General features: G+C 39.7%; 2 non-coding genes across 2 annotated transcripts; one reads left to right on the top strand and one right to left on the bottom strand.

Moving 5' to 3' along the window:
• Positions 1-2,298: 2,298 nt before the first annotated feature.
• LOC130984378 (small nucleolar RNA R71) lies at positions 2,299-2,406 on the bottom strand. Its single transcript, XR_009088317.1, has one exon. It is a non-coding gene; the product is annotated as a small nucleolar RNA R71 (small nucleolar RNA).
• Positions 2,407-38,092: 35,686 nt separating this feature from the next.
• On the top strand, positions 38,093-38,200 carry LOC130983977 (small nucleolar RNA R71). The gene has a single exon (XR_009087941.1). It is a non-coding gene; the product is annotated as a small nucleolar RNA R71 (small nucleolar RNA).
• Positions 38,201-72,089: the final 33,889 nt, after the last annotated feature.

The following is a 72,089-nucleotide window of genomic DNA, read 5'->3' as shown; positions in this document are numbered from 1 at the left end:
AATACCACAGACAAGGTTTAGACCTTCCGGATTCTCTTGAATGCTGCCATCAGGTCCTGCCTATACCACGAAGATTCCGATTAAAGAACCCAAGAGATAACCACTCAATCTAAGATAGAACAGAGGTGGTTGTCAGGCACATGTTCATAGTTGAGAATGATGATGATTGTCACGGATCATCACATTCATCCGGATTAAGAGCAAGTGTTATCTTAGAATCGAAGCAAGCATGATTGAATAGGAAACAGTAGTAATTGCATTAATCCATCAAGACACAGCAGAGCTCCTCACCCCCAACCATGGGGTTTAGAGGCTCATACTGTGGAAAGAAACGTATACAAAATGTTATGAGGTCATAAGGTACGAGTACAATGTCAAAAGATCCTATATGTAGTAAACTAGTGTCCTAAGGTTTACAGAAATGAGTAAATGACAGAAAAATCCACTTCCGGGCCCACTTGGTGTGTGCTTGGGCTGAGCAATGAAGGAATTTCGTGTAGAGACCTTTTCTGGAGTTAAACGCCAGCTTTCATGCCAGTTTGGGCGTTTAACTCCAAATTTTATGCCAGTTCCGGCGTTTAACGCTGGAATTTCTGTAGGTGACTTTGAGCGCCGGTTTGGGCCATCAAATCTTGGGCAAAGTATGGACTATTATATATTGCTGGAAAGCTCAGGATGTCTACTTTCCAATGCCGTTGAGAGCGCGGCAATTGGGCTTCTGTAGCTCCAGAAAATCCACTTTGAGTGCAGGGAGGTCAGAATCCAACAGCATCTGCAGTCCTTTTTAGTCTCTGGATCAGATTTTTGCTCAGGACCCTCAATTTCAGTCAGAAAATACCTGAAATCACAGAAAAACACACAAACTCATAGTAAAGTCCAGAAAAGTGAATTTTAATTAAAAACTAATAAAAATATACTAAAAACTAACTAAAAGATACTAAAAACATACTAAAAACAATGCCAAAAAGCATACAAATTATCCGCTCATCAACTGGCGTTTAAACGCCAGCCAGGATGCCTGGTTGGGCGTTTAACGCCCAAAAAGGTAGTGCATTGGGCGTTAAACGCCAGAATGTGCACCATTCTGGGCGTTTAACGCCAGGATGGCACAAGGGGGAGGATTTTGTTTTCAAATCAATTTTTTTCAAGTTTTCAAAGTTTTTCAAAATCAAATCTTTTTCAAATCATATCTTTTCAATCAAATGTTTTCAAAATCAATTTCTTTCTTTTTTCAAAGATACTTGCTAACAATTAATGATTTGATTGAACATTTCAAGTATGTTGCCTTTTCTGTTGAGAAAGGTTTAATGTTTAAATCATATCTTTTCTTGATAGCCAAGTTATTAATTTTTAAAATCAAATCTTTTTAAAATTGTTTTCAAATCATATCTTCTCTATCATATCTTTTTAATCACATCTTTTTCAAAACAGTTTTCAATCATATCTTTTTGATTTCTAATTTCAAAGTCTTTTTCAAAAATTACTTGATTTCTTTCCCACTCTTGATTTTCGAAAATCAATTAAAGTTTTTCAAATTTTTTTTTTAAAAAATCTTTTTAATTTAATTTTCGAAAAAGCTCTTCCCCTCTTCTCACATCCTTCTATTCATGGAGCACTACTCCTCCTCAATGCACAATTCGAACTCTATCTGACTAAGTTCGAATTCTTCTCCTTCTTCCTTCTATTTTTCTTCTTCTCTGACACCTCAAGGAATCTCTATACTGTGACATAGAGGATTCCACATTTTCTTGTTCTCTTCTCTTTCATATGAGCAGGAACAAAGACAAAAGCATTCTTGTTGAAGCCGACCCTGAACCTGAAAGGACCTTGAAGCGAAAGCTAAGAGAAGCTAAGGCACAACTTTCTGTAGAGGACCTAACAGAAATCTTCAAAGAAGAAGACATGGCAGCCGAAAACAACAACAATGCAAGGAAGGTGCTGGGTGACTTTACTGCACCTACTCCCGACTTCTATGGGAGAAGTATCTCTATCCCTGCCATTGGAGCAAACAACTTTGAGCTTAAGCCTCAATTAGTTTCTCTAATGCAACAGAATTGCAAGTTTCATGGACTTCCATTGGAAGATCCTCATCAGTTCTTAGCTGAATTCTTGCAAATCTGTGACACTGTCAAGACTAATGGGGTTAACCCTGAGGTCTACAGACTTATGCTATTCCCTTTTGCTGTAAGAGACAGAGCTAGGACATGGTTGGACTCACAACCTAAAGAAAGCCTGGACTCATGGGAAAAGCTAGTCAATGCCTTCTTGGCAAAGTTCTTTCCACCTCAAAAATTGAGTAAGCTTAGAGTGGAAGTCCAAACCTTCAGACAGAAGGATGGAGAATCCCTCTATGAAGCTTGGGAAAGATACAAATAATTGATCAAAAAATGTCCTTCTGACATGCTTTCTGAATGGAGCATCATAGGTATTTTCTATGATGGTCTCTCTGAACTATCCAAGATGTCTTTGGATAGCTCTGCTGGAGGATCTCTTCATCTGAAGAAGACGCCTACAGAAGCTCAAGAACTAATTGAAATGGTTGCAAATAACCAATTCATGTACACTTCTGAAAGGAATCCTGTGAACAATGGGACTAATCAGAAGAAAGGAGTTCTTGAGATTGATACTCTGAATGCCATTCTGGCTCAGAACAAGATATTGACTCAACAAGTCAATTTGATTTCTCAAAGTCTGTCTGGAATGCAAAATGCACCAAGCAGTACTAAGGATGCTTCATCTGAAGAAGAAGCTTATGATCCTGAGAACCCTTCAATGGAAGAGGTGAATTACATGGGAGAACCCTATGGAAACACCTATAATTCTTCATGGAGAAATCACCCAAATCTCTCATGGAAAGATCAACAGAGACCTCAACAAGGTTTCAACAACAATAATGGTGGAAGAAACAGGTTTAGCAATGGCAAGCCTTTTCCATCATCTTCTCAGCAACAGACAGAGAATTCTAAGTAGAACCACTCTGACTTAGCAACCATGGTCTCTGATCTAATCAAAACCACTCAAAGTTTCATGACTGAAACAAGGTCCTCCATTAGGAATTTGGAGGCACAAGTGGGACAGCTGAGCAAGAAAATTACTGAACTCCCTCCTAGTACTCTTCCAAGCAATACAGAAGAAAATCCAAAAGGAGAGTGCAAGGCCATCAAAATGGCCGAATTTGGAGAGGAAGGAGAGCAAGTGAACGCCACTGAGGAAGACCTCAATGGGCGTGCACTAGCCTCCAATGAGTTCCCTAATGAGGAACCATGGGAATCTGAGGCTCAAAATGAGACCATAGAGATTCCATTGGACTTACTTCTGCCTTTCATGAGCTCTGATGAGTATTCCTCCTCTAAAGAGGATGAGTATGTCACTGAAGAGCAAGTTGCTAAATACCTTGGAGCAATCATGAAGCTAAATGACAAGTTATTTGGAAATGAGACTTGGGAGAACGAACCTCCTTTGCTCACCAAAGAATTGGATGACTTGTCTAGGCAGAAATTACCTCAAAAGAGGCAGGACCCTGGGAAGTTCTCCATACCTTGTACCATAGGCACATTGACCTTCAAGAAGGCTCTGTGTGACTTAGGGTCAAGTGTAAACCTCATACCTCTCTCTGTAATGGAGAAGCTAGGGATCTTTGAGGTACAAGCTACAAGAATCTCACTAGAGATGGTAGACAATTCAAGAAAACAAGCTTATGGACTTATAGAGGATGTTCTGGTGAAAATTGAAGACCATTACATCCCTGCTGATTTCATAGTCCTAGAGACTGGGAAGTGCATGGATGAATCTATCATCCTTGGCAGACCCTTCCTAGCCACAGCAAAGGCTATGATTGATGTTGATGGAGGTGAACTGATCATTCAAGTGAATGAAGAATCTTTTGTGTTTAAGGCTCAAGGATATCCCTCTGTCACCATGGAGAGGAAGCATGAAGAGCTTCTCTCAAATCAGAGTCAAACAGAGCCCCCACAGTCAAACTCTAAGTTTGGTGTTGGGAGGCCACAACCAAACTCTAAGTTTGGTGTTGAACCCCCACATTCAAACTCTAAGTTTGGTGTTGGGAGGTTCCAACATTGCTCTGAGCATCTGTGAGGCTCCATGAGAGCCCTCTGTCAAGCTACTGACATTAAAGAAGCGCTTGTTGGGAGGCAACCCAATGTTATATTTTATATATTTTCCTTTGTTATTTTATTTTATTTTGTAGGTTGATGATCATGAGAAGTCACAAAATCAATTGAAAAAGCAAAAACAGAATGAAAAACAGGAAGAAAAACAGCACACCCTGGAGGAAGAACCTACTGGCGTTTAAACGCCAGTAAGGCTAGCAGATGGGCGTTTAACGCCCAGTCTGGCACCATTCTGGGCGTTTAACGCCAGAAAGGGGCACCAGACTGGCGTTAAACGCCAGGAAAGGGCAAGAACCTAGCGTTAAACGCCAGAAATGGGCACCAGCCCGGCGTTTAACGCCAGAATTGGCTCAAAACGCATTTTTGCATGCCATTTGATGCAGGGATGACTTTTCCTTGACACCTTAGGATCTGTGGACCCCACAGGATCCCCACCTACCCCACCACTCTCTCTCTTCTTCACCAATCACCTCAACACCTCTTCCCCAAAGACCCTTCCCCTCACACCTATATAAACCCATCTTCACTCCTTCATTTTCACACACCCTAAACACCACTTCTCCCCCTCTTTGGCCGAACACAAAGCCATTCCCTTCTTCCTCATTTCTTCTTCTTCTACTCTCTTCTTTCTTCTTTTGCTCGAGGACGAGCAAACCTTTTAAGTTTGGTGTGGTAAAAGCATTGCTTTTTATTTTTCCATAACCATTTATGGCATCCAAGGCCGGAGAAACCTCTAGAAAGAGGAAAGGGAAGGCAAAAGCTTCTACCTTCGAGTCATGGGAGATGGAGAGATTCATCTCAAGGGTGCATCAAGACCACTTCTATGAAGTTGTGGCCTTGAAGAAGGTGATCCCCGAGGTCCCTTTTTCACTCAAAAAGAGTGAATATCCGGAGATCCGACATGAGATCCGAAGAAGAGGTTGGGAAGTTCTTACCAACCCCATTCAACAAGCCGGAATCTTAATGGTTCAAGAGTTCTATGCCAATGCATGGATCACCAAGAACCATGATCAAAGTGTGAACCCGGATCCAAAGAATTGGCTTACTATGGTTCGGGGAAAATACTTGGATTTTAGTCCGGAAAATGTAAGGTTGGCATTCAACTTGCCTATGATGCAAGGAGATGAACATCCTTACACTAGAAGGGTCAACTTTGATCAAAGGTTGGACCAAGTCCTCACTGACATTTGTGAAGAGGGCGCCCAATGGAAGAGAGATTCAAGAAGGAAGCCGGTTCAACTAAGAAGGCATGACCTCAAGCCCGTGGCTAGAGGATGGTTGGAGTTTATCCAACGCTCAATCATTCCCACTAGCAACCGGTCCGAAGTTACTCTAGACCGGGCCATCATGATTCATAGCATCATGATTGGAGAAGAAGTGGAAGTTCATGAGATTATAGCCCATCACTAAGAAAAGTATGGAGCAAACAAGAGACCCCTCTCATCATGAGATCCCTGAGATGCCTCAAGGGATGCACTTTCCTCCACAAGACTATTGGGAGCAACTGAACACCTCCCTAGGAGAATTGAGTTCCAACATGGGACAACCAAGGGTGGAGCACCAAGAACATTCCATCCTCCTCCATGAAATTAGAGAAGATCAAAGAATCATGAGAGAGGAGCAACAAAGACAAGGAAGAGATATTGAGGAGCTCAAGCACTCCATAAGATCTTCAAGAGGAAGAACAAGCCGCCATCACTAAGGTGGACCCGTTCTTTAATCTCCTTGTTCTTTGTTTTCTTGTTTTTCGAATTTTCATGCTTATGTTTATCCATGTTTGTGTCTTATGATCATTAGTGTCTTAAGTGTCTATGCCTTAAAGTTATGAATGTCCTATGAATCCATCACCTTTCTTGAATAAAAAATGTTCTTAATTGAAAAAGAAAAAGAATTGCATGAATTTTGAATTTTATAACAGTTTAATTATTTTGATGTGGTGGTAACACTTTTGTTTTCTGAATGCATGCTTAAACAGTGCATATGTCTTTTGAATTTGTGATTCATGAATGTTGGCTCTTGAAAGAATGATGAAAAAGGAGACATGTTACTGAGGATCTGAAAAATCATAAAAATGATTCTTGAAGCAAGAAAAAGCAATGAATATAAAAAAAAGAGAAAGAGAAAGACAAAAAAAAGAGAAAGAAAAAGAAAAGAAAAAGAAAGAAATAAAGTTGTGATCCAAGGCAAAAAGAGTGTGCTTAAGAACCCTGGACACCTCTAATTGGGGACTTTAGCAAAGCTGAGTCACAATCTGAAAACGTTCACCCAATTATGTGTCTGTGGCATGTATGTATCCGGTGGTAATACTGGAAGACAGAGTGCTTTGGGCCACAGCCAAGACTCAATAAGTAGCTGTGTTCAAGAATCATTATACTTAACTAGGAGAATCAATAACACTATCTGGATTCTGAGTTCCTAAAGAAGCCAATCATTCTGAGTTTCAAAGGATAGAGTGAGATGCCAAAACTGTTCAGAGGCAAAAAGCTAAAAGCCCCGCTCATCTAATTAATACTGATCTTCATAGATGTTTTTGGAATTCATTGCATATTCTCTTCTTTTTATCTTATTTGATTTTCAGTTGCTTGAGGACAAGCAACAATTTAAGTTTGGTGTTGTGATGAGCGGATAATTTGTACGCTTTTTGGCATTGTTTTTAGTATGTTTCTAGTATATTTGGTTTAGTTTTTAGTATATTTTTATTAGTTTTTAGTTAAAATTCACTTTTCTGGACTTTACTATGAGTTTGTGTGTTTTTCTGTGATTTCAGGTATTTTCTGGCTGAAATTGAGGGACCTGAGCAAAAATCTGATTCAGAGACTGAAAAGGACTGCAGATGCTGTTGGATTCTGACCTCCCTGCACTCGAAGTGGATTTTCTGGAGCTACAGAAGCCCAATTGGCGCGCTCTCAACGGCGTTGGAAAGTAGACATCCGGGGCTTTCCAGAAATATATGATAGTCCATACTTTGCCAAAGATTTGATGGCCGAAACCGGCGTTCAAAGTCACCTTCAGAATTTCCAGCGTTAAACACCGGAACTGGCACCAAAATGGGAGTTAAACGCCCAAACTGGCACAAAAGCTGGCGTTTAACTCCAAGAAGAGTCTCTACACGAAAATGCTTCATTGCTCAGCCCAAGCACACACCAAATGGGCCCGGAAGTGGATTTTTATGTCATTTACTCATCTCTGTAAACCTTAGGCTACTAGTTCTCTATAAGTAGGACCTTTTACTATTGTATTTAGATATCTTGGTAGCTATCTTTGTTCTTATGCTATCTTAGATCATTGAGAGGCTGGCCATTCGGCCATGCCTAGACCTTGTTCTTATGTATTTTCAACGGTGGAGTTTCTACACACCATAAATTAAGGTGTGGAGCTCTGCTGTACCTCGAGTATTAATGCAATTACTATTGTTCTTCTATTCAATTCCGCTTGTTCTTGTTCTAAGATATCACTTGTTCTTCAACTTGATGAATGTGATGATCCGTGACACTCATCATCATTCTCACCTATGAACGTGTGCCTGACAACCACCTCCGTTCTACCTTAGATTGGGTGAATATCTCTTGGATTCCTGATACACGATGCATGGTTGATCGCCTGACAACCGAGCGCTCGCCTGACAACCGAGCCAGCCATTCCGTGAGATCAGAGTCTTCGTGGTATAGGCTAGAACTGATGGCGGCATTCAAGAGAATCCGGAAGGTCTAACCTTGTCTGTGGTATTCTGAGTAGGATTCAATGATTGAATGACTGTGACGTGCTTCAAACTCCTGAGGGCGGGACGTTAGTGACAGACGCAAAAGAATCACTGGATTCTATTTCGGCCTGATCGAGAACCGACAGATGGATAGCCGTGCCGTGACAGGGTGCGTTGAACATTTCCACTGAGAGGATGGGAGGTAGCCACTGACAACGGTGAAACCCTTGCATAAGCTTGCCATGGAAAGGAGTAAGAAGGATTGGATGAAGACAGTAGGAAAGCAGAGAGACGGAAGGGACACAGCATCTTCATGCGCTTATCTGAAATTCCCACCAATGAATTACATAAGTATCTCTATCTTTATCTTTATGTTTTATTCGTATATCACCATATCCATTTGAGTTTGCCTGACTAAGATTTACAAGATGACCATAGCTTGCTTCATACCAACAATCTCCGTGGGATCGACCCTTACTCGCGTAAGGTTTATTACTTGGATGACCCAGTGCACTTGCTGGTTAGTTGTACGAAGTTGTGTTTATGCCATGGTATTGAACACCAAGTTTTTGGGGTTCATTACCGGGGATTAAGAGAGTTGTGAAAAGTATTGTTCACAATTTCGCGCACCAAATGCCCTTTGGTTTATGCAATGCACCAGCTACTTTCCAAAGGTGCATGATGAGTCTTTTCTTTGACCTTATTGAGACTTGTATGGAAGTTTTTATGGATGACTTTAGCGTATATGGTGATTCATTTAGCCTTTGCTTGTATAGTTTATCTAGAGTATTGGACAGGTGTGTTAGTTCAAACCTTGTTTTAAATTTTGAAAAGTGTCATTTTATGGTGAAACAAGGAATTGTTCTAGGACATGTTGTTTCTGATATTGGTATCTCTGTAGACCCAGCAAAGGTGGATGTTATTTCTAGTTTACCTTACCCCTCCTCCATGAGGGAAGTCCGTTCGTTCCTTGGCCATACAGGTTTTTACAGGAGATTTATTAAGGACTTCAGTAAGGTAGCGTTACCTTTATCCAGATTGCTGGAGAAAGATATCGAGTTCGATTTCAGTGAAGATTGTGAGCAAGCTTTTGATAAGCTGAAGACCGCCCTGACTCAAGCTCCAATTGTGAGAGGACCAGACTGGAGCCAGCCATTTGAAATCATGTGTGATGCTTCCAATCATGTAGTAGGAGCAGTGCTGGCTCAGCGCAAAGGTAAGGACCTTTTCGTCATTGCTTATGCATCTAAAACTTTAGACGGTGCTCAGTCTAATTATACTACTACTGAAAAAGAGCTCTTAGCTATTGTGTTTGCTCTGGATAAATTTCGAGCCTATTTACTTGGTACTAAAGTAGTAGTGTACTCAGACCACGCAGCTCTAAAGTATTTATTAGCTAAAAAGGAGTCCAAACCAAGGCTCATACGTTGGATACTGCTACTACAAGAATTTGATTTAGAAATTAAGGATATGAGTGGTAACCAGAATCTAGTGGCAGACCACTTGAGTCACCTTGAGCACATTAAGGATGCCTCCACTTCTATAAACGATAATTTCCCATTTGACAACTTATAAGCAGTATCTGAAGTAGTCCCTTGGTATGCGCCTGTAGCTAATTATCTAGTATGCCACACTTTTCCTCCAAACTTTACTAAGCATGAAAGAGATAAGCTGAAAAGCGAGTCCAAATATTATATATGGGATGATCCATATTTATGGAGGTGTGGTGCTGACCAGGTAATTAGACGATATGTGCCTCAATCAAAATTCCAGTCCATTTTAGAGGCCTACCACTCATCTGAAAGTGAAGGACATTTCAGCCCTCAAAGAACAGCTAGAAGAATTTTAGACTGTGGATTCTGGTGGCCTACTCTTTTTAAAGACGCTGCTGAATTTTGTAAATCTTGTTCTCCATGCCAAAGGTTTGGTAATATATCCAAGAATGATGAGATGCCTCAACAGATTATGCTTTTCTGTGAAATTTTTTATGTTTGGGTCATTGACTTCATGGGTCCATTTCCAAATTCTAATGGTTACTTTTATATATTGTTAGTTGTGGATTACGTTTCTAAATGGGTGGAAGCAATTCCTACCCGCACTGATGATGCTAACACTGTTGTTTTCTTTGTTAAAAATCATATCATCTGTCGCTTTGGATCACCACGAGCAATCGTGAGCGATCAAGGCACCCATTTTTGTAACAGGAGACTAACAAGATTACTGAAGAAGCATGGGATAATTCATAAAGTGGCAACAGCCTACCATCCCCAGATTAATGGGCAAGCCGAGGTGTCTAACAGAGAGATAAAGCGTATATTGTAGAAAATAGTCAAACCTCATAAAAGAGACTGGAGCACCAGACTACAAGATGCACGCTGGGCATACAGAACAGCATAGAAGACACCCATTGGGATGAGTCCCTTCCGCTTAGTTTATGAAAAGGCATGTCACCTCCCAGTTAAGGTAGAGCACAAAGCCTTTTGGGCAGTGAAGGAGTGAAACATGGGATTTGAGAAGGCCGAAGCTGAAAGGAAGTTGCAACTACAGGAATTAGAAAGCCTTCACCTAGAAGCTTATGAGAACTCCAGGCTTTACAAGGAAAAAATGAAGGCTGTGCATGATAAGCACATCAAGAGGAGAGAGTTCCAACCTGGGGACTTAGTCCTCTTTTACAACTCCAGATTGAGTCTCATGCCAGGCAAGTTGAGATCAAGATGGAACGGCCCTTATAGAGTAGAGAAGGCTAAGCCATACGGAGTTTCCACCTGAGTCATCCTTCAAGCTCTGAATTCATCAAAGTCAATGGGCATCGCTTAAAGCTATATCATGGTGAAAAAATGAAGAAAAAGAAGGAGCTAGAGATCTTCCTCTTTGAAGATCCACCCACAGCAGAAGACTGAGCTAGTGGAGCGTCCAACTTAAGGACGTTAAAGCAAAGTGCTGGGTGGGAGACAACCCATCATGGTATGATCATTCCTTTCTCTCTTCTTAGTTTTCTTTTTTTTTTCAATAACTCTTCTCCGTATTAGTGCACATAGTTTTCATTTGCATATTGCATATAAAAAAAGAAGGAGGAAAGAGGCATGCAACGCGACAGCGTCGCCGATGCGTCCACGTTGTATGGGCCCTAGGAAGAAAAGAAAATGTTACAGAGAGTCACGCGAAAGCGCGGCTGGAGGCGTGCCTTCGGCACAACTTGATCCACGCGACCGCGTCATGTGGGAAAAATGTCCCCACGCATCCATATCAACCACGCAAACACGTGCCCTGAAAATCGACGTAAGAAAGGGTGTATGGCAGAATGTTAGGCTGGAACGGGGCTAGAATAGTGCTAGACGCATAAGCCCTACCACGCGAACGCGTGCCCCACACGTCCGCGTCGTTTTTTGAAGTATGGCCATTCACGCGGTCGCGTCAACCACGCGACCACGTCCCCCTAAAATTTGGCAAAATGAGTTTTCACACAGAGAGTTGTGCGCATGCGAGGCTGCCCTCGCGCCACTAGCACAAATCATGTCATGCGTTCGCGTGACCGACGCGTCTGCGTCAATTTATCTAAGCACTATTCGCGCGAACGCGTGACCTACGCGTCCATGTCACTTGCTCCGCACAACTTATCCAAAGCTGCCAAAATATCTTATCTTTTTCTTCCCCAAATCATACTCTTTCTTTTCCCTTCTTATTTCTTTCTTCCCCCTCCTTCTTCCTTCTTTCTCACTTTCTACTTCCTCTATCTTACCACCATTATCAAGGTTTTTCTTTTCTTCTTCCCTCCTTACTTTTATATTCTTATTCTTATTTTTAGGTTTTCTTCTTCTTTTTTTTCTTTTTCCTTTCATTATCTATGTTTTCCTTTTTCTTCTTTTCTTTCTAAAACTTTTTTATTGGTGTTGGAAATTTATTTGGGTCATTATTTTCTATATTTTTCTTGTGGACTATTAAGGAATTATTTGACAATTATATATTACTTTTTATAGGATTGCTTGCATGTTCAATTTAATACTTTCTATACCTTATTTACCATGCATGCTACGTGTTTGTGGAAAGGCCCGTATGGCATTGTGCACTATTTTCATATTTCTTTTATTCTACTACTCTAAATGCTTGCTTTTCACAATACCCTTCTTATATTTTATTAAGTAAATATAATTGTTATTACAAACATATTGTTAGTTTGAAAGACTTGGTAATCTAACTTAGACATTGAATGCTTGATTTATGCTACTCATGCCTTTGCTAGCATGCCAATAAATACCTTGCATTTAACTGTCATCATATGCACTTGCTATATTTCCATTGATGACTTTTCACATGTAGTCATGACCATGTGTTACCGTCATTCTTCTTTACTGTGCACTAATTACCAGCTTTCCCGTTCTCTTCCTTGCTATAACCCTTGAGGTTTTAACGCCCTTACTCTTTCCCTTTCAGGATGGCCACCAAGAAAGGAAAGGAGAAAGCTGCTCCCAAACCACCAGCGAGGAGAGGAACAAAAAGAGCATTAGTGGCAGAGCCATCTTTAACTACAGTTAAGCCCTCAACAAAAAGAATTAAGAGGATTATAAGGGTCGATGAAAAAGAGAAAGCCTTCCCAGCAAAGGACACTGCGTGATTTCCCAACCGCTACTGTAAGCAGATGTTCTCCATCCTGGCAGAAAGGAATTACAACAACGAATACCTTCTTATCCTCCCGACCCGTATTGCTAAATTTTTTGAGCCACGAATTGAGCGACGACAATGGGGATTCCTACAAAGACAGCCACGTCAGTTTAATCTTTCATGGGTAGTCGAGTTCTACTCTAATTTCCACTTGCCAACCCTGCAGTCTGTCTATGTCCGTCAGAAGGAAGTCACCATTACAGAAGAGGCCATTCAATGAGCTCTAGATCTTTCCCCCGCTCCAGAAGGATTGGACGCATTCCAAGAAGCCGCATTTAAGCGCCAGACATACCAATTTGATTGGGACGTTGTTCTCAGAGTTATTGCACAACCTGGCAGCAGATGGATTTATGGATACCATCATTCCCGACCTAAGGGAATATTGGCTTCCACACTTACCTTGGAGGCTCACGTATGGGCACAGATTATGTCCCATTACGTCTTTTCGAGCACTCATGAGTCCTCCTTCACTGCAGACATGGCCGTTCTACTATGGTGCATCCTTACAGACCAGCCTCTAAACCTACCAAGACACATCCGGAATTTCATGGGACACGTACAAATTGCGGGCAACCTACCTTTTCCCGCCTTGGTCTCAGATCTTATCTCAACAGCTGGAGTCTCATACAGAGCTGGGTACACCAAAGTCATGCTTCCACGGGATGATCAGTACATTCCTAACGGGAAATATCTCAGGCCACCAACAGTCACTACCAGCCAGTCCACAGAACAAGCTGCAGACATTCCTCCTTCAACACCACAAGCACCTTCAACAAGTAAACTGCTCCATCAAATACTGGAGAGGTTGGACCGGCAAGAACAGAAAGTGAAGCTACGAGAGTGCCGTAACCAGCGCCGATTCAAATACCTCAAGGAGCTACTCACAGGCAACCACAGACCTGACAAAGACCCAGACACTCCGGAGTCCACTTCCTTTACCAGCACAGGGAGCCATGACGGTCCCGACTGTGGAGATACTGCTACCAGCCCACCTTTGTTCTTGACAGATGGCACCGAGGACGTTGCAAAGCCTTAAGTGTGGGGAGGTGGGTCAGTACCTGACTTCCGGAGGTAATTTCTCTTCCCTTACATCAATAAAGTAGGATATTTAGTTAGTTTTTTTTTAGAATAGGATAGATTGCATAGTAATAGGTTAATTGCATGCATGTTCTACTTGATTGAAAAGATCATAAGTTTCCTTTAAGACCCAAATTTTTTGTTTTTTTCTCACTAATTTAAATCAAAACCTTTATGCTAAATTTGTTTGAAGTTGTAATTGGAACATGGTTTTCAAGCTAAAGAACACACATCCTGTGAGACTTTGAGCCTAAATACATGGTTACATTATTTAACCATAACTATTTTATTCTTGTGTGTTTACTTCTCTATGATTGTAATTTGAATTTTGTTTTATCCTATATGTCCAATGTTAATGTGTTATATGCGTGCATATGATTGAGGCCATTATTTGTTCAGCTTACTTATCCCAAATAAGCCTACCCTTTAAATTACCTTTGTTAGCCACTTTGAGCCGTTTTAATCCCATTTGTTCTACATTTTACCACATTACTAGTCTTAAGCAGAAAAACAATTAAATATCCCAATTGAATCTTTTGTTAGCTTAAGATAGAAATTATGTGTTAATTGAGTATGGGAAGATTGTGGGAACAAGGGTTAATAAAGGAATGTGTCATGATAAAATAATGGGAATTTGGGTACCTACTCATATGAAACTATAAAAGAAAATTTAAAATCTATGTGCATTGATAAGCTATGTTTATTTTCATGTTCAAAAAAATTATATATTTTAGTAAATAAGGGGACAAAATTACCCCCAATGCTTAGTTAAAAAATCAATGCACATGTGATAGAATTAAAATAAAGGTTGATGCATGAGTATGGAATGTGAAAAGGAAATTCTGGGTAGCTAGGTATGAAATTTGAAGTTATATAGAATATACATATATGATTAGGTGAAAGCTTGGGTTAATTAAAGATTCAATTTATAAGCTCACTTAGCCATATATACCCTTACCCTTACCTTACCCCCATTACAACCTTGAAAAGACCTCATGATGTTTGCATTAGCACAATAAATGTTGTTGATTGGTTAGGTGAAGAACAAAAATTAGAAAGCATGATTAGAGAAGGATAGAGTGATTATCCTATACACTAGAGAGATTAGAGTGCACATGATGAGCGGATAATTTATACACTTTTTGGCATTGTTTTTAGGTAGTTTTTAGTAAGTTCAAGCTACTTTTAGGGATGTTTTCCTTAGTTTTTATGTTAAATTCACATTTCTGGACTTTACTATGAGTTTGTGTGTTTTTCTGTGATTTTAGGTAAATTCTGACTGAAATTGAGGGATTTGAGCAAAACTCTGAAAAAGGCTGACAAAAGGACTGCTGATGCTGTTGGATTCTGACCTCCCTGCACTCGAAATGGATTTTCTGGAGCTACAGAACTCCAATTGGCGCGCTCTCAACGGCGTTGGAAAGTAGACATCCAGGGCTTTCCAGCAATATATAATAGTCCATACTTTATTCGAAGAATGACGACGTAACTTGGCGTTGAACGCCAAGTACATGCTGCTGTCTGGAGTTAAACACCAGAAAAACGTCATGATCCGGAGTTGAACGCCCAAAACACGTCATAACTCGAAGTTCAACTCCAAGAGAAGCCTCAGCTCGTGGATAGATCAAGCTCAGCCCAAGCACACACCAAGTGGGCCCCGGAAGTGGATTTATGCATCAATTACTTACTCATGTAAACCCTAGTAGCTAGTCTAGTATATATAGGACATTTATCTATTGTATTAGACATCTTTTGACAGTTTAATCTCCTTGAATATTCGGTCACTTGATCATGGAGAGGGCTGGCCATTCGGCCATGCCTGAACCTCTTTCATTTATGTATTTTCAACGGTGGAGTTTCTGCACACCATAGATTAAGGGTGTGGAGCTCTGCTGTACCTCAAGTATTAATGAAATTCTATTTTCTTTTATTCAATTCCTCTTTTATTCTTATTCCAAGATATTCATTCGTACCCAAGAACATGATGAATGTGATGAGTCAGATAACCCTCATTATCATTCTCACTTATGAACGCGCGTGATTGACAACCACTTCCGTTCTACATGCAACAGAGATTGAATGCGTATCTCTTAGATTTCCCAATAGAATCTTCGTGGTATAAGCTAGATAGATGGCGGCATTTATGAGGATCCGGAAAGTCTCACCTTGTCTGTGGTATTCCGAGTAGGATCCTGGGAATCCGGAAAGTCTAACCTTGTCTGTGGTATTCCGAGTAGGATTCCGGTAATGAATGACTGTGACGTGCTTCAAACTTGCAAGTGCTGGGCGTTAGTGACAGACGCAAAAGAATCAAGGAATTCTATTCCAGTAGGCGCGGGAACCAACCAGTGATTAGCCGTACTGTGACAGAGTGCGTGAGCATTAGTTTTCACTGCGAGGATGGGATGTAGCCATCAGCCATGGGTGATGCCTCCAGACGATTAGCCGTGCGAGTGACAGCCGCATAGGATCATTTTCCCGAGAGGATTGAAAGTAGCCACCGCTGATGGTGAACCCCTATACACAGCTTGCCATGGAAAGGAGTAAGAAGGATTGAGTAGAAGCAGTAGGAGAGCAGGCGTCCTTGGGTCATACAGCATCTCCATCCACTTATCTGAAATTCCCACCAATGAATCTGCATAAGTGTTCTATCTCTTTTATTATTCCTTTTTATTTATTATTTATTTCAATAATCACAATTACCCTTTAATCTGCCTAACTGAGATTTACAAGGTGACCATAGCTTGCTTCATACCAACAATCTCTATGGGATCGACCCTTACTCACGTAAGGTTTATTACTTGGACGACCCAGTACACTTGCTGGTTAGTTGAACGGAGTTGTGTCCACTCGTGCCAAAAATCCTAAGTTCCACAATTCTACAATAAATGCAAATCAAAGAACAGTGATCACAATTTCGTCCACCAAGTTTTTGGCGCCGTTGCCGGGGATTGTTCGAGTATGGACAACTAACGGTTCGTCTTGTTGCTCAGATTAGGTAATTTTCCTTTCAAAAAGTTTTCAAAAAAATTTTCAAAAAAATATTTTTTTCTTTATTTTCGTTTTTTTTAGAATATTTTTGAAAAAAATAATAAAAATACAAAAAAAATCATAAAATCATAAAAATCAAAAATATTTTGTGTTTCTTGTTTGAGTCTTGAGTCAACTTTTAAGTTTGGTGTCAATTGCATGCTTTTAAAAAATTTTCTTGTATTTTTCGAAAATTCCATGCATTCATAGTGTTCTTCATGATCTTCAAGTTGTTCTTGACAAGTCTTCTTGTTTGATCTTGATGATTTCTTGTTTTGTGTTGTTTGTTGTTTTTCATATGCATCTTTGCATCCATAATTTCCATGCATTAAAAATTTCTAAGTTTGGTGTCTTGCATGTTTTCTTTGCATCAAAAATTTTTCAAAATTATGTTCTTGGTGTTCATCATGATCTTCATAGTGTTCTTGGTGTTCATCTTGACATTCATAGCATTCTTGCATGCATCTTGTGTCTTGATCCAAAATTTTCATGTTTTGGGTCATTTTTGTGTTTTTCTTTAAAAATTTAAAAATCAAAAATATCTTTTCCTTATTTCCCTCCAAAATTTCGAAATTTTGGGTTGACTTGGTCAAATATTTTCAAAATTAGTTGTTTCTTACAAGTCAAGTCAAAATTTCAATTTCAAAAATCTTATCTTTTCAAAATCTTTTTCAAAAATCATATCTTTTTCATTTTTTTTATAATTTTCGAAAATTTCAAAAATCTTTTTCAAAATATTATCAAAATCTTTTTCTTATCTTTTATATCTAATTTTCGAAAATTAACTAACAAGTAATGTGATTGGTTCAAAAATTTGAAGTTTGTTACTTTCTTGTTAAGAAAGGTTCAATCTTTAAGTTCTAGAATCTTATCTTGTAGTTTCTTGTTAGTGAAGTAAATAATTTTAAATTTTTGAATTAAATCTTTTTATTTCTTATTTTCTCTTTTTCAAAAAAAAATTTCATATTTTTCAAAATTTGATTTCAAAATATCTTATCTAGCTTCTTATCTTCTTATCTTTTTAAATTTTGATTTCAAATCTTTTTCAATCAACTAACTAACTTTTTGTTTGTTTCTTATCTTTTTCAAAATCACCTAACTACTTTTCCCTCTCTAAATTTCGAAAATATCTCATCTCCTTTCCAAAAATTCTTTTTGTTTTAAATTTTAATTTTAATTATATTTTGTCTTTGATTTTCGAAAATTACTAACCTCCTTTTCAAAAATTATTTTCGAATTTCTCCTCTCTCTCTCTTCTTATTCTATTTAATTATTTAATTACTAACACTTCTCTTCACCTCTCTTCATCCAAAAATCCGAACCCTCTTCTTCATTCTTCTACTCCCTTCTTTTTCTACTAACATAAAGGAATCTCTATACTGTGACATAGAGGATTCCTCTTTCTTTTCTTGTTTTCTTCTCTTTCATATGAGCAGGAACAAGGATAAAGGCACTCTTGTTGAAATAGATCCAGAACCTGAAAGGACTCTGAAGAGAAAATTAAGAGAAGCTAAATTACAACAATCCAGAAGAAACCTTCTAGAAATTTTCGAACAAGAGAAAGAGATGGCAGCTGAAAATAATAATAATAATGCAAGGAGAATGCTTGGTGACTTCACAAAGCCAATGTCCAAGTTTGATGGAAGAAGCATCTCCATTCCTGCCATTGGAGCCAATAACTTTGAGCTTAAGCCTCAACTAGTTGCTTTAATGCAACAAAACTGCAAGTTTTATGGACTTCCATCTGAAGATCCTTATCAGTTTTTAACTGAATTCTTGCAGATCTGTGAGACTGTAAAGACGAATGGAGTTGATCCTGAAGTCTACAGACTCATGCTTTTCCCTTTTGCTGTAAGAGACAGAGCTAGAGTATGGTTGGATTCACAACCTAAGGATAGCCTGGACTCCTGGGATAAGCTGGTCACTGCCTTCTTAGATAAATTCTTTCCTCCTCAAAAGCTGAGCAAGCTGAGAGTGGATGTTCAAACCTTCAAACAAAAAGATGGTAAATCCCTCTATGAAGCTTGGGAAAGATATAAGCAGCTGACCAAAAGATGTCCCTCTGACATGTTTTCAGAATGGACCCTATTAGATATATTCTATTATGGTCTCTCAGAATTTTCGAAAATGTCATTGGACCATTCTGTAGGTGGATCCATTCACCTGAAGAAAACGCCTGAAGAGGCTCAAGAGCTCATTGACATGGTTGCAAATAACCAGTTCATGTACACTTCTGAGAGGAATTCCGTGAACAATGGGATACCTCAGAAGAAAGGAGTTCTTGAAATTGATGCTCTGAATGCCATATTGGCTCAGAACAAAATGTTGACTCAACAGGTCAATATAATCTCTCAAAATCTGAATGGATTGCAACATGCATCCAACAGTACTAGAGAGGCAGCTTCTGAAGAAGCTTATGATCCTGAGAACCCTGCCATGGCAGAGGTTAATTACATGGGTGAACCTTATGGAAACACCTATAACTCATCATGGAGAAATCATCCAAATTTCTCCTGGAAGGATCAGCAAAAGCCTCAACAAGGCTTTAACAATGGTGGACGTAATAGGCTGAACAATAGTAAGCCATATCCATCATCTTCTCAGCAACAGACAGAGAACTCTGAACAAAACAATTCTAATTTAGCCAATATAGTCTCTGATCTGTCAAAGGCCACTTTCAGTTTCATGAATGAAACAAGATCCTCCATTAGGAATCTGGAGGCACAAGTGGGCCAGCTGAGTAAGAAAGTTATTGAAACTCCTCCCAGTATTCTCCCAAGCAATACAGAAGAAAATCCAAAAGGAGAGTGCAAGGCCATTGACATAGTCAATATGGCCGAATGCACAAAGGAGGAGGAGGACGAAAATCCTAGTGAGGAAGACCTCCTGGGACGTTCCTCAAGCAAGAAGGAGTTTCCTATTAAGGATCCTGAGGAATCTGAGGCTCATCTAGAGACCATAGAGATTCCTTTAAATCTCCTTCTGCCATTCTTGAGCTCTGAAGAATATTCATCCTCTGAAGAGAATGAAGATGTGACTGGAGAGCAAGTTGCTCAATACTTAGGAGCTATCATGAAGCTGAATGCCAAGCTGTTGGGTAATGAGACTTGGGAAAGTGAACCTCCCTTGCTCATTAGTGAACTAGATACTTGGATTCAGAGAACTCTACCTCAAAAGAAACAAGATCCTGGCAAGTTCTTAATACCTTGCACCATTGGCACCATGAGCTTTGAAAAAGCTCTATGTGATCTGGGGTCAGGGATAAATCTAATGCCACTCTCTGTAATGGAGAAGCTGGGGATCATAGAGGTACAACCTGCCTTGTTCTCATTACAACTGGCTGACAAGTCATTGAGACAAGCCTATGGAATAGTAGAGGACGTGCTAGTAAAGGTTGAAGGCCTTTACATCCCTACTGATTTCATAATCCTAGACACTAGGAAAGAAGATGATGAATGCATCATCCTAGGAAGACCTTTCCTAGCCACAGCAGGAGCTGTGATAGATGTCAACAGAGGTGAGTTAGTCCTTCAATTGAATGGGGACTACCTTGTGTTTAAGGCACATGGCCATCCCTCTGTGACAAAAGAGAGTAAGCATGAAGAGCTTCTCTCAGTTCAGAGTCAAGAAGAGCCCACACAGTCAAACTCTAAGTTTGGTGTTGTGAGGCCACAACCAAACTCTAAGTTTGGTGTTCAAACCCCATATCCAAACTCTAAGTTTGGTGTTGGGACCACACACTAAATTGACCTGATCACCATGTGGCTCCATGAGAGCCACTGTCAAGCTATTGACATTAAAGAAGCGCTTGTTGGGAGGCAACCCAATTTTATTTATCTAATTTTATTTTATTTTGTTTCTTTGATATTTTTGTGTTTTATTAGGTACATGATCATGAGGAGTCACGAAAAAAATCAAAAAAATTAAAAACAGAGTCAAAAACAGAAGAAAAAAATTTTCACCCTGGAGGTAGCGCAGAATGGCGTTCAACGTCAGTAAGGTGCATCTGGCCGGCGTTCAACGCCAGAACAGAGCACCATTCTGGCGCTGAACGCCCAAAACAAGCAACAACCTGGCGTTAAACGCCAGGATGATGCACAGAGAGGACAAACTGGCGCTGAACGCCAGGAACAAGCATGAAACTGGCGTTCAACGCCAGAAACATGCATTACATGGGCGCTGAACGCCAGGAACAAGCATGAAACTGGCGTTCAACGCCAGAAACATGCATTACATGGGCGTTGAACGCCCAGAACATGCACCAATGGGCGTTTGAACGCCAGAATGATGCATGAAGGCATTTTACATGCCTATATGGTGAAGGAATGGTATTTGTTTTCACCTCAGGATCTGTGGACCCCACAGGATCCTCACCTCAGGATCTGTGGACCCCACAGGATCCCCACCTACCGAATTCCCACCTTCCCTTTTAATCCATATCACACTTCCCAAAAACCTTCACCAATCACCTCAATTTCCTCTTCCCAATTTACCCATTCACCATTCACATCAACCTCCCCTTCCCCATAAACCCCACCTACCCTCATAAAATTCAAATTCAATTTCCCACCCATTCCCACCCAAATGGCCGAATTCCCACCCTCCCTCTCCCTATAAATAACCTCCCATTCTTCTTCATTTTCACACAACACAAACCCCTTCTTCTCCCATATAGCCGAACCTACTCTCTCCCTCTCTACCATATTCTCTTCTTCTTCTTCTACTATTCTTTTCTTTCTTGCTCGAGGACGAGCAAATTTTAAGTTTGGTGTGGTAAAAGCATAAGCTTTTTTCTGTTTTTCCATTACCAATGGCACCTAAGGCCGGAGTTTCCTCTAGAAAAGGGAAAGGGAAGGCAAAAGCTTCCACCTCCGAGTCATGGAAGAAGGAGAGATTCATCTCCAAAAGCCACCAAGACCACTTCTATGATGTTGTGGCAAGAAAGAAGGTGATCCCCGAAGTCCCTTTCAAGCTCAAAAAGAATGAGTATCCGGAAATCCGACATGAAATTCAAAGAAGAGGGTGGGAAGTCATAACCAACCCCATGCAACAAGTTGGAATATTGATGGTTCAAGAGTTCTATGCCAATGCATGGATCACTAGGAACCATGATCAAAGTATGAACCCGAATCCAAAAAACTATATCACAATGGTTCGGGGGAAATACTTAGATTTCAGTCCGGAAAATGTGAGGTTAGCATTTCACTTACCCATGATGCAAGGTGATGAACGCCCCTACACAAGAAGGGTCAACTTTAATCAAAGGTTGGACCAAGTCCTAATGGACATTTGTGTGGAAGGCGCCCAATGGAGAATAGACTCCAAAGGCAAGCCAGTCCAACTAAGAAGACTGGACCTCAAGCCTGTAGCTAGAGGATGGTTGGAGTTCATCCAAAGATCCATCATCCCTACAAGCAACCGATCTGAAGTTACTGTGGATCGGGCCATCATGATTCATAGCATCATGATTGGAGAGGAAGTAGAAGTTCATGAAGTCATCTCCAATGAACTCTACAAAATAGCCGACAAGCCTTCACACATGGCACGGCTAGCCTTCCCCCACCTTATATGCCATCTATGTTACTCAGCTGGAGTTATCATAGATGGAGATGTCTCCATTGAAGAAGACAAGCCCATCACCAAGAAAAGGATGGAGCAAACAAGAGAAGTTCCTCACGGCCCTCAAGAAGAACATGAGGAAGTTCATCATCAACAAATGCCTCAAGGAATGCACTTTCCTCCCAACAACTATTGGGAGCAACTCAATACCTCCTTAGAAGATTTAAGCCACAATGTGGAACAATTAAGGGTGGAACATCATGAGCACTCCATCATTCTCCAAGAAATAAGAGAAGATCAAAGAGCAATGAGGGAGGAGCAACAAAGACAAGGAAGGGACATAGAAGAGCTAAAGAACATCATTGGTCCTTCAAGAAGAAGACACCACTAAAGGTGGATTCATTCCTTGTTCTCTATTTCTTTCTGTTTTTCGGTTTTTAATGTTGAGTTTATCTATGTTTTGTGTCTTTATTTCATGATCATTAGTATGTAACCATGCCTTAAAGCTATGAATAAATTCCATTAATCCTTCACCTTTCTTAAAAGAAAAATGTTTTAATTCAAAAGAACAAGAAGTACATGAACTTCGAAATTATTATTGAATTTAATTTAATTATATTGATGTGGTGACAATACTTTTTGTTTTCTGAATGAATGCTTGAACAGTGCATATGTCTTTTGATCTTGTTGTTTATGAGTGTTAAAATTGTTGGCTCTTGAAAGAATGATGAACAAAGAGAAATGTTATTGATGATCTGAAAAATCATGAAATTGATTCTTGAAGCAAGAAAAAGCAGTGAAAAAGAAGAAGCATTCGAAAAAAAAATGGAGCTAAAAAGAGTATATAGAAAAAGAAGGAGCAGTAGAAAAAGCCAATAGCCCTTAAAACCAAAAGGCAAGGGTAAAAAGGATCCAAGGCTTTGAGCATCAATGGATAGGAGGGCCCAAGGAAATTAATCCAGGCCTAAGCGGCTAAATCAAGCTGTCCCTAACCATGTGCTTGTGTCATGAAGGTCCAAGTGAAAAGCTTGAGACTGAGTGGTTAAAGTCGTGATCCAAAGCAAAAGAGTGTGCTTAAGAGCTCTGGACACCACTAACTGGGGACTTTAGCAAAGCTAAGTCACAATCTGAAAAGGTTCACCCAGTTATGTGTCTGTGGCATTTGTGTATCCGGTGGTAATACTGGAAAACAAAATGCTTAGGGCCACGGCCAAGACACATAAGTAGCTGTGTTCAAGAATCAACATGCTTAACTAGGAAAGTCAATAACACTATCCGAAATTCTAAGTTCCTAGAGAAGCCAATCATTCAGAACTTCAAAGGAAAAAGTGAGATGCCAAAACTGTTCAGAGGCAAAAAGCTACAAGTCCCGCTCATCTAATTATAATTAATATTCATTGATATTCTGGAATTTATAGTATATTCTCTTCTTTTTATCCTATTTGATTTTCAGTTGCTTGGGGACAAGCAACAATTTAAGTTTGGTGTTGTGATGAGCGGATAATTTATACACTTTTTGGCATTGTTTTTAGGTAGTTTTTAGTAAGTTCAAGCTACTTTTAGGGATGTTTTCCTTAGTTTTTATGTTAAATTTACATTTCTAGACTTTACTATGAGTTTGTGTGTTTTTCTGTGATTTCAGGTAAATTCTGACTGAAATTGAGGGATTTGAGCAAAACTCTGAAAAAGGCTGACAAAAGGACTGCTGATGCTGTTGGATTCTGACCTCCCTGCACTCGAAATGGATTTTCTGGAGCTACAGAACTCCAATTGGCGCGCTCTCAACGGCGTTGGAAAGTAGACATCCAGGGCTTTCCAGCAATATATAATAGTCCATACTTTATTCGAAGAATGACGACGTAACTTGGCGTTGAACGCCAAGTACATGCTGCTGTCTGGAGTTAAACACCAGAAAAACGTCATGATCCGGAGTTGAACGCCCAAAACACGTCATAACTCGAAGTTCAACTCCAAGAGAAGCCTCAGCTCGTGGATAGATCAAGCTCAGCCCAAGCACATACCAAGTGGGCCCCAGAAGTGGATTTATGCATCAATTACTTACTCATGTAAACCCTAGTAGCTAGTCTAGTATATATAGGACATTTATCTATTGTATTAGACATCTTTTGACAGTTTAATCTCCTTGAATATTCGGTCACTTGATCATGGAGAGGGCTGGCCCTTCGGCCATGCCTGAACCTCTTTCATTTATGTATTTTCAACGGTGGAGTTTCTGCACACCATAGATTAAGGGTGTGGAGCTCTGCTGTACCTCAAGTATTAATGAAATTATATTTTCTTTTATTCAATTCCTCTTTTATTCTTATTCCAAGATATTCATTCGTACCCAAGAACATGATGAATGTGATGAGTCAGATAACCCTCATTATCATTCTCACTTATGAACGCGCGTGATTGACAACCACTTCCGTTCTACATGCAACAGAGCTTGAATGCGTATCTCTTAGATTTCTGATGAGCGGATAATTTATACGCTTTTTGGCATTGTTTTTACATAGTTTTTAGTAAGTTTAAGCTACTTTTAGGGATGTTTTCATTAGTTTTTATGTTAAATTCACATTTCTGGACTTTACTATGAGTTTGTGTGTTTTTCTGTGATTTCAGGTAAATTCTGACTGAAATTGAGGGATTTGAGCAAAACTCTGAAAAAGGCTGACAAAGGGACTGCTGATGCTGTTGGACTCTGACCTCCCTGCACTCGAAATGGATTTTCTGGAGCTACAGAAGTCCAAATGGCGCGCTCTCAACGGCGTTGGAAAGTAGACATCCAGGGCTTTCCAGCAATATATAATAGTCCATGCTTTATTCGAAGATTGACGACGTAACTTGGCGTTAAACGCCAAGTTCATGCTGCTGTCTGGAGTTAAACGCCAGAAAAACGTCATGATCCGGAATTGAACGCCCAAAACAAGTCATAACTCAAAGTTCAACGCCAAGAAATGCCTTAGCTCGTGGATTGATCAAACTCAGCCCAAGCACACACCAAGTGGGCCCCGGAAGTGAATTTATACATCAATTACGTACTCATGTAAACCCTAGAAGCTAGTCTAGTATATATAGGACATTTATCTATTGTATTAGACATCTTTTGACCACTTTAAACTCTTTTTTCATTCGGTCACTTGATCATGGAGAGGGCTGGCCATTCGGCCATGCCTGAACCTTATGCTTATGTATTTTCAACGGTGGAGTTTCTGCACACCATAGATTAAGGGTGTGGAGCTCTGCTGTACCGCAAGTATTAATGAAATTCTATCTTCTTTTATTCAAATCTCTCTTATTCTTATTCCAAGATATTCATTCGTACTCAAGAATATGATGAATGTGATGTGTTAGATAACCCTCATTATTATTCTCACTTATGAGCGCGCGTGATTGACAACCACTTCCGTTCTACATGCAAAGAAGCTTGAATGTATATCTCTTAGATTCCCCAACAGAATCTTCGTGGTATAAGCTAGATGGATGGCGGCATTTATGAGGATCCGGAAAGTCCAACCTTGTCTGTGGTGTTCCGAGTAGGATCCTGGGAATCCGGAAAGTCTACCTTGTCTGTGGTGTCCGAGTAGGATTCCGGTAATGAATGACTGTGACGTGCTTCAAACCTGTAACCTGCTGGGCGTAGTGACAACGCAAAAGAATCAATGGATTCTATTCCAGTAGGGGAGGGAACCAACCGGTGATTGGCCGTACTGTGACAGAGTACATGAGCATTAGCTTTCACTGCGAGGATGGGATGTAGCTATCAACCATGGGTGATGCCTCCAGACTGGTTAGCTGTGCGAGTGACAGCCGCATAGGATATTTCCCCGAGAGGATGAAAGTAGCCACAGTTGATGGTGAACCCCTATACAAAGCTTGCCATGGAAAGGAGTAAGAAGGATTGAGTAGAAGTAGTAGGAAGGCAGGCGTCCTTGAGCCATACAGCATCTTCATATACTTAACTGAAATTCCTATGCACCAATGAATCTACATAAGTATTCTATCCCTTTTATTATTTCTTATTTTATTATTAATTTTCGAAACCCATAAATCAATATTTAATCTGCCTAACTGAGATTTACAAGGTGACCATAGCTTGCTTCATACCAACAATCTCTGTGGATTCGACCCTTACTCACGTAAGGTTATTACTTGGACGACCCAGTACACTTGCTGGTTAGTTGAACGGAGTTGTGAAGAAAATAAACAGTGCCCTAAGGGTATATGCCAAAGCTCAAAAGATAGAATAAAATTTATACAACTTAAGAATGTTGAATCACAATTTCGTCCACCAAGTTTTTGGCGCCGTTGCCGGGGATTGTTCGAGTATGGACAACTGACGGTTCATCTTGTTGCTCAGATTAGGTACTTTTCTTTTCAAAAATCTTTTTCAAAATTTTTTTTCTTTTATTTTTCGTTTTTCTAACTTTATTTTCGAAAATATTAAATAAAAATACAAAAAAAAAATTAGAAAATCATAAAAATCAAAAATATTTTGTGTTTCTTGTTTGAATCTTATGTTAAATTTTAAGTTTGGTGTCAATTGCATGTTTTAAAAATTTTTCTTGCATTTTTCGAAAATCTCATGCATTCATAGTGTTCTTCATGATCTTCAAGTTGTTCTTGACAAGTCTTCTTGTTTGATCTTGATGATTTCATGTTTTGTGTCTTATGTTGTTTTTCATGTGCATTTTTGCATTCATATTTTCCATGCATTAAAGATTTCTAAGTTTGGTGTCTTGCATGTTTTCTTTGCATCAAAAATTTTTCAAAATTATGTTCTTGATGTTCATCATGATCTTCATAGTGTTCTTGGTGTTCATCTTGACATTCATAGCATTCTTGCATGCATCTTGTGTCTTGATCCAAAATTTTCATGTTTTGGGTCATTTTTGTGTTTTTCCTTAAAAATTTAAAAATCAAAAATATCTTTTCCTTATTTCCCTCCAAAATTTCAATTTTAAAAATCTTATCTTTTCAAAATCTTTTTCAAAAATCATATCTTTTTCAATTTTTTTATTATTTTCGAAAATTTTCAAAATTTATTTTTAAAATTATTTTCAAAATCTTTTTCTTATCTTTACATCTAATTTTCGAAATTACACTAACAATTAATGTGATTGATTCAAAAATTTGAAGTTTGTTACTTTCTTGTTAAGAAAGGTTCAATCTTTAAATTCTAGAATCTTATCTTGTAGTTTCTTGTTAGTTAAGTTATTTTAAAAACTAAATCTTTTTCAAAATATCTTTTTCTTAAAACTTTTATCTTATCTCTTTATCTTATTCTTTTTAAAATTTTATATTTTTCAAAATTTGATTTTAAAATATCTTATCTAACTTACTATCTTCTTATCTTTTTCAATTTTGATTTCAAATCTTTTTCAATCAACTAACTAACTTGTTGTTTGTTTCTTATCTTTTTCAAAACTACCTAACTACTTTTCCCTCCTCTATTTTCGAAAATATCTCTTCCCTTTTTCAAAAATTCTTTTTAATTAATTAATTGTTTCATGTTTAAATTTTAATTATAATTTATTTCTAATTTTCGAAAATCACTAACTCCTTTTTAAAAATTATTTTCGAATTTTCTCTTCTCCTTTCTTCTTCTATTTAATTAATTAATTACTAACACTTCTCTTCACCTCTCTTCCTCCATAAATCCGAAACCTTCCATCCCCATTCTTCTACCCCTTTCTTCTTCTACTAACATAAAGGAATCTCTATACTGTGATATAGAGGATTCCTCTTTCTATTCTTGTTTTCTTCTCTTTCATATGAGCAGGAACAGGGATAAAGGCACTCTTGTTCAAATTGATCCAGAACCTGAAAGGACTCTGAAGAGAAAATTAAAAGAAGCTAAATTACAACAATCCAGAAGAGACCTTCTAGAAATTTTCGAACAAGAGAAAGACATGGCAGAAGAAAATAATAATAATAATGCAAGGAGAATGCTTGGAGACTTCACAAAGCCAACGTCCAAGTTTGATGGAAGAAGCATCTCCATTCCTGCCATTGGAGCCAATAACTTTGAGCTTAAGCCTCAACTAGTTGCTTTAATGTAACAAAACTGCAAGTTTTATGGACTTCCATCTGAAGATCCTTACCAGTTTTTAACTGAGTTCTTGCAGATCTGTGACACTGTAAAGACAAATGGAGTTAATCCTGAAGTCTACAGACTCTTGCTTTTCCCTTTTGCTGTAAGAGACAGAGCTAGAGTATGGTTGGATTCACAACCCAAGGATAGCCTGGACTCATGGGATAAGCTTGTCACTGCATTCTTAGATAAGTTCTTTCCTCCTCAAAAGCTGAGCAAGCTGAGAGTGGATGTTCAAACCTTCAAACAAAAAGATGGTGAATCCCTCTATGAAGCTTGGGAAAGATACAAGCAGCTGACCAAGAGATGTCCATCTGACATGTTTTCAGAATGGACCATATTAGATATATTCTATTATGGTCTCTCTGAATTTTCGAAAATGTCATTGGACCATTCTGCAGGTGGATCTATTCACCTGAAGAAAACGCCTGAAGAGGCTCAAGAACTCATTGACATGGTTGCAAACAACCAGTTTATGTACACCTCTGAGAGGAATTCCGTGAATAATGGGGTACCTCAGAAGAAAGGAGTTCTTGAAATTGATTCTCTGAATGCCATATTGGCTCAGAACAAAGTGTTGACTCAACAGGTCAACATGATCTCTCAAAATCTGAATGGATTGCAACATGCATCCAACAGTACTAGAGAGGCAGCTTCTGAAGAAGCTTATGATCCTGAGAACCCTGCCATGGCAGAGGTTAATTACTTAGGTGAACCTTATGGAAACACCTATAACTCATCATGGAGAAATCATCCAAATTTCTCATGGAAGGATCAACAAAAACCTCAACAAGGTTTTAACAATGGTGGACGCAACAGGCTGAACAATAGTAAGCCATATCCATCATCTTCTCAGCAACAGACAGAGAATTCTGAACAAAACAATTCTAATTTAGCAAATATAGTCTCTGATCTGTCAAAGGCCACTTTTAGTTTCATGAATGAAACAAGATCCTCTATTAGAAATCTGGAGGCACAAGTGGGCCAGCTGAGTAAGAAAGTCATTGACACTCCTCTCAGTACTCTCCCAAGTAATACAGAAGAAAATCCAAAAGGAGAGTGCAAGGCCATTGATTTAATCAAAGTGGCCGAATGCACCAAGGAGGAGGAGGACGAAAATCCTAGTGAGGAAGACCTCCTGGGACGTCCAACAAGCAAGAAGGAGTTTTCTATTAAGGATCCTAAGGAATCTGAGGCTCATCTAGAGACCATAGAGATTCCTTTAAATCTCCTTCTGCCATTCATGAGCTCTGAAGAATATTCATCCTCTGAAGAGAATGAAGATGTAACTGGAGAGCAGGTTGCTCAATACTTAGGAGCTATCATGAAGCTGAATGCCAAGCTGTTTGGTAATGAGACTTGGGAAAGTGAACCTCCCTTGCTCATTAGTGAACTAGATACTTGGATTCAGAGAACTCTACCTCAAAAGAAACAAGATCCTGGCAAGTTTCTAATACCTTGCACCATTGGCACCATGAGCTTTGAAAAAGCTCTATGTGATCTTGGGTCAGGGATAAATCTAATGCCACTCTCTGTCATGGAGAAGCTGGGGATCATTGAGGTACAACCTGCCTTGTTCTCATTACAATTGGCAGATAAGTCCATAAGACAAGCTTATGGAATAGTGGAGGACGTGCTAGTAAGGGTTGAAGGCCTTTACATCCCCACTGATTTCATAATCCTAGACACTAGGAAGGAAGATGATGAATGCATCATCCTAGGAAGACCTTTCCTAGCCACAGCAGGAGCTGTGATAGATGTCAACAGAGGAGAATTAGTCCTTCAATTGAATGGGGAATACCTTGTGTTTCAGGCACATGGCCATCCCTCTGTGACAAAAGAGAGTAAGCATGAAGAGCTTCTCTCAGTTCAGAGTCAAGAAGAGCCCACACAGTCAAACTCTAAGTTTGGTGTTGTGAGGCCACAACCAAACTCTAAGTTTAGTGTCCAAACCCCATATCCAAACTCTAAGTTTGGTGTTGGGAATACCACACTTAAGTTGACCTGATCACCTTGTGGCTCCATGAGAGCCACTGTCAAGCTATTGACATTAAAGAAGCGCTTGTTGGGAGGCAACCCAATTTTATTTATCTAATTTTATTTTATTTTGTTCCTTTGTTATTTTTGTGTTTAATTAGGTACATGATCATGAGGAGTCACAAAAAAAAATCAAAAAAGTTAAAAACAAAGTCAAAAACAGAAGAAAAAAATTTTCACCCTGGAGGACGCACGGGCTGGCGTTCAGCGCCCAGAAGGAGCATCTGGCCGGCGTTCAACGCCAGAACAGAGCACCATTCTGGCGCTGAACGCCCAAAACAAGCTACATCCTGGCGTTTAACGCCAGAATGCGCACACAGAGGACAATCTGGCGCTGAACGCCAGAAACAAGCTTAAAACTGGCGTTCAACGCCAGAAACAAGCATCACATGGGCGTTTAACGCCCAGAACATGCATCAATGGGCGTTTGAACGCCAGAATGATGCATGTAGGCAATTTACACGCCTATAGGGTGAAGGAATGGTATTTCTTTCACCTCAGGATCTGTGGACCCCACAGGATCCCCACTACAGGATCTGTGGACCCCACAGGATCCTCACCTAACATATTCCCACCTTACTTCCCAATCCTAGTTTTTGTGATGTGATTTCCCATGTCACAATTCCCCATCTTCTTCATCAATCACCTCAATTCCTCTTCCCAATTACCCCATTCACCATTCACATCAACCTCCTCTTCCCTATACACCCCACCTACCTCCATCAAATTCAAATTCAATTTCCCACCCTTTCCCACCCAAAATGGCCGAACTCCCCCCCTCCCTATAAATACCCTTCTTTTCTTTTACATTTTCACACAACACAAACCCACATTCTCCAACATAGCCGAACCCTCTCTTCTCCCTCTCTACCATATTTTCTTCCTCTTCTTCTACTTTTCTTTTCTTTTCTTGCTCGAGGACGAGCAAATTTTAAGTTTGGTGTGGTAAAAAGCCTAAGCTTTTTGATTTTCATTCACCATCAATGGCACCCAAGACCGGAGTTTCCTCAAGAAAAGGAAAAGGGAAGGCAAAAGCTTCCACTTCCGAGTCATGGGAGAAAGAGAGATTTATCTCCAAAAGCCATCAAGACCACTTCTATGATGTTGTGGCAAAGAAGAAGGTGATCCCTGAGGTCCCTTTCAAGCTCAAAAAGAATGAGTATCCGGAAATCCGACATGAAATTCAAAGAAGAGGGTGGGAAGTCATAACCAACCCCATGCAACAAGTCGGATTATTGATGGTCCAAGAGTTCTATGCCAATGCATGGATCACTAGGAACCATGACCAAAGTATGAACCCAAGCCCAAAGAATTATCTCACAATGGTTAGGGGGAAATACTTGGATTTCAGTCCGGAAAATGTGAGGTTGGCGTTTCATTTGCCTATGATGCAAGGTGATGAACACCCCTACACAAGAAGGGTCAACTTTAACCAAAGGTTGGACCAAGTCCTTATGGACATATGTGTGGAAGGCGCCCAATGGAGAGTAGACTCCAAAGGCAAGCCAGTCCAACTAAGAAGACTGGACCTCAAGCCTGTAGCTAGAGGATGGTTGGAGTTCATTCAAAGATCCATCATCCCTACAAGCAACCGATCTGAAGTTACTGTGGATCGGGCCATCATGGTTCATAGCATCATGATTGGTGAAGAAGTAGAGGTTCATGAAGTCATCTCCAATGAACTCTACAAAATAGCTGACAAGCCTTCATACATGGCACGGCTAGCCTTCCCCCACCTTGTATGCCATCTATGTTACTCAGCTGGAGTTATCATAGAAGGAGATGTCTCCATTGAAGAAGACAAGCCCATTACCAAGAAAAAGATGGAGCAAACAAGGGAAGTTCCTCACGGCCCTCAAGGAGAACATGAGGAAGTTCATCATCAATAAATGCCTCAAGGAATGCACTTTCCTCCCAACAATTATTGGGAGCAACTCAACACCTCCTTAGAGGATTTGAGCCATAATGTTGAGCAATTAAGGGTGGAACATCATGAGCACTCCATCATTCTCCAAGAAATAAGAGAAGATCAAAGAGCAATGAGGGAGGAGCAACAAAGGCAAGGAAGGGACATAGAAGAGTTGAAGAACATCATTGGTCCTTCAAGAAGAAGACGCCACTAAGGTGGATTCATTCCTTGTTCTTTATTTCTTTCTGTTTTCAGTTTTTAAGTATTATGTTTATCTATGTTTTGTGTCTTTATTTCATGATCATTAGTGTGTAACCATGCCTTAAAGCTATGAATAAAATCCATTAGTCCTTCACCTCTCTTAAAAGAAAAATGTTTTAATTCAAAAGAACAAGAAGTACATAATTTTCGAAATTATTAGTAAATTTAATTTAATTATATTGATGTGGTGACAATAATTTTTGTTTTCTGAATGAATGCTTGAACAGTGCATATGTCTTTGGATCTTGTTGTTTATGAGTGTTAAAATTGTTGGTTCTTGAAAGAATGAGGAACAAAGAGAAATGTTATTGATGATCTGAAAAACATCATGAAATTGATTCTTGAAGCAAGAAAAAGCAGTGAAAAAAAAAAAAAAAAAGAGAAGGGGCGAAAATTTTAAAGCAAGGATCCAAGGCTTTGAGCATCAATGGATAGGAGGGCCTAAGGAAATTAAATCCAGGCCTAAGCGGCTAAATCAAGCTGTCCCTAACCATGTGCTTGTGTCATGAAGGTCCAAGTGAAAAGCTTGAGACTGAATGGTTAAAGTCGTGATCTAAAGCTAAAGAGTGTGCTTAAGAGCTCTGGACACCACTAACTGGGGACTCTAGCAAAGCTAAGTCACAATCTGAAAAGGTTCACCCAGTTATGTGTCTGTGGCATTGGTGTATCCGGTGGTAATACTGGAAGACAAAGTGCTTAGGGCCACAGCCAAGACTCAAAAGTAGCTGTGTTCAAGAATCAACATGCTTAACTAGGAAAGTCAATAACACTATCCCAAATTCTAAGTTCCTAGAGATACCAATCACTCTGAGCTTCAAAGGAAAAAGTGAGATGCCAAAACTGTTCAGAAGCAAAAAGCTACAAGTCCCGCTCATGTAATTAAATTAATATTCATTGATATTTTGGACTTTATAGTATACTCTCTTCTTTTTATCCTATTTGATTTTCAGTTGCTTGGGGACAAGCAACAATTTAAGTTTGGTGTTGTGATGAGCGGAAAATTTATACGCTTTTTGGCATTGTTTTTACATAGTTTTTAGTAAGTTTAAGCTACTTTTAGGGATGTTTTCATTAGTTTTTATGTTAAATTCACATTTCTGGACTTTACTATGAGTTTGTGTGTTTTTCTGTGATTTCAGGTAAATTCTGACTGAAATTGAGGGATTTGAGCAATACTCTGAAAAAGGCTGACAAAGGGACTGCTGATGCTGTTGGACTCTGACCTCCCTGCACTCGAAATGAATTTTCTGGAGCTACAGAACTCCAAATGGCGCGCTCTCAACGGCGTTGGAAAGTAGACATCCAGGGCTTTCCAGCAATATATAATAGTCCATGCTTTATTCGAAGATTGACGACGTAACTTGGCGTTAAACGCCAAGTTCATGCTGCTGTCTGGAGTTAAACGCCAGAAAAACGTCATGATCCGGAATTGAACGCCCAAAACAAGTCATAACTCAAAGTTCAACGCCAAGAAATGCCTTAGCTCGTGGATTGATCAAACTCAGCCCAAGCACACACCAAGTGGGCCCCGGAAGTGAATTTATGCATCAATTACGTACTCATGTAAACCCTAGAAGCTAGTCTAGTATATATAGGACATTTATCTATTGTATTAGACATCTTTTGACCACTTTAAACTCTTTTTTCATTCGGTCACTTGATCATGGAGAGGGCTGGCCATTCGGCCATGCCTGAACCTTATGCTTATGTATTTTCAACGGTGGAGTTTCTGCACACCATAGATTAAGGGTGTGGAGCTCTGCTGTACCGCAAGTATTAATGAAATTCTATCTTCTTTTATTCAAATCTCTCTTATTCTTATTCCAAGATATTCATTCGTACTCAAGAATATGATGAATGTGATGAGTTAGATAACCCTCATTATTATTCTCACTTATGAGCGCGCGTGATTGACAACCACTTCCGTTCTACATGCAAAGAAGCTTGAATGTATATCTCTTAGATTCCCCAACAGAATCTTCGTGGTATAAGCTAGATGGATGGCGGCATTTATGAGGATCCGAAAAGTCCAACCTTGTCTGTGGTGTTCCGAGTAGGATCCTGGGAATCCGGAAAGTCTACCTTGTCTGTGGTGTCCGAGTAGGATTCCGGTAATGAAGACTGTGACGTGCTTCAAACCTGTAACCTGCTGGGCGTAGTGACAACGCAAAAGAATCAATGGATTCTATTCCAGTAGGGGAGGGAACCAACCGGTGATTGGCCGTACTGTGACAGAGTACGTGAGCATTAGCTTTCACTGCGAGGATGGGATGTAGCTATCAACCATGGGTGATGCCTCCAGACTGGTTAGCTGTGCGAGTGACAGCCGCATAGGATATTTCCCCGAGAGGATGAAAGTAGCCACAGTTGATGGTGAACCCCTATACAAAGCTTGCCATGGAAAGGAGTAAGAAAGATTGAGTAGAAGCAGTAGGAAGGCAGGCGTCCTTGAGCCATACAGCATCTTCATATACTTAACTGAAATTCCTATGCACCAATGAATCTACATAAGTATTCTATCCCTTTTATTATTTCTTATTTTATTATTAATTTTCGAAACCCATAAATCAATATTTAATCTGCCTAACTGAGATTTACAAGGTGACCATAGCTTGCTTCATACCAACAATCTCTGTGGATTCGACCCTTACTCACGTAAGGTTATTACTTGGACGACCCAGTACACTTGCTGTTTAGTTGAACGGAGTTGTGAAGAAAATAAACAGTGCCCTAAGGGTATATGCCAAAGCTCAAAAGATAGAATAAAATTTATACAACTTAAGAATGTTGAATCACAATTTCGTCCACCAATTTCCCAACAGAATCTTCGTGGTATAAGCTAGATAGATGGCGGCATTTATGAGGATTCGGAAAGTCTCACCTTGTCTGTGGTATTCCGAGTAGGATCCTGGGAATCCGGAAAGTTTAACCTTGTCTGTGGTATTCCTAGTAGGATTCCAGTAATGAATGACTGTGACGTGCTTCAAACTTGCAAGTGCTGGGCGTTAGTGACAGACGTAAAAGAATCAAGGGATTCTATTCCAGTAGGCGCGGGAACCAACCAGTGATTAGCCGTACTGTGACAGAGTACGTGAGCATTAGTTTTCACTGCAAGGATGGGATGTAGCCATCAGCCATGGGTGATGCCTCCAGACGATTAGCCGTGCGAGTGACAGCCGCATAGGATCATTTTCCCGAGAGGATTGAAAGTAGCCACCGCTGATGGTGAACCCCTATACACAGCTTGCCATGGAAAGGAGTAAGAAGGATTGAGTAGAAGCAGTAGGAGAGCAGGCGTCCTTGGGTCATACAGCATCTCCATCCACTTATCTGAAATTCCCACCAATGAATCTGCATAAGTGTTCTATCCCTTTTATTATTCCTTTTTATTTATTATTTATTCCAATAATCACAATTACCCTTTAATCTGCCTAACTGAGATTTACAAGGTGACCATAGCTTGCTTCATACCAACAATCTCTGTGGGATCGACCCTTACTCACGTAAGGTTTATTACTTGGACGACCCAATACACTTGCTGGTTAGTTGAACGGAGTTGTGTCCACTTGTGCCAAAAATCCTAAGTTCCACAATTCTACAATAAATGCAAATCAAAGAACAGTGATCACAATTTCGTCCACCAGCACACACACCATCAGTGAGGGTTCAATGCTTGATTCTATGTCCCCTGCTTTCACGAGCTGTCTTGTTACAAATTTAGTTGCTTTTACTGTATGATTTAAATTAGTGGAATCTGTTCTATGTTTTGTCTTAGAGAACTTATTCATATTTAATCAGATAGACAAAATCATATAGTTGCAATCATATATATAGGTTGCATTGCATTGCATGAGTCTTACATGTCCATATTCATTCATATTTATCTCCTTCAACTAAGCATGAAGACATGCTAATGTTCAAGTGTGGGGAGGTTGATAAACCATTATTTTATTATTTATATTGTGTTTAATTGAGTGGTTTTATCAAGTCTTTCACCCACTTATTCATATGATTAGCATGATATTACAAGTCCTTTCCAAAATTGTTCTATGATTGAAAACTTGCTTCCTAAAGATCTTTTAATTGTATATTTTTATTCTTCTTTATACCATTCGATGTCGTGATCTGTGTGTTAAGTGTTTCAGGCTTCATAGGAAGCTTGCAAAAATGGAAGGGACACAAGAAATTGAGGAGATGACCAGCGAGAAGTGACGCGGGCGCATGGCTCACGCGATCGCGCAAAATGGAGGAAATCGCAGTGACGCGCTCGCGTGCCTGACGCGAACGCGTGGCTTGGAAGTTGCACGAGTGACGCAAATGCGTATACGATATGCACGCGTGGCAAGGAAAAACGCTGGATGACGCGAACGCGTGGATGACGCGGTCGCGTGATGTGTGCGATCTACAAAATTTGCAGAAATCACTGGCGTGGATTCTGGGCCGCGTTTCAACCCAGTTTTTAGCCCAGAAATGCAGATTAGAGCCAGGGAACATGCAGAGACCAGAGACAACATTCATTTCGTATAATTTTTAGTTTTAGATCTGATTTTACTCCTCCTCTATGTTTTCTCTCTACACATTCATAGTTCTTAGGATTTTGTTTTTATTTGCTTTTTGTATTGGGATATTGAGAATAGTTATTACCTCCGCAATACTTCATCGCTCTAGTTTGTTTTCTCTACTTTTTACTTACTCTTTCATATCCTTAATTTGTTCAGAGTTACAATTGGATTATTTTAGAATTTATTAATACAAGAACCATTTTTATTTTTAATTAATATTTTTTATTATTGTCTATCATGTCTTTCTTTATTTCTTATTTTTATTTTGTGAAGTTTACATTCATGATGAGCGAGTAGTTCTCTAACTTGATTGGGAGTTGATTCAAAGGAGAACCTTGAGTTGGAATGCTCAAGAGTAAAATTGTAATTGGGTTTATTGTTAGATGGCTCTCTAGTCACTGACACTAATCCTTCCCAAGAGAGAGGATTAGAACTTGTGAATAGAAGTAGACTTCCAACTTACTTGACTTTTCTCTACCTAGTAAAAGATAATTAAGTAGAACAACCTTCAATTATCAATTGATCTTGGGGGAACTCCAACAAGGATAGAACTTCCGATTAATCTACTCCCGGTCAAGATTTTTATTTAAATTACATAAATTCTCTGATTTAATTTCCTGTTTATCAAACTCAAAACCACTTTGGAAAACCTCTTATTACTAAAATAGCACATCTTTCTGCAACTCGTTGGGAGACGACCTGGGAATCATACTCCCAGTATTTTAATTCTAATTTTGTGACAACCCTTCTAAATTGATAAGCGGATTTTTGTTGGTTAAGAACTGTACTTGCAACGTATCTCTCATATTAATTTCTTAATCTGCCAATTTCCGCCACGTCAATGGCATTCAGAGTATCAATCTCAAGAACTCCTTTCTTCTTAGTCATCCTATTATTCACAGGATTTGTTTTAGAAGTGTTCATGAACTGGTTATTTGCAACCATCTCAATGAGTTCCTGGCATTCTGTAGAGGTTTTCAGATGAAGAGATCTACCAACAGAATGGTCCAATGACATCTTGGACAATTCAGACAGACCATCATAGAATATGCATATGATGCTCCATTCTGAAAGCATGTCAGAAGGACACCTTTTGGTTAATTGCTTGTATCTTTCCCAAGCTTCATAGAGGGATTCACCTTCCTTCTGTTTGAAGGTTTAGACTTCCACTCTAAGCTTGCTCATCTTTTGAGGTGGAAAGAATTTGGTCAAGAAAGCGTTGACCAACTTGTCCCAATAGTTCAGGCTTTCTCTAGGTTGTGAGTCCAACCATATCCTAGCTCTGTCTCTTACAGCAAAGGGGAAAAGCATAAGTCTGTAGACCTCGAGATCAACCCTATTGGTCTTGACAGTATCACAGATCTGAAAGAATTCAGCTAAGAACTAATGAGGATCTTCCAATGAAACTAATTGAGGCTTAGGCTTAAAGTTGTTTGCTCCAATGGTAGGAATTGAGATGCTTCTTTCATAGAAGTTAGAAGTTGGTGCAGTATAGTCACCAAGCATGTTCCTTGTATCTCTAGCATCGTTGTTGGGTTCGGCTGCCATGTCTGCTTCTTTTTCAAAATTCTCTGTAAGGTCCTCTCCGGAGTGTTGTGCTTTAGCTTCTCTTAGCTTCTTCTTCAGAGTCCTTTCAGGTTCAGGATTAGCTTCAACAAGAATATTTTTATCCCTGTTTCTGCTCATATGAAAAAGAAGAGAACAAAAGGGAGTAGTGGAATCCTCTATGTCAGAGTATAGAGATTCCTTGATGTGTCAGAAGAAAAAAAGAATAGAGGAATGAAGTACAGAGAGAATAAGAAGAATTCGAACACAAAGGGAGAGAGAGGGTTCGAATTATAAGCAGAAGTGAAGTGTTAGAAAATAAATAGAAAGAGATGAGAGAGAGTATTCGAAAATTAAAACTAAAAAGATTAAAAAAAGATTTTAAAACTAAAAAAATTTTTAATTAACTAATTATTTTAGTTTTAATTAAAAAGATTTTTGAAAAAGTTGTTAGTGATTTTCAAAAATTGAAAGTGGAAAAGTGGTTAGGTGGTTTTGAAAAAGATAAGAAATAGTAATTAGTTGAAAAAGATTTGAAAATAATTTTGAAAAGATAAGAAGTTAGAAAAAGATTTTGAAATCAAAATTTTAAAAAGTTATGATTGAAAAAGATTTGATTTTTAAAATTCATGATTTGACTAACAAGAAACTAAAAGATATGATTCTAAAATTCAAAGATTGAACCTTTTTTAACAAGAAAGTAACAAACTTGCAATTTTTTGAATCAAAACAATAATTGTTAGCAAGGATTTTTGAAAATGTGGAAAGATAAGATTTTAAAATTATGAATTAAAGCATGAAAATTTGAAAAAAAAATTGAATTGGAAAGAAGATTACCTCCCTTGTGTCATCCTGGCGTTAAACGCCTAAAATGATATCCATTCTCGCGTTTAACGCCCATGTGGCTGCCTGTTTGGGCGTTTAATGCCCAGTCAGATACCCTAGCTGGCGTTAAATGCAAGAAATCCTTTTTTACTGGGCATTTTTCTAAACGCCCAGAATGCTGCCCATTTTGGCGTTAAACGCCCAGAATACTGCCCATTCTGGCATTTAACACACAGAATGGTACCTTTACTGGCATTAAACGCCCAGAATGATAGCCATTCTGGCGTTTAACGGCCAAATTGCCTCTTTACTGACGTTTTAACACCAGTGAGCTCTTTTTCTCTGTGATTCTTCTGCCTTATATTCTAAACCTTCATTTCTCTGTATTATTTACTTGAAAATATATATATTTTTATTTTTGAATTTTTAATGAAGAGAGAGAAAAACAACAAAATGAAATAAAATATAAAAATGCAAGATCAAAACAAGTAATGCATGCAACGACACTTTGAATGTCAAGATGAACACCAAGAACACTTTGAAGATCATAATGAACATCAAGGACATATTTTTGAAAATTTTTAAGAAAAGAAAGACATGCAAGACACCAAACTTAGAAATTTTAAATGTTTAGCCACTATGATTTCGAAAATGCATATGAAAAACAACATAAAACACAAAACAAGAAAATCATGAGATTGAACAAAGGAAATCGTCAAGAACAACTTGAAGATCACAGAAGAACACAATGCATATTTTTTTGGAAAACTTAGGAAAATTAAAAACATGCAATTCACACCAAACTTAGGAATTGACACTAGACTCAAACAAAAAACATAGAATATATTTTTTTATGATTTTATTAAATTTTTTTGTATTTTTCGAAAATAAAAATAAAACGCTTAAACATAAAATAAAATTACCCAATCTAAGCAACAAGATGAACCGTCAGTTGTCCAAACTCGAACATTCCCCAGCAACGGCGCCAAAAACTTGGTACACGAAATTTTGATCACACTTTTCACAACTCCGCATAACTAACCAGCAAGTGCACTGGGTCGTCCAAGTAATACCTTACGTGAGTAAGGGTCGATCCCACGGAGATTGACGGCTTGAAGCAAGCTATGGTCATCTTATAAATCTCAGTCAGGCAAATTCAAATGGTTATAAGGATTTGATAATTAAAAGATAAATAAAATGAAAAATAACATAGAGATACTTATGTAATTCATTGGTGGAAATTTCAGATTAGCGTTTGGAGATGCTTTGTTGCTTCTGAACCTCTGCTTTCCTATTGTCTTCATCCAATCATGCGTCCTCCCTTCCATTGCAAGTTGTATGATCCTCTCTCAGTGTGGTCTGGCTACGGTTTTTGTACGGCTAATCAACTGTCAGATTTCTAGTCTCGGATGAAAAATACCAGGCACAGCTACCGCAAGGCTAATCATCTGTCGGTTCTCACTTGTGTCGGAATAGGATCCCTTGATTCTTTTGCACACTGTCACTGCACCCAACAGTCGTGAGTTTGAAGCTCGTCACAGTCATCCCTTCCCAGATCCTACTCGGAATACCACAGACAATGTTTAGACTTTCCGGATCTCAGGAATGCTGTCTATTAGTTCTAGCCTGTACCACGAAAGTTCTAATCATGAATTCGGATGCTCTATTGTCAGGAGAGGCGATGCAAATCTGTGGATCAGAGACCCAAGAGAATATACTCTGGCTGTCGTCCAATGACTACGTTGAACATCATGTAGACCGCTTGTGGTTGTCAGGCACGCGGATCTTGGCTAAGCAAGTAACGAAGATAGTGGGTGATTGTCACGGATCATCCCTTCATTCTGACTGAACTAAATTAAGTACGAGAGTATATCTTGGAGAAGAAGTAGGTGTGAATTGAAAGAAAAACAATAGTACTTGCATTAATTCATGAGGAACAACAGAGCTCCTCACCTTAATCTATGAGGTGTAGAAACTCCACTGTTGGAAAATACATAACAAATGGTCTAGGCATGGCCGAATGGCCAGCCTCCCTAATGGCATGATAAACGATAAAAGGGTTCAAAGACCCCCAAAACAATAGTAAAAAGTGCTATATATACTAAACTAGTTACTAGGGTTTACAGAAAATGAGTAACTAAGTGCAGAAATCCACTTCCGGGACCCACTTGGTGTGTGTTTGGGCTGAGCTTTCAAGCTTTCACGTTTATAGGCCATCCTTGGAGTTAAACACCAGCTTGGGTGCAGTTTGGGCGTTTAACTCCAGCTTTGGTACCAGTTTTGGCGTTTTACGCCAGAAAAGGGTCTTTGGTGGGCGTTTGGACACAAGTTTGGGTCATCAAATCTCGGGCAAAGTATGGACTATTATACTTTGCTGGAAAGCCCAAGATGTCGACTTTCCAAAGCAATTGAGAGCGCACCAGTTGGGCTTCTGTAGCTCTAGAAAATCTACTTCGAGTGCAGGAGGGTCAGAATCCAACTACATCTGCAGAGCCTCTGAATCAGATTTTTGCTCAGGTCCCTAAATTTCAGCCAGAAAATACCTGAAATCGTAGAAAAACACACAAACTCATAGTAAAGTTCAGAAATGTGATTTTTGCATAAAAAGTAATAAAAATATACTAAAAAGTAACTAAACCACACTAAAAACTACCTAAAAACAATGCCAAAAAGCGTATAAATTATCCGCTTATCATAGGTCATTGAAGGAATTACCCAAGTTGGACAAAAAATCTTGAATGATGGAATCATCTTGATCAATTCCTACCAACTCTTCATTTGACTCCTTTTGCACTTCTTTTTGTGACTTAACATCTTCTTCTCGAATTCTCAATTCTTCTTTCACTCCACAATTTTCACTTGGTTCCCCCTGTTCATCCACTAGAATTTCTTGCTTGTGGCATGAACACGATGAAGCTAAATGATCCAAAGCCCTTGCTAAGGTAGGCATGACTTACTCTTTCTTCTTTCAGAACTCTTGTTGTTCTTGAATAAGCATGAAAAGTTCTTCTTATGTGGCTTGATCCATATTTGAAGATGAAGATTAAGGTGATGAAGGTTGACAATCAAACTCATGAGGGTAAGGGTTTTGGTTTTGTATGTAGTGGGGTGATGGTGTATAGGATTGGTGACCATAGAGGTAAGTGGTTGGGTTCCATTGGGGTGCATTGTGGTGATAACGTGAAAAAGTCATGAAAAATACACAAACAAAAACCTACTAACAAAAGCAAACAAACAACCAAAAATTGCTATTTACACTATCAACATATTCACAACAACCAAAAGATTTAACACCAATTGCCTCCCCGACAACGGCGCCAAAAACTTGATGATGCGGATCACGATGGTTCGAAAATTTAGTAAAACAGTGTCTTCGTTGGTAGTATAGTCCAAACCAACAAATAATCCTCAAAATCAAAGTTTAATATTTCTAATTCAATTTAACCGATAGTATTTAGCTCCCGGGTCGTTCTCCCTAGGAATGCAATTGGGAGTGTTTCTCTTTCGGTTGTGATGGAAAAAAGGGGTTTTGAATCAAAGAACGAAAAGATTGAAGAACTTAAGAAATAAAAGAACTAAGGAATGATCAGAATTGTAATTAATGCAAGTAAAAGGAAACAAGATCAAAACTAGTGAAAATGCATAAAAAGAGCCTTGACTTGGGAATGAGGATCCATGGAATCCTATCATTGCCATAACCACAACTATGGTAATTAGTATGAGTCAATCTCACCTAGTCAACCCCAACCATCGAGGAGTAAGTCAAGCAAGCATAATTGACCTTAATCTATAAGTCCTAACCAACTTATCAAACTAGTTGATAAAAGCCTAGCGTCAATGGAAACAAGAGTCAACTAACTGCCCAAGAATTATCACTAAATGTCGGACATTATAACTCTAGTATACTAGGAACTCAAACCACAAGCCAAGGTGTAAAAATCTACTCAAAATCTAAAGTTGGCATTTTCACAAACACCTTGTGTGCATAAAAATAAGGTATGGAAAGTTGCAAGGAAAATTAAGAACTATAACCAACTATCAACAAAACCAAATATAAACAAACAATCAAACATAAAGGAAGCATGAAACATAAATTTCATTGATCAAAACATCAAGAAACACAAAATTGCAATATGAACAAAGTAACTTGAACCAAAAGGAAATGAGAGTAAAAGTGCTTTAATTAAAGAGGAAATTGAGAGTTCTTATAATTAAAGAAGTAAAATGAAAGATCAAAGCTTGCTATAAAATGCTACAATTGAAATGAAAATTAAACCCTAAGAGAGCAACACTACTTCTACTCCTATGGAAGCTTCCTATACTACTACTACCAAAAAATAAAAGTGAGCTCCTGGTGCACGAAATTGCAATCACACTTTTGCAATCCCGCACAACTAACCAGCAAGTGCACTGGGTCGTCCAAGTAATACCTTACGTGAGTAAGGGTCGATCCCACGGAGATTGTCGGCTTGAAGCAAGCTATGGTTATCTTGTAACTCTTAGTCAGGATATCAATAATTATCAGGGTTGATTGTGAAAAGCAAAAGAACATGAAATAAGTACTTGTTTTGCAGTAATGGGAAACAGGTTGAGGTTTTGGAGATGCTCTGTCTTTTGAACCTCTGCTTTCATACTGTCTTCTTCTTCAAACACGCAAGGCTCCTTCCATGGCAAGCTGTATGTAGGGTTTCACCGTTGTCAATGGCTACCTCTCATCCTCTCAGTGAAAATGTTCAACGCGCTCTGTCACAGCACGGCTAATCATCTGTCGGTTCTCAATCGGGTTGGAATAGAATCCAGTGATTTTTTTGCGTCTGTCACTAACGCCCAGCCCTCAGGAGTTTGAAGCTCGTCACAGTCATTCAATCCTTGAATCCTACTCAGAATACCACAGATAAGGTTTATACCTTCCGGATTCTCTTGAATGCCGCCATCAATTCTAGCTTATACCACGAAGATTCCGATTAAAGAATCCAAGAGATATCCACTCAATCTAAGGTAGAACAGAGGTGGTTGTCAGGCACACGTTCATAGTTGAGAATGATGATGAGTGTCACGGATCATCACATTCATCAGGTTTAAGAACAAGTGATATCTTAGAACGGAAGCAAGCATGATTGAATGAAAAACAGTAGTAATTGCATTAATCCATCAAGACACAGCAGAGCTCCTCACCCCCAACCATGGGGCTTAGAGACTCATGTTGTAGAAGATACAGTGAGAAACGTGTAAAGTGTCATGAGGTACCGATACAATGTCAAAAGATCCTATTAATAGTGAACTAGTAACCTAGGGTATACAGAAATGAGTAAATGACGTAAAAATCCACTTCCGGGGTCCACTTGGTGTGTGCTTGGGCTGAGCATTGAATCTTTTATGTGTAGAGACTTTTCTGGAGTTAAACACCAGCTTTTATGCCAGTTTGGGCGTTTAACTCCAATTCTTATGCCAGTTCCGGCGTTAAACGCCAGGAATTCTGATGCTGATTTGCAACGCCGGTTTGGGCCATCAAATCTCGGGTAAAGTATGAACTATTATACATTGCTGGAAAGCCCAGGATGTCTACTTTCCAACGCCGTTGAGAGCGCGCCAATTGGGCTTCTGTAGCTCCGGAAAATCAACTTTGAGTGTAGGGAGGTCAGAATCCAACAGCATCTGCAGTCCTTTTCAGCCTCTAAATCAGATTTTTGCTCAGGACCCTCAATTTCAGCCAGAAAATACCTGAAATCACAGAAAAACACACAAACTCGTAGTAAAGTCCAGAAAAGTGAATTTTAACTAAAGACTAATAAAAATATAATAAAAACTAACTAAAATATACTAAAAACATACTAAAAACAATGCCAAAAAGCGTATAAATTATCCGCTCATCACAACACCAAACTTAAATTGTTGCTTGTCCCCAAGCAACTGAAAATCAAAATAGAATAAAAAGAAGAGAATATACTATAGACTCCAAAATATCAAAGAAACTTAGCTCAAATTAGATGAGCGGGACTAGTAGCTTTTTGCTTCTGAACAGTTTTGGCATCTCACTTTATCCTTTGAAGTTTAGAATGATTGGCATCCATAGGAACTCAGAACTCAGATATTGTTATTGATTCTCCTAGTTAAGTATGATGATTCTTAAACATAGCTACATTATGAGTCTTGGCCGTGGCCCAAAGCACTCTGTCTTCCAGTATTACCACCGGATACATACATGCCACAGACACATAATTGAGTGAACCTTTTCAGATTGTGACTTAGCTTTGTTAGAGTCCCCAATTAGAGGTGTCCAGGGTTCTTAAGCACACTCTTTTTGCCTTGGATCACAACTTTATTTCTTTCTTTTTCTTTTTCTCTTTCTTTTCTTTTCTTTTTCTTTTTCTCTTTCTTTTCTTTTTTTTTTCATTTTTTTTGTATTCACTGCTTTTTCTTGCTTCAAGAATCAATTTGATGATTTTTCAGATCCTCAATAACAGTTCTCCTTTTCCATCATTCTTTCAAGAGCCAACAATTTTAACATTCTTAAAACAACAAATTCAAAAGACATATGCACTGTTCAAGCATTCATTCAGAAAACAAAAAGTATTGTCACCACATCAAACTAATTCAACTAGTTTCAAAGATGAATTCGAAATCTTGTACTTCTTGTTCTTTTGTGATTAAAGCATTTTTCATTTAAGAGAGGTGATGGATTCATAGGAAATTCATAGCTTTAAGACATGAACTTTAAATTTTATTAATCATGAATTAAGAACAAGACTCAGAAATAGATATAAGATAAGACTAATAGTAATAGAAAACAAAAATTTAAATAGGCTCCTAATGATAGAGGTTATCACAGAGTTAGGACTCACCAACCTTGATTTTGAGAAGTGGATGCTCCTTCAATTTGAGGGGAGAGCTTTTGGCGTTTCAACTCTTGAAGTTCACGCCCCTGCTTCTCTTGTTCCTTCAGTAATTTGCAGAGCATGCAGTTCTGATTCTGCTGTTCTTCCTTAAGTTGCTCCATAGTTTCTTCCAACTTGGTGATAGATGCTTCTAGGCTGACCTAGTAGTCAATTTCAGGAAATTCAGGGAGGAACTCTTGCGCCCTCTTCTTGATAGAGTTGTCTTGCATTTGTCCTTCCATTGACTTCTTGGTGATTGGATGTTCAATGGGTATGAATTCATCTAATCCCATCTTCACCCCAGCCTCTTTATAGAGCAAGGAGATCAAGCTTGGGTAAGCCAGTTTGGCTTCAGTGGAATTCTTATTTACAATTGTGTAGATCTCACAAGCAATCAGATGATGAACCTCCACTTCTTTTCCAAGCATAATGCAATGAATTATCACTGCTCTCTTGATAGTGACCTCAGAACGGTTGCTAGTGGGCAATATGGAACGCCCAATAAAGTCTAGCCAGCCTCTTACAATTGGTTTGAGGTCTCCCCTCTTGAGTTGGTTTGGGACACCTTTTGAATTGGTTATCCACTTAGTTCCAGGGAGGCAAATATCCTCTAGAACTTGATCCAACCCCTTATCTGCTCTCACCATTCTCCTATTAAAGGATTCAGGATCATCTTGCAGTTGAGGCAATTTGAAGACCTCTCTTATTTTGTCCAGATGGAAGTAAATAACTTTCCCTCTGACCATGGTTCTGTAAGTATGGAAAGCAGTTCTAGTCATTCTCTGCTTATCTGTCAGCCACAGATTTGAGTAGAATTCCTGAACCATATTTCTTCCAACCTTTATCTCAGGATTGGTTAGAACTTCCCATCCTCTGTTTCGAATTTGCTCTTGGATCCCTGGATATTCATCTTCTTTTAGATCGAATTTGACTTCCGGGATCACTGACCTCAGACCCATTATTTTGTGATAATGGTCTTCATGTTCTTTGGTTAAGAACTTCTCTTGATTCCAAAGACTCTTTGGATTATTCTCTTTCTTGCCTCTTAAATTGGTTTGTTTTCCCTTAGGAGCCATGATCTTGATGAATCTTGGCTTAGTGATCACGGAAAAGCACACCAAACTTAGAGGTTTGCTTGCCCTCAAGTAAAAGAAAGGAAAGAGGGGAGAGAGGAGGAGAGCAAATTCGAATGGTGGGGAGAAAGGGGTGGCCGAACATGTATTTATGAGGGAGGAAGAGAGATTTCGAAAATTTTGAAGGAGATTTGAGAATATATGGAAAGAATTTGAGAAATATTTGAGTTTTTGAAGAAGATTTGGGAAGGATTTGAGAGAGATTTGAAGAATGATTTTAATTTTTGAAAATTTGAAGGTGAATGATGAAAGTTTGAAATGTGTTTATGTAGAAAATTATGGATCAAAAAATGAAAGTTTGAAAAAATTTTAATCAGAAAGCAGAATCTCTGCCCCCCACCTTTCTGGCGTTAAACGCCCAGAATGGCATTCATTCTGGCGTTTAACGCCCAATTGTTGGCCATTGTGGGCGTTTAACGCCCAGCCAGGTACCCTGGCTGGCGTTAAACGCCAGAATTCCCTTCATCACTGGGCGTTTTGCTAAACACCCAGGATGTTGCACACACCTAGAATGGTGCCCATTCTGGCGTTTAACGCCCAAAATGGCACCTTTACTGGCGTTAAACGCCCAGAATGGTGCCCATTCTGGCGTTTAATGCCCAAAGTACCCTTTACTGGCATTTTTTCGCCAGCAAGCTCTTTTTCTCTGCTTTTTGCACTGAATCCTTCTGTAACTCTGTGAATTTCTTTAATTTTGATATTTGCCCTTTGAGAATATGGATTGAACCTTGATTAAACAAAATAGATAACCTGCTAATGACTGGGTTGCCTCCCAGCAAGCGCTTCTTTATTGTCTTTAGCTGGACCTTCACTGAGAATCACTCAAGTCTCAGTTTTGAGCATTCTTGCTCAAAATTGCTTTCAAGATAATGCTTGATCCTCTGTCCATTAACAATGAACTTCTTGTCAGAATCAATATCCTGAAGCTCAACATATCCATATGGTGATACTCCTGTAATCACATACGGACCCCTCCAGCGGGATTTAAGTTTTCTTGGGAACAATCTGAGCCTAGAGTTGAAGAGCATAACTTTTTGTCCTGGCTCAAAGACTCTGGATGACAACTTCTTGTCATGCCACTTCTTTGCCTTTTCCTTATAAATTTTAGCATTTTCAAAGGCACTGAGTCTAAATTCATCTAGCTCATTTAGCTGGAGCAATCTTTTTTCACCAGCTAACTTAGCATACAGGTTTAGGAATCTGGTTGCCCAATAGGCTTTATGTTCCAGTTCCACGGGCAGATGACAGGCCTTGCCATACACAAGTTGGTATGGAGAGGTTCCTATTGGAGTCTTGAATGCTGTTCTGTATGCCCACAGAGCATCATCCAAGCTCTTTGCCCAATCCTTTCTACGGGCAATTACAGTCCGTTCTAGGATTCTTTTTAGCTCTCTGTTAGAGACTTCAGCTTGCCCATTTGTCTGTGGATGATACGGGGTTGCCACTTTGTGGCTAATTCCATATCGGACTATAGCAGAGTACAGCTGTTTATTGCAGAAATGAGTACCCCCATCGCTGATTAGGACTCTAGGAACACCAAATCTGCTGAAGATGTGTTTCTGGAGGAATTTCAGCACGGTCTTAGTATCATTAGTGGGTGTAGCAATTGCTTCTACCCACTTAGATACATAGTCCACTGCCACCAGAATGTAAGTGTTTGAGTATGATGGTGGGAACGGACCCATGAAGTCAATCCCCCATACATCAAACAGTTCAATCTCTAAGATCCCTTGTTGAGGCATGGCGTATCCATGAGGTAAGTTACCAGCTCTTTGGCAGCTGTCACAGTTACGCACAAACTCTCGGGCATCTCTATAGAGAGTAGGCCAGTAGAAGCCACATTGGAGGACCTTAGTGGCTGTTCGCTCACTTCCAAAATGTCCCTCATACTGTGATCCATGGCAGTGCCATAGGATCCTTTGTGCTTCCTCTCTGGGTACACATCTGCGGATCATTCCGTCTGCACATCTCTTAAAGAGATATGGCTCATCCAATAGGTAGTACTTGGCATCTGAAATTAATTTCTTTCTTTGCACCCTGCTGTACTCCTGGGGTATGAACCTCACAGCTTTGTAATTTGCAATATCTGCAAACCATGGAGCTTCCTGAATGGCAAAGAGTTGCTCATCTAGGAAGGTCTCAAAGATCTCAGTAGAAGGGAGGGACGCCCCATCTACTGGTTCTATTCGGGACAGATGATCAGCTACTTGGTTCTCTGTCCCTTTTCTGTCTCTTATTTCTATATCAAACTCTTGCAGAAGCAACATCCATCTTATGAGCCTGGGTTTTGAATCCTGCTTTGTGAGTAAGTACTTGAGAGCAGCATGGTCAGTGTACACAATCACCTTTGATCCTACTAGATAGGATCTAAACTTGTCAATGGCATAGACCACTGCAAGTAACTCTTTTTCTGTGGTTGTGTAATTCTTCTGTGCATCATTTAGAACACGGCTGGCATAATAAATGACATGCAGAAGCTTGTTATGCCTCTGTCCCAACACTGCACCAATGGCATGGTCATTGGCATCACACATTAGTTCGAATGGCAATGTCCAGTCTGGTACAGAGATGACTGGTGCTGTGACCAGCTTAGCTTTCAGGGTCTCAAATGCCTGCAGACATTGTGTGTCAAACACAAATGGTGTGTCAGCAGCTAGCAGGTTGCTCAGAGGTTTTGCAATTTTCGAAAAATCCTTTATAAACCTTCTGTAGAAGCCTGCATGCCCCAGAAAGTTTCTAATTGCCTTAAAATTGGCAGGTGGTGGTAATTTTTCAATTACCTCTACCTTGGCCTTATCCACCTCTATTTCCTTGCTTGAAATTTTGTGCCCAAGGACAATTCCTTCAGTCACCATAAAGTGACATTTCTCCCAGTTTAAAACCAGGTTAGTCTCCTAGCACCTTTTCAAGACAAGTGCTAGATGGTTAAGACAGGAGCCGAATGAGTCTCCATATACTGAGAAGTCATCCATGAAGACTTCCAGGAATTTCTCCACCATATCAGAGAAGATGGATAGCATGCATCTCTGAAAGGTTGCAGGAGCATTACACAGACCAAAAGGCATCCTCCTGTAGGCAAACACGCCAGAAGGGCAAGTAAAAGCTGTTTTCTCTTGGTCTTGAGGATCTACTACAATTTGGTTGTAACCTGAATAGCAATCCAAAAAGCATTAATAATCATGACCAGCTAGTCTTTCTAGCATTTGATCTATGAATGGTAAAGGAAAATGATCCTTTCTGGTGGCTGTATTGAGCCTTCTGTAGTCAATACACATACGCCACCCTGTGACTGTTCTTGTAGGAACCAGTTCATTTTTTTCATTATGAACCACTGTCATGCCTCCCTTATTGGGGACAACTTGGACAGGGCTCACCCAGGGGCTATCAGAAATAGGATAAATAATCCCAGCCTCTAGTAATTTAGTGACCTCTTTCTGCACCACCTCCTTCATGACTGGATTTAGCTGCCTTTGTGGTTGGACCACTGGTTTGGCATTATCCTGCAATAGGATCTTGTGCATGCATCTTGCTGGGCTAATGCCCTTAAGATCACTTATGGACCACCCAAGAGTTGTCTTGTGTGTCCTTAGCACTTGAATCAGTGCTTCCTCTTCCTGTGGATTTAAAGCAGAGCTTATGATCACTGGAAAAGTGTCACCCTCTCCCAGAAATGCATACTTCAGGGATGGTGGTAGTGGTTTGAGTTCAGGTTTGGGAGGCTTATCCTCCTCCTGAAGAGTTTTCAAAAATTCTTTTGTTTCCTCTAGTTCTTCCTGGTCAGGCTGAACATCTTTGAAGATGTCCTCTAGCTCTGATTCTAGACTTTCAGTCATATTGATCTCTTCCACCAAAGAGTCAATAATGTCAGCGCCCATGCAGTCAATTGGTGTGTCTGGATGCTGCATAGCTTTTACAGCATTCAACTTGAACTCATCCTCATTGACTCTCAGGGTTACTTCCCCTTTTTGTACATCAATGAGAGTTCGTCCAGTTGCTAGGAAAGGTCTTCCTAGAATGAGAGTTGCACTCTTGTGCTCCTCCATTTCCAGCACTACAAAGTCAGTTGGAAAGGCAAATGGCCCAACCTTGACAATCATGTCCTCAATTATGCCTGATGGATATTTAATGGAGCCATCAGCAAGTTGGAGGCATATCCGGGTTGGTTTGACTTCTTCAGTCAACCCAAGCTTTCTGATAGTGGATGCAGGTATTAGATTGATGCTTGCTCCAAGGTCACACAGGGCTGTCTTGGTGCAAGCACCTTCTAATGTGCATGGTATCATAAAGCTTCCTGGATCGTGAAGCTTTTCTGGTAAGCTTTTCAGAATGACTGCACTGCATTCTTCAGTGAGAAATACTTTTTCAGTTTCTCTCCAATCCTTCTTATGACTTAAGATCTCTTTCATGAACTTAGCATAAGAGGGTATTTGCTCAAGTGCCTCTGCAAACGGAATCTTTATTTCAAGAGTCCTTAGATAGTCTGCAAAGCGGGCAAATTGCTTATCCTGCTCCGCTTGGCGGAGTTTCTGAGGATAAGGCATCTTGGCTTTATATTCTTCAACCTTAGTTGCTGCAGGTTTATTCCTTACAGAAGTGGTTGGAGAAGCCTTTTTAGAGGGGTTACTATTAGCACTCTCAGGTGTCTGATTCCCCATTGGCGTTTGAACGCCAGGATTGGGTGGAAAATGGGCGTTTAACGCCAACTTTTCCCCCTTTTCTGGCGTTTGAACGCCAGAACTGGGCAGGGAATGGGCGTTTAACGCCAACTTTTCCCCCCTTTCTGGCGTTTGGACGCCAAGAGTGTTCCTCTCTGGGCTCTTACTGTCCTCAGAGGGATTTCGGACAGTGGTTTGGTTATCCTCTATCAATTGTTCCTTTGTTGGCTTTTTGCTACTTTGAGCAGTGTTATTCAATGTCTTCCCACTCCTCAGTTGAACTGCTTGGCATTCTTCTGTTATTTGTTTAGATAACTGCTGTTTTGCCTGATTCAACTGTGATTCTATGTTCTTGTTAGCAATTTTAGTTTCTTGCAGCATATTTTTAAATTCTGCTAACTGTTTTGTCATCAGGTGTAATTATTGATTAAGCTCAACCATCTGTTCTTGAGGATTAGGATCAGTGGCTACTGCCATAACTTCTTCTTTTGTGGAGAATTCATTGCTAGAGTACAGATGTTGATTTCTAGCAACAGTATCTATAAGCTCTTGAGCCTCTTCAATCGTCTTCCTCATATGTATAGATCCACCAGTTGAGTGGTCTAGAGACATCTGAGCTTTTTCTGTAAGCCCATAGTAGAAGATGTCTAACTGTACCCACTCTAAAAACATTTCAGAGGGGCATTTTCTTAGCATACCTCTATACCTCTCCCAGGCATTATAAAAGGATTCATTATCCTCTTGTTTAAAGCCTTGGATGTCCAGCCTTAGCTGTGTCATCCTTTTTGGAGGGTAAAATTGATTCAGGAATTTGTCTGATAACTGTTTCCATGTCTTTATGCTTGATGTAGGTTGGTTATTCAACCACCTCTTAGCTTGATCTTTTACAGCAAATGGAAACAGTAATAATCTGTAGACATCCTGATCCACCTCTTTATCACGTACTGTGTCAGCAAGTTGTAAGAATTGTGCCAGAAACTCAGTAGGTTCTTCCTGTGGAAGACCAGAATACTAGCAATTTTGTTGCACCATGATAATGAGTTGAGGATTTAGCTCAAAGCTACTTACTTTAATGGGAGGTATACAGATGCTACTCCCATATGCAGCTGTAATGGGGTTAGCATATGACCCCAGAGTCCTTCTGGACTGTTCAATTCCACTTAGGTCCATGATGGAGAAAGGGAATATGATATGGATTCACAAGTAAAGTATTTTTTTTAAAGGTGACCGAAAAAAAAAATAAAATAAATGGAAAATAAAATAAAATTTCGAAAATTAACAGAAAATAAGATCAAAGCAAATTGAAAACTGAATCAATTAGTTAATTAAAAAGATTTTGAAATTAGCAATTGAAAAGATATGATTGAAGATTATTTTGAAAAAGATTTGATTTTTGAAATGAGGAAAGAGAAAAACAACAAAATGACACCAAACTTAAAATTTTTAGAAAATCAAACACAAATTTTCGAAAATTTTAAAGGAAAAACACAAAGAAGACACCAAACTTAGAATTTTTAAAGAACAAGACAGGACTAAGAACATGAAAATTCGAAAAAAAATTAAAAGAAAACAAAAGCATGCAATTGACACCAAACTTAAAATATGAAACTAAACTCAAATAAAAGACTCTAAACCAACAAAAATAAAACAATCCTACTCTAAGCAACAAGATAGACCGTCAGTTGTCCAAATTCGAACAATCCCCGGCAATGGCGCCAAAAACTTGGTGCACGAAATTGCAATCACACTTTTGCAATCCCGCACAACTAACAAGCAAGTGCACTGGGTCGTCCAAGTAATACCTTACGTGAGTAAGGGTCGATCCCACGGAGATTGTCGGCTTGAAGCAAGCTATAGTTATCTTGTAACTCTTAGTTAGAATATCAATAATTATCAGGGTTGATTGTGAAAAGCAAAAGAACATGAAATAAGTACTTGTTTTGCAGTAATGGGAAACAGGTTGAGGTTTTGGAGATGCTCTGTCTTCTGAACCTCTGCTTTTATACTGTCTTCTTCTTCAAACACGCAAGGCTCCTTCCATGGCAAGCTGTATGTAGGGTTTCACCGTTGTCAATGGCTACCTCCCATCCTCTCAGTGAAAATGTTCAACGCGCTCTGTCACAGCACGGCTAATCATCTGTCGGTTCTCAATCGGGTTGGAATAGAATCCAGTGATTCTTTTGCGTCTGTCACTAACGCCCAGCCCTCAGGAGTTTGAAGCTCGTCACAGTCATTCAATCCTTGAATCCTACTCAGAATACCACAGACAAGGTTTAGACCTTCCGGATTCTCTTGAATGCCGCCATCAATTCTAGCTTATACCACGAAGATTCCGATTAAAGAATCTAAGAGATATCCACTCAATCTAAGGTAGAACGGAGGTGGTTGTCAGGCACACGTTCATAGTTGAGAATGATGATGAGTGTCACGGATCATCACATTCATCAGGTTTAAGAACAAGTGATATCTTAGAACGGAAGCAAGCATGATTGAATGAAAAACAGTAGTAATTGCATTAATCCATCAAGACACAGCAGAGCTCCTCACCCCCAACCATGGGGTTTAGAGACTCATGCTGTAGAAGATACAATGAGAAATGTGTAAAGTGTCATGAGGTACCGATACAATGTCAAAAGATCCTATTAATAGTGAACTAGTAACCTAGGGTATACAGAAATGAGTAAATGACGTAAAAATCCACTTCCGGGGTCCACTTGGTGTGTGCTTGGGCTGAGCATTGAAGCTTTTATGTGTAGAGACTTTTTCTGGAGTTAAACGCCAGCTTTTATGCCAGTTTGGGCGTTTAACTCCAATTCTTATGCCAGTTCCGGCGTTAAACGCCAGGAATTCTGATGCTGATTTGCAACGCCGGTTTGGGCCATCAAATCTCGAGCAAAGTATGGATTATTATACATTGCTGGAAAGCCCAGGATGTCTACTTTCCATCGCCGTTGAGAGCGCGCCAATTGGGCTTCTGTAGCTCCAGAAAATTTACTTCGAGTGCAGGGAGGTCAGAATCCAACAGCATCTGCAGTCCTTTTTAGCCTCTGAATCAGATTTTTGCTCAGGACCCTCAATTTCAGCCAGAAAATACCTGAAATCATAGAAAAACACACAAACTCATAGTAAAGTCCAGAAAAGTGAATTTTAACTAAAAACTAATAAAAATATAATAAAAACTAACTAAAATATACTAAAAACATACTAAAAACAATGCCAAAAAGCGTATAAATTATCCGCTCATCAGCTCCCCTTTGATATGTGTTGAGTATCCCTTTATATAGCACTTCAATTCAGCAATTCAGCCTTCCAAAATGGGCCAAAAGCCCCCAAAGTATGCGTTGCACGTGTTTCATTAAAGAAATCACGTGTTGGGTCCTGTGCGGATGCATAGATGTGTGCATCCGCACACTTTGCTGTTTTGGCTCCTATGCGTACGCATGGGTACTTGTGTGCACGCACGCATAGAAATTTCCTCTTGTGCGTACGCACACTAGCATGTGCGCACATGTGCGCACACACACTTGGCTGAAGCGGTCTTGTGCGTACGCATGCTTGCTTGTGCGCACGCACACCTTGTTGTGTGTGGTTTTCCTTGTCTTCTTCATGTGTTCTCCCTTCTACATCCTTTCTTCCACTTTTGGCCATCCATTCTTGCCTTTGAGGCCTGAAATCACTCACAAACCATATCACGGCATCGAATGGAATAAAAGTGGAATTAAATCGCTCTATCAAAGCACAAAATTGCATGTTTTCACATTTTAAGATCAAATTAGGGATCAAACACAAAAGTATGCTATTTTGGTGCTTAAGTGTGAGTTCATGTGCTAGAATCCATCCAAATTGAGTCAAAATATACCATCAAATATGGACTCATCACCATGCACAGGCTGTGCCCATGCTAAGGACAGAATGGAAATCAGGACCTATGTGGACGCACAGGTCTGTGCCCACGCACAGGCTGTGCCCATGCATAGACCTGTACGTACACACAGGTACCAGCGCATGCCTCCATTAAAATTGCACGTGGACTCGCATTTTGGGGGATTTTTGGCCCATTTTTTGAAGGCCTTGGAGCATATTTTAAGGGGGGAAACAACTATATATCATACTATACACTACCATACTTCACACAACACATTTTAGGAGTAGTTTTAGGGTAGTTAGCTTAGGTTTTCTCTCTAGTTCATTAGGGTTTTAATTAGGGTTTCAATGTATCATTTCATACTTCAATTTTGTTCTTGGATTTTGCTATCTCATTGTAAGTATTTCTTTAATTTCTCTTTTATTGCACTACTTGTTCTACACTTTCTTCTACTTTAATTTCCTTTTATCAATATATACATAGTCTTGCAATTTTCGATTCGTAGTTGTTTAATTTGATGTTTGATGGCTTTTATATGTTTGTTTGAGTTGCCTTTATTGATTTTGAGCATTTATGGTTCATAGCTTTCATTAATTTACCAATTTTGCCATGTTTTATGTTTATGCCCTCTATGTGTTTGATGAAATGCCAAGCTTAGTTATGGGGTAGATTTCCACCACTTGACTTGGGAAAAATGAGTATATGGATTACTAGAGCCATAATGTCCAACATGTAGTGATAATTCTTGGGTTGTTAGTTGTTATTGTTTCCACTAACGCCAACTTTTTACTAAGGTAATTAGTAAGTTAGCTAGGATTTGTGGATTGATGACAATTATGCTCACTTGACTTACTCTCCGATGTGAGGGTTGACTTAGTGAGATTAATCCATCATAATTATCATAGTTGTGGTTATGGCAACAAAGGGATTCCATAACTCATCCCAAGCCAAGGTTTCATTTATGTCTTGAATCACTTTTCAATCACTTTAAAGCTTTACTTGTTCATATTGCAAACATAGTTCTTATATTTCTTTATTAGTTTATTAATTACAATTTGTCTTGTTCTTTTATCTCTTTATTGCTTGCTTCTTTATTAAAACTCCCATTGCTTCCCACAACCAAAATTGTATGCACTCGTTGTCACTAGTTCCTAGGGAGAACGACCCGGGAGTCTAAATACTCTCGGTAACTTTTGTATTGAATTGTGACATTATCTTTTTGGATTAAACTTTGATTGTGAGATTTTATTGTTGATTTGGACTACGCTACCAATGATGGAATTCTATTTTGAGAAACTCTAGATCAACGATAAAACACTCATATATCAATGTCAAACCAGGTAGCCATGGCGCTGAACGCCAATGAGGAACCCCTCACTGGGCATTCAAAGCCCACCAGCCCAGAGAAGCTGGCGTTGAATGCCAGCACGGACATCCCTGCTGGGTGTTCAATGCCCAGAATGCTAGAGGGACTGGCATTTAACGCCAGTCAGGGTGGATAGCAAGGGCGTTCAACGCCTAGTAAGCAGACAGAGCTGGCATTGAATGCCAGTCAAAGCACACCCTTTAAGTGCCTAAAGCCCACTCAAGAACCCTCTAGCCCAGAACCAAAGAAAACCATAAAGACAATTATGGTTCCTTTAAATGCACTTCTACAGCGCATAAGTTCTGATGACTACTCATCCTCAAGTGAGGATGAAGACACTAGGGAAGAGCAAGTTGCTCGTTTCCTAGGAGCTCTAGTGAAGCTGAATGCCAAACTATTTGGTATAAAACCTCTGGAGGAAGAACCTTTACTGCTCACCAAAGAACTCCATGCTTTGGTTCAGTAAGAGCTACCTCAGAAGCTTCCAGACCCTGGACACTTTCGGATTCCTTGCAGCCTAGGCACCATGACCTTTGAAAAGGCTCTATGTGACCTAGGGTCAAGTATCAACCTCATGCCACTATCTGTAATGGAGAAGCTGGGCATACTTGAGGTACAAGCTGCACACATCTCTTTAGAGAAGGCAGACAAGACCATGAAGAAGCCATATGGCTTAATGGAGGATGTTTTGGTTAGAGTTGAAAACCACTACATTCCTGTAAACTTCATAGTCTTGGACATAGGAGAGGATGAGGATGATTGTGTCATCCTTGGAAGGCCTTTCCTAACCATAGCTAATGCTATCATTGATGTGGCTAAGGGAGAACTAACCCTAAAGTTAGGGGAGGATCACATCTTATTTAAGATACATCACCCTCATTCTCCCTCTAAAAGAGAGATAAATGTGCAACACCTAGTGAGTCCATATTTTTCAATATATTTTGCCTTGATTTGAATGGATTCTAGCATATGAACTCAAACTTAAGCACCTAGATAGCATACTTTTGTGTTTGATCCCTAATTTGATCCTAAATATAAAAACACACAATTCTGTGCTTTAATAGAGCGAATTAATTCCACTTTTATTCCATTCGATTCCGTGATACGGTTTGTGAGTGATTTTAGGCCTTCAAGGCAAGAATGGATGGCCAAAAGTGGAAGATAGCATGTACAAGGGAGAAAACATGAAGAAAATAAGGAAAATCACACACAGCGAAGTGTGCGTGCGCACAGCCCTGCGTGCGTGTGCACAAGCGAGGATTTCCATGTGTGCATGTGCACAGGCACCTGTGTGTACGCACAGGTCAATTTTCAGCCGTGTGTGGATGTACACGTCGGTGCGTCTGCACAGGTCCCTGCACGTGATTGCATTAATAAATCACGTGCTGCGTGAATTTGGAAGCCCTTGGCTCATTTTTGGAAGGCTAAAATGCTGTTTTGGAGTGCTATATAAAGGAGACTTCAACACTTATCAAAAGGAGCTCACTTAGATAGTTTTGAAGAGTAATTAGGAGTAGGAGTAGGAGTAGTGTAGCATTTCTCTCTTAGGGTTTCATTTTCCATTCTCATGTAGCATTTTATAGCAAGCTTAATTTTGGATTTTGATCATCTTTAACTGTAAGTACTCTTAATTTCCTTTTTAATTAAAGCACTTTTACTTTCATTTCCCTTTGATTCAAGTTACTTTGTTCATATTGCAATTTTGTGTTTCTTGAAGTTTTGATCAATGAATTTTATGTTTCGTGCTTCCTTTATGTTTGATTGCTTGTTTACAATTGGTTTTGTTGAGAGTTGGTTATAGTTTTATCATCTTCCTTGCAATTTCCTATACTTTTCTTTCATGCACACAAGGTGTTTGTGAAAATGTCAACTTTAGATTTTGAGTAGATTTTCACACCTTGGCTTGTGGTTTGAGTTCCTGGGATACTAGAGTCATAATGTCTGACATTTAGTGGTAGTTCTTGGGTAGTTAGTTGACTCTTGTTTCCATTGACGCTAGCCTTTTATCAACTAGTTGGTAAGTTGGTTAGGACTTATGGATTAAGATCAATTATGCTTGCTTGACTTACTCCTCGATGGTTGGGGTTGACTAGGCAAGATTGACTCATCATAATTACCATAGTTGTGGTTATGGCAACGATAGGATTTCTTGGATCCTCACTCCCAAGTCAAAGCTTCTTTTATGAATTTTCCCTAGTTTTGATCTTGTCTTCTTTTACTTGCATTAATTACCAATTTTGAACATTCCTTAGTTCTTTTAATCCTTTGTTTGTTGATTTTGCTAAAACCCCTTTTTGTCCTATCAACCAAAAGCGTATAACACTTTAATTGCGTCCTAGGGAGACGGCCCGGTTTATATTGTGTTTTTGAATTTAACATGTGAATTGAGCATTACTTGTTGGCTTAGAACTATACTTACAATGCCAATCTTATTTTGAGATAAAATACCTAGCCGACAGTTTTGCTCATATATCAAATTTGGCGCGGTTGTCGGGGAATGCAATTGGTGTTATATCTTCTGGTTGATGTAAATATGTTAATAGTGTAAATAGCACTTTTTGGTTGTTTGTTTGCTTTTGTTAAGTAGGTTTTTGTTTATATTTTCTTGATGAATTTTTCACACCATCACCACAATGCACCCCAATGGAACCCAAACACTTACCTTTATAGTCACAATCTTACACACCATCGCCCCACTACATACAAAACCAAAACCCTTACCCTCATGAGTTTAATTATCAACCTTCATCACCTCAAGCTTCATCTTCATATATGGATCAAGCCACACAAGAAGTACTTTTTGTGCTCATTCAAGAATAACAAGAGTTCCGAAAGAAGCAAAAGCAAGTCATGTCTACCTTAGCAAAAGCTTTGAATCATTTAGCTTCATCGCGTTCATGCCGCAAGCAAGAAATTATAGTGGGCGAATGTGTGGAACCAAGTGAAAAGTGTGGAGCGCAAGAAGAATTGCAAAATCAAAAAGATGTCAAGTCACAACATGAATTACAAAAGGAGACAAATTAAGAGTTGGTAGGAATTGATCAAGAGGATTTCATCATTAGATATTTTTTGTCTGACTTGGGTAATTCCTCCAATGACCTTCATGAGCCTCCATTGTTAGATGTGGAAGGAGATGTTGATGTGGACTTCACACAACCTCCAATTTTTTACTTGAGTGATGATAAAGAAAATTCAAAAGAGGTTGAGGAAGATTTTAGTTGCCAAGAGGTGAAGGCATTTGTGCAAGAGCAAATTCAGTGGGTGAAGAATTCTCCAACAAGCTTTCTAGCCCTACATCAATATGTCGTTCTAGAAACGGATGGTCAACTTCGAACCTTTCTTGGAATAGTAAATGGTGAAGAGAAGAATGTTAATTGGCAATGGAATGAAAAGTTCATCAAAAGGGCCAACTTAACATTTGGAGCCCAATTTTGGTGCAAGAGTCAATTTAGTGGCTTCCGGGGAGTGCACAAGCATGTCAATGGTGATAGAGGAACTCAAGTATAGGATCCGGGCATTGGTCTTATGGGTCAACACTTATGGATCCTAGTTGGTAGCCTAAAGTCTCTTGAGAGTTTAATGAATTTCATATGGGATCCTGGAGGTCAAATCAATAGCAAACTTGGTTGGAGATTCAAGGAGGAGTGGAAGCATATGTCGCCCTAACAAGGATCTCGTCACAAAGTCCAACTTAGGACTATAAACCAAAGTGTTAGGTAGGAGACACCACACCATGGTAATATCCTTCTAACTTTCTCTCTTTTACTTTCTTGTTTCATGAATAATTGGCTATATTGCTTGATTGGTTAGATTTATTTTGATTTTTGTTGGGGAATTCTAGTGAAATCATGTGTTTTTGGGAGTTTTGTGATGTTTTGGGACTTGAAAACCTATTTTGGATGTCAAAATTGATGCATTGGAGGCAAAATTTTTGTTGCAGGAACAGAGACCTATGCGTGCGCACAGTCTTGTGCGTCCGCACAGGTCCCTGTTTTCTAGTTCCCGTGCGTACGCACAGCAACATGCGCACGCATACCCTTAAACACCTCCTCTGTTCCCAGCACACGCACAAGCTGTGCGTGGGAACACCCTGGTGCACAAAATTGCAATCACACTTTGCAATCCCGCACAACTAACTAGCAAGTGCACTGGGTCGTCCAAGTAATACCTTACGTGAGTAAGGGTCGATCCCACGGAGATTGTCGGCTTGAAGCAAGCTATGGTTACCTTGTAACTCTTAGTCAGGATATCAAAGATTATCAGGATTGATTGTAAAAAGCAAAAGAACATAAAACAGGTACTTGAATTGCAGTGATGGAGAATAGGTTGAGGTTTTGGAGATGCTTTGTCTTCTGAACCTCTGCTTTCCTACTGTCTTCTTCTTCAAACACGCAAGGCTCCTTCCATGGCAAGCTGTATGTAGGGTTTCACCGTTGTCAATGGCTACCTCCCATCCTCTCAGTGGAAATGTTCAACGCACCCTGTCACAGCACGGCTATCCAGCTGTCGATTCTCGATCATGTCGGAATAGAATCCAGTGATTCTTTTGCGTCTGTCACTAACGCCCCACAATCGCGAGTTTGAAGCTCGTCACAGTCATTCAATCATTGAATCCTACTCAGAATACCACAGACAAGGTTTAGACCTTCCGGATTCTCTTGAATGCCGCCATCAATTCTAGCTTATACCACGAAGATTCTGATTAAGGAATCCAAGAGATATCTACTCAATCTAAGGTAGAACGGAGGTGGTTGTCAGGCACGCATTCATAGTTGAGAATATGATGAGTGTCACGGATCATCATATTCATCCGGGTTAAGAACAAGTGATATCTTAGAACGGAAGCAAGCATGATTGAATAAGAAACAGTAGTAATTGCATTAATCCATCAAGACACAGCAGAGCTCCTCACCCCCAACCATGGGGTTTAGAGACTCATGCTGTAGAAGATACAATGAGAAACGTGTAAAGTGTCATGAGATCCAGATACAATGTCAAAAGACCCTATTAATAGTGAACTAGTGATCTAGGGTTTACAGAAATGAGTAAATGACAGAAAAATCTACTTCCGGGCCTACTTGGTGTGTGCTTGGGCTGAGCATTGAAGTATTTTCGTGTAGAAACTCTTCCTGGAGTTAAACGCCAGCTTTTATGCCAGTTTGGGCGTTTAACTCCAATTTTTATGCCAGTTCCAGCGTTAAACGCTGGGAATTCTGAAGCTGATTTGCAACGCCGGTTTAGGCCATCAAATCTCGGACAAAGTATGGACTATTATACATTGCTGGAAAGCCCAGGATGTCTACTTTCCAACGCCGTTGAGAGCGCGCCAATAGGGCTTCTGTAGCTCCAGAAAATCCACTTCGAGTGCAGGGAGGTCAGAATCCAACAGCATCTGCAGTCCTTTTCCGTCTCTGAATCAGATTTTTGCTCAGGTCCCTCAATTTCAGCCAGAAAATACCTGAAATCACAGAAAACCACACAAACTCATAGTAAAGTCCAGAAAAGTGAATTTTAATTGAAAACTAATAAAAATATACTAAAAACTAACTAAATCATACTAAAAACATACTAAAAACAATGCCAAAAAGCGTATAAATTATCCGCTCATCACAACACCAAACTTATATTGTTGCTTGTCCCCAAGCAACTGAAAATCAAAATAGAATAAAAAGAAGAGAATATACTATAGACTCCAAAATATCAAAGAAACATAGTTCCAATTAGATGAGCGGGACTAATAGCTTTTTGCTTCCGAACAGTTTTGGCATCTCGCTTTATCCTTTGAGGTTCAGAATGATTGGCATCTATAGGAACTCAGAATTCAGATAGTGTTATTGATTCTCCTTGTTAGGTATGATGATTCTTGAACACAGCTACTTTATGAGTCTTGGCCGTGGCCCAAAGCACTCTGTCTTCCAGTATTACCACCGGATACATACATGCCACACACACATAATTGGGTGAACCTTTTCAGATTGTGACTCAGCTTTGCTAGAGTCCCCAATTAGAGGTGTCCAGAGTTCTTAAGCACACTCTTCTTGCCTTGGATCACAACTTTATTTCTTTCTTTTTCTTTCTTTTTCTTTTTCTCTTTTTTTTTTCTTTTTTTTCGTTTCTTCTTCTCTCTTTTTTTTGTATTCTCTGCTTTTTCTTGCTTCAAGAATCATTTTTATGATTTTTCAGATCCTCAATAACAGTTCTCCTTTTCCATCATTCTTTCAAGAGCCAACAATTTTAACATTTTTTAAAACAACAAATTCAAAAGACATATGCACTGTTCAAGCATGCATTCAGATCACAAAAAGTATTGTCACCACATCAAACTAATTCAACTAGTTTCAGAGATAAATTCGAAATCCTGTACTTCTTGTTCTTTTGTGATTAAAGCATTTTTCATTTAAGAGAGGTGATGGATTCATAGGATATTCATAGCTTTAAGACATGAATTTTAAATTTTATTAATCATGAATTAAGAACAAAACTCAGAAATAGATATAAGATAAGACTAATAGTAATATAAAACAAAAAATTTAAATAGGCTCCTAATGATAGAGGTTATCACAGAGTTAGGACTCAACAACCTTGATTTTGAGAAGTGGATGCTCCCTCAACTTGAGGGGAGAGCTTTTGGCGTTTCATCTCTTGAAGTTCACGCCCCTGCTTCTCTTGTTCCTTCAGCAATTTGCAAAGCATGCAGTTCTGATTCTGCTGTTCTTCCTTAAGTTGCTTCATAGTTTCTTGCAACTTGGTGATAGATGCTTCTAGGCTGGCCCAGTAGTCAATTTCAGGAAATTCAGGGAGGAACTCCTGCGCCCTCTTTTTGATAGAATTGTCTTGCATTTGTCCTTCCATTGACTTCTTGATGATTGGATGTTCAATGGGTATGAATTCATCTACTCCCATCTTCACCCCAGCCTCTTTACAGAGCAAGGAGATCAAGCTTGGGTAAGCCAGTTTGGCTTCAGTGGAATTCTTATTTGCAATTGTGTAAATCTCACAAGCAATCAGATGATGAACCTCCACTTCTTTTCCAAGCATAATGCAATGAATCATCACTGCTCTCTTGATGGTGACCTCAGAATGATTGCTAGTGGGCAATATGGAACGCCCAATAAAGTCTAGCCAACCTCTTGCAATTGGTTTGAGGTCTCCCCTCCTGAGTTGGTTTGGGACACCTTTTGAATTGGTTATCCATTTAGTTCCAGGGAGGCATATGTCCTCTAGAACTTGATCCAACCCCTTATCTGCTCTCACCATCCTCCTATTAAAGGATTCAGGATCATCATGCAGTTGAGGTAATTTGAAGACCTCTCTTATTTTGTCCAGATGGAAGTAAATAATTCTCCCTCTGACCATGGTTCTGTAGGTATGAAAAGCAGTTCCAGTCATTCTCTGCTTATCTGTCAGCCACAGATTTGAGTAGAATTCCTGAACCATGTTCCTTCCAACCTTTGTCTCAGGGTTGGTTAGAACTTCCCATCCTCTATTTTGAATTTGCTCTTAGATCTCCGGATATTCATCTTCTTTCAGATTGAATTTGACTTCCGGGATCACTGACCTCAGACCCATTATTTTGTGGTAATGGTCTACATGTTCTTTGGTTAAGAACTTCTCTTGACTCCAAACATCCTTTGGATTATTCTCTTTCTTGCCTCTTGAATTGGTTTGTTTTCCTCTAGGAGCCATGATCTTGATAAATCTTGGCCTAGTGATCACGGAAAGCACACCAAACTTAGAGGTTTGCTTGTCCTCAAGCAAAAGAAGGCAAAGAGGGGAGAGAGATGGAGAGCAAATTCGAATGGTGTGGGGAATGAGGGTGGCCGAATGTGTTTAAATAGGAGAGGAGGAGAACTATTCGAAAATTTGAAGGAGATTTGAGAAGATTTGGAAAAAATTTGAGGAGATAATTGAGTTTTTTTTTTTGAAAGAGTCTAGGAAAGAATTTGAAATAGATTTGAAGAAGATTCTAATTTTTGAGATTGGGGGGTGAATAATGAAAATTTGTAATGTGTTTATGGAGAAAGATATGGATCAAAACAAGAAATTTTGAAAAAAAATTAAAGTGGGACACAAAATCTCCTCCTCCTGCCTTTCTGGCGTTAAACGCCTAGAATGGTATCCATTCTGGCGTTTAACGCCCACTTGGTGGCCTATTTGGGCGTTTAACGCCCAGCCAGGTATCCTGGCTGGCGTTAAACGCCAGAAATCCCTTTATCACTGGGCGTTTTGCTAAACGCCCAGGATGCTACACACCTGGTGTTAAACGCCCAAAATGGTGCCCATTCTGGCGTTTAACGCCCAAAATGGCACAATTACTGGCGTTAAACGCCCAGAATGGTGCCCATTCTGGCGTTTAACGCCCAGAATGCCCCTTATTGGCGTTTTTTCGCCAGTAAGCTATTTTTCTCTGTTTTTTGCACTGAATCCTTCTGTAACTCTGTGAATTCCTTCACTTTTAATAATTGCCTTTTTTCACCAGCTAACTTAGCATCCACGTTTAGGAATCTGGTTGCCCAGTAGGCTTTATGTTCCAGTTCCATGGGCAGATGACAGGCCTTCCTATACACCAGTTGGTATGGAGAGGTTCCTATAGGAGTCTTGTATGCTGTTCTGTATGCCCACAGAGCATCATCCAAGCTCTTTGCCCAATCCTTTCTACGGGCAATAACAGTCCGTTCCAGGATTCTTTTGAGCTCTCTGTTGGAGACCTCAGCTTGCCCATTTGTCTGTGGGTGATACGGAGTTGCTACTTTGTGGCTAATTCCATATCTAACCATAGCAGAGTACAGTTGTTTATTGCAGAAATGAGTGCCCCCATCACTGATCAGTACTCTGGGAACACCAAACCTGCTGAAGATGTGTTTCTGGAGGAATTTCAGTACGGTCTTAATATCATTATTGGGTGTGGCAATTGCTTCCACCCATTTAGATACATAGTCTACTGCCACTAGAATATAAGTGTTTGAGTATGATGGTGGGAAGGGGCCCATGAAGTCAATTCCCCATACATCAAACAATTCAATCTCTAAGATCCCTTGCTGAGGCATGGCGTAACCATCAGGCAAGTTACCAGCTCTCTGGCAACTGTCACAGTTACGCACAAACTCTCGGGCATCTCTATAGAGAGTAGGCCAGTAGAATCCACATTGGAGGACCTTGGTTGCTGTTCGCTCACATCCAAAGTGTCCTCCATATTGTGATCCATGGCAATGCCACAGGATTCTTTGCGCTTCCTCTCTGGGTACACATCTGCGGATTATTCCGTCTGCACATCTCTTAAAGAGATAAGGCTCATCCCATAGGTAGTACTTGACATCAGAAATCAATTTCTTTCTTTGCACTCTGCTGTACTCCTGGGGTATGAACCTCACAGCTTTATAATTTGCAATATCTGCAAACCATGGAGCTTCCTGAATGGCAAAGAGTTGCTCATCTGGGAAGGTCTCAAAGATCTCAGTAGAAGGGAGGGACGCCCCAGCTACTGGTTCTAGTCGGGACAGATGATCAGCTACTTGGTTCTCTGTCCCTTTTCTGTCTCTTATCTCTATATCAAACTCTTGCAGAAGCAATACCCACCTTATGAGCCTGGGTTTTGAATCCTGCTTTGTAAGTAAGTACTTAAGAGCAGCATGGTCAGTGTACACAATCACCTTTGATCCTACTAAATAGGATCTAAATTTGTCAATGGCATAGACCACTGCAAGTAACTCTTTTTTTGTGGTTGTGTAGTTCTTCTGTGCGTCATTTAGACCACGGCTAGCATAATAAATGACGTGCAGAAGCTTGTTATGCCTCTGTCCCAACACTGCACCAATGGCATGGTCACTGGCATCACACATTAATTCGAATGGTAATGCCCAGTCTGGTGCAGAGATGACTGGTGCTGTGACCAGCTTAGCTTTCAGGGTCTCAAATGCCTGCAGACACTGTGTGTCAAACACAAATGGTGTGTCAGCAGCTAGCAGATTGCTCAGAGGTTTTGCAATTTTCGAAAAATCCTTTATAAACCTTCTGTAGAATCCTGCATGCCCCAGAAAGCTTCTAATTGCCTTAACATTGGCAGGTAGTGGTAATTTTTCAATTACTTCTACCTTTGCCTTATCCACCTCTATTTCCCTGCTTGAAATTTTGTGCCCAAGGACAATTCCTTCAGTCACCATAAAGTGACACTTCTCCCAGTTTAAAACCAGGTTAGTCTCTTGGCACCTTTTCAGGACAAGTGCTAGGTGGTTAAGACAGGAGCTGAATGAATCTCCATATACTGAGAAGTCATCCATGAAGACTTCCAGGAATTTCTCTACCATATCAGAGAAAATGGATAGCATACATCTCTGAAAGGTGGCAGGAGCATTACACAGACCAAAAGGCATCCTCCTGTAGGCAAACACGCCAGAAGGGCAAGTGAATGCTGTTTTCTCTTGGTCCTGAGGATCTACTGCAATTTGGTTGTAGCCTGAATAGCCATCCAAAAAGCAATAATAATCATGCCCAGCTAGTCTTTCTAGCATTTGGTCTATGAATGGCAAAGGAAAATGATCCTTTCTGGTGGCTGTATTGAGCCTTCTGTAGTCAATACACATGCGCCACCCTGTGACTGTTCTTGTAGGAACCAGTTCATTTTTTTCATTATGAACTACTGTCATGCCTCCCTTCTTGGGGACAACTTGGACAGGGCTCACCCAGGGGCTATCAGAAATAGGATAAATAATCCGAGCCTCTAGTAATTTGGTGACCTCCTTCTGCACCACCTCCTTCATGGCTGGATTTAGCCGCCTTTGTGGTTGGACCACTGGTTTGGCATTATCCTCCAACAGGATCTTGTGCATGCATCTTGCTGGGCTAATGCCCTTAAGGTCACTTATGGACCACCCAAGAGCTGTCTTGTGTGTCCTTAGCACTTGAATCAGTGCTTCCTCTTCCTGTGGATTTAAAGTAGAGCTTATAATCACTGGAAAAGTGCCACCCTCTCCCTGAAATGCATACTTTAGGGATGGTGGTAGTGGTTTGAGTTCAGGTTTGAGAGGCTTATCCTCCTCCTGAGGAATTTTCAAAAATTCTTTTATTTCCTCTGGTTCTTCCTGATCAGGCTGAGCATCCTTGAAGATGTCCTCAAGCTCTGATTCCAGACTTTCAGTCATATTGATCTCTTCCACCAAAGAGTCAATAATGTCAGCGCCCATGCAATCATTTGGTGTGTCTGGATGCTGCATAGCTTTTACAGCATTCAACTTGAACTCATCCTCATTAACTCTTAGGGTTACTTCCCCTTTTTGTACATCAATGAGAGTTCGTCCAGTTACTAGGAAAGGTCTTCCTAGAATGAGAGTTGCACTCTTGTGCTCCTCCATTTCCAGCACTACAAAGTCAGTTGGAAAGGCAAATAGCCCAACCTTGACAATCATGTCCTCAATTATGCCTGATGGATATTTAATGGAGCCATCAGCAAGTTGGAGGCATATCCGGGTTGGTTTGACTTCTTCAGTCAACCCAAGCTTTCTGATAGTGGATGCAGGTATTAGATTGATACTTGCTCCAAGATCACACAGGGCTATCTTGGTGCAAGCACCTTCTAATGTGCATGGTATCATAAAGCTTCCTGGATCTTGAAGCTTTTCTGGTAAGCTTTTCAGAATGACTGCACTGCATTCTTGAGTGAGAAACACTTTTTCAGTTTCTCTCTAATCCTTCTTATGGCTTAAGATCTCTTTCATGAACTTAGCATAAGAAGGTATTTGCTCAAGTGCCTCTACAAACAGAATCTTTATTTCAAGAGTCCTTAGATAGTCTGCAAAGCGGGCAAATTGCTTATCCTGTTCCGCTTGGCGGAGTTTCTGTGGATAAGGCATCTTGGCTTTATACTCTTCAACCTTAGTTGCTGCAGGGTTATTCCTTACAGAGGTGGTTGGAGAAGCCTTTTTAGAGGGGTTACTATCAGCACTCTCAGGTGTCTGGTTCCCCTTTTGCGTTTGAACGCCAGGATTGGGTGGAAAATGGGCGTTTAACACCAACTTTTCCCCCTTCTCTGGCGTTTGAACGCCAGAACTGGGTAGGGAATGGGCGTTTAACGCCAGCTTTCCCTCCTTTTCTGGCGTTTGAATGCCAATAGTATTCCTCTCTGGGCTCTTACTGTCCTCAGAGGGATTTTGGATAGTGGTTTGGCTATCCTCTGTCAATTGTTCCTTTACTAACTTTTTGCTACTATGAGCAGTGTTATTCAGTGTCTTCCCACTCCTCAGTTGAACTGCTTGGCATTCTTCTGTTATCTGTTTAGATAGCTGCTGTTTTGCCTGATTCAACTGTGATTCCATGTTCTTGTAAGCAATTTTAGTCTCCTGGAGCATCTCTTTAAATTCTGCTAACTGTTTTGTCATCAGGTGTAATTGTTGAGTAAGCTCAACCATCTGTTCTTGAGGATTAGGATCAGTGGCTAATGCCATAACTTCTTCTTTTGTAGAGGACTCATGGCTAGAGTACAAATGTTGATTTCTAGAAATAGTATCTATAAGCTCTTGAGCCTCTTCAATAGTCTTCCTCATATGTATAGATCCACCAGCTGAGTGGTCTAGAGACATCTGAGCTTTTTCTGTAAGCCCATAGTAAAAGATGTCCAACTGCATCCACTCTGAAAACATTTCAGAGGGGCATTTTCTCAGCATACCTCTATACCTCTCCCAGGCATTGTAAAGGGATTCATTATCCTCTTGTTTAAAGCCTTGGATGTCCAGCCTTAGCCGTGTCATCCTTTTTGGAGGGTAAAAGTGATTCAGAAATTTGTCTGATAATTGTTTCCATGTCTTTATGCTTGCTGTGGGTTGATTATTCAACCACTTCTTAGCTTGATCTCTTACAGCAAATGGAAACAGTAATAATCTGTAGACATCCTGATCTACCTCTTTATCACGTACTGTGTCAGCAATTTGTAAGAACTGTGCCAGAAACTCAGTAGGTTCTTCCTGTGGAAGACCAGAATACTGGCAGTTTTGCTGCACCATGATAATGAGTTGAGGGTTTAGCTCAAAGCTGCTTGCTTTGATGGGAGGTATACAGATGCTACTCCCATATGCAGCTGTAATGGGGTTGGCATATGACCTCAGAGTCCTTTTGGACTGTTCATTCCCATTTATGTCCATATTGGAGAAAAGGGAATTGATGTGAATAGTAATCAAGATATATATGTATATATATTTTTTTGAAAAGAGGAAAGATAAAAACAACAAAGAGACACCAAACTTAAAATTTTTCAGAAAATCAAACATGAATTTTCGAAATTTTAAAGAAAAACACAAAGAAGACACCAAACTTAGAATTTTTAAAGATCAAAAAGGGACTAAGGACATGCAAATTCGAAAATTAAAAGAAAAACAAAAGCATGCAATTGACACCAAACTTAAAATATGAAATTATACTTAAATAAAAGACTCTAAACCAATAAAAACAAAACGGTCCTAATCTAAGCAACAAGATAAGCCGTCAGTTGTCCAAACTCGAACAATCCCCGGCAACAGCGCTAAAAACTTGGGGCACGAAATTGCAATCACACTTTGCAATCCCGCACAACTAACCAGCAAGTGCACTGGGTCGTCCAAGTAATACCTTACGTGAGTAAGGGTCGATCCCACGGAGATTGTCGGCTTGAAGCAAGCTATGGTTACCTTGTAACTCTTAGTCAGGATATCAAAGATTATCAGGATTGATTGTAAAAAGCAAAAGAACATAAAACAGGTACTTGAATTGCAGTGATGGAGAATAGGTTGAGGTTTTGGAGATGCTTTGTCTTCTGAACCTCTGCTTTCCTACTGTCTTCTTCTTCAAACACGCAAGGCTCCTTCCATGGCAAGCTGTATGTAGGGTTTCACCGTTGTCAATGGCTACCTCCCATCCTCTTAGTGGAAATGTTCAACGCACCCTGTCACGGCACGGCTATCCAGCTGTCGATTCTCGATCATGTCGGAATAGAATCCAATGATTCTTTTGCGTCTGTCACTAACGCCCCACAATCGCGAGTTTGAAGCTCGTCACAGTCATTCAATCATTGAATCCTACTCAGAATACCGCAGACAAGGTTTAGACCTTCCGGATTCTCTTGAATGCCGCCATCAATTCTAGCTTATACCACGAAGATTCTGATTAAGGAATCCAAGAGATATCTACTCAATCTAAGGTAGAACGGAGGTGGTTGTCAGGCAGGCGTTCATAGTTGAGAATATGATGAGTGTCACGGATCATCATATTCATCCGGGTTAAGAACAAGTGATATCTTAGAACGGAAGCAAGCATGATTGAATAAGAAACAGTAGTAATTGCATTAATCCATTAAGACACAGCAGAGCTCCTCACCCCCAACCATGGGGTTTAGAGACTCATGCTGTAGAAGATACAATGAGAAACGTGTAAAGTGTCATGAGGTCCAGATACAATGTCAAAAGACCCTATTAATAGTGAACTAGTGATCTAGGGTTTACAGAAATGAGTAAATGACAGAAAAATCCACTTCCGGGCCTACTTGGTGTGTGCTTGGGCTGAGCATTGAAGTATTTTCGTGTAGAAACTCTTCCTGGAGTTAAACGTCAGCTTTTATGCCAGTTTGGGCGTTTAACTCCAATTTTTATGCCAGTTCCAGCGTTAAACGCTGGGAATTCTGAAGCTGATTTGCAATGCCGGTTTGGGCCATCAAATCTCGGGCAAAGTATAGACTATTATACATTGCTGGAAAGCCCAGAATGTCTACTTTCCAACGTCGTTGAGAGCGTGCAAATTGGGCTTCTGTAGCTCCAGAAAATCCACTTCGAGTGCAGGGAGGTCAG

This window comes from Arachis stenosperma, chromosome 5, assembly GCF_014773155.1.
Source record: "Arachis stenosperma cultivar V10309 chromosome 5, arast.V10309.gnm1.PFL2, whole genome shotgun sequence".
Lineage (NCBI taxonomy): Eukaryota > Viridiplantae > Streptophyta > Magnoliopsida > Fabales > Fabaceae > Arachis > Arachis stenosperma.
The sequence above is the reverse complement of the archived record's forward strand: the minus strand, read 5'-3'. Positions and strand labels throughout refer to the sequence as shown.